At 39.3% G+C, this 72089-nt stretch overlaps 3 protein-coding genes and 1 non-coding gene across 7 annotated transcripts; 1 reads left to right on the forward strand and 3 right to left on the reverse strand.

Annotated features, from left to right (window-relative positions):
• The first annotated feature begins 3817 nt into the window (after nucleotides 1-3817).
• Nucleotides 3818-54051, forward strand: RAP1B (RAP1B, member of RAS oncogene family). 4 transcript variants are annotated; one of them, XM_034936202.3, is made up of 8 exons: nucleotides 3818-4048; nucleotides 41622-41704; nucleotides 43321-43389; nucleotides 44920-44976; nucleotides 47033-47173; nucleotides 49240-49383; nucleotides 50037-50153; nucleotides 52809-54051. In XM_034936202.3, the coding sequence occupies exons 2-7, from the start codon at nucleotides 41648-41650 to the stop codon at nucleotides 50121-50123; spliced, it is 555 nt and encodes a 184-aa protein (XP_034792093.1). In that variant the 5' UTR covers nucleotides 3818-4048; nucleotides 41622-41647; the 3' UTR covers nucleotides 50124-50153; nucleotides 52809-54051. The 4 variants fall into 4 exon arrangements, with proteins under 4 accessions (XP_034792093.1, XP_034792094.1, XP_034792096.1 ...); XM_034936203.3 differs by having other exon boundaries at nucleotides 3845-4057; XM_034936205.3 differs by lacking the exons at nucleotides 43321-43389; nucleotides 44920-44976 and having other exon boundaries at nucleotides 3868-4057.
• LOC100967489 (large ribosomal subunit protein uL16-like) lies at nucleotides 19775-20188 on the reverse strand. The gene has a single exon (XM_034936207.3). The coding sequence runs from the start codon at nucleotides 20186-20188 to the stop codon at nucleotides 19775-19777; it is 414 nt and encodes a 137-aa protein (XP_034792098.1).
• On the reverse strand, nucleotides 20139-20273 carry LOC112436789 (small nucleolar RNA SNORA70). The gene has a single exon (XR_003025481.1). It is a non-coding gene; the product is annotated as a small nucleolar RNA SNORA70 (small nucleolar RNA).
• Nucleotides 35375-37510, reverse strand: LOC100996147 (ATP synthase subunit d, mitochondrial-like). Its single transcript, XM_063593540.1, has one exon. The coding sequence runs from the start codon at nucleotides 35926-35928 to the stop codon at nucleotides 35446-35448; it is 483 nt and encodes a 160-aa protein (XP_063449610.1). The 5' UTR covers nucleotides 35929-37510; the 3' UTR covers nucleotides 35375-35445.
• Nucleotides 54052-72089: the final 18038 nt, after the last annotated feature.

The following is a 72089-nucleotide window of genomic DNA, read 5'->3' on the forward strand; positions in this document are numbered from 1 at the left end:
TTACTTGTTACTATGTTGCCCAGGCTGGTCTCCAGCTCTTGAGGTTCAAGTGATCCTCCCACCTCAGCCTCCCAAAGCGCTGGGATTACAGGCGTGAGCCACCACACTTAGCTGATTTTCACATTTTTAAATGGCTAAAAGAAAAAAAAAAGAGAACATTTCGTGACACGTTAAAATTACTTGAAATTCAAATTTTAGTGCCCATAAATAAAGTTTTATTAGAATACAGTCAGGTCTATTCTTTATGTATTACCTATGGCTGCTTTTGTCCCACAATTGTAGAGTTGAGTGGTTGCAACAGAGACCATCTGTCTGGCCCACAAAGTCTAAAATATTTACTCTCTGGCCCTTGACAGAAAAAGTTTGCAAATCCCTATTCACAAGAAGGTCAAACACAAGTGACGAAGAAAAGCAGCAATAAAATGTTTCAGGGATTCTAAAGAGAAGAGAATACATAAGGTTAGAAGTATCAGAAAAGAAGCTCTTTTTTTTTTTTTTTTTTTTTTGAGACGGAGTCTCACTCTGTAGCCCAGGCCGGGGTGCAGTGGTGCAATCTCTACTCACTGTAACCTCTGCCTCCCGGGTCCCAGTTCAAGCAGTTCTTCTCCCTCAACCTCCCAAGTAGCTGGGATTACAGGCATGTGCCACCATGCCCAGCTAATTGTTGTATTTTTAGTAGAGATGGGGTTTCACCATGTTGGCCAGCCTGGTCTTGAACTCCTGGCCTCAAGTGATCCGCCCGCCTCTGCCTTCCAAAGTGCTGGGATTATAGGCTACCACGCCTGGCCAAGAAGCTCATTCTTAAGAGAAAGTAGATAAACCTTGAATAATGGGCAAGGTATTTGCAGAATGAGATGGAATGGGAAGGGGCATTCCAGGCAGAGGAAATCATTCACCTATGTACAACAGAGATGGGGAAGCAAATTATGTGGGCCAGATGAAAAGTCCACTGTCCATTCTGACTGTAAATCAGTTTTGAGTGAAAGGAAAAAGTGAGACACAGGATTTTAATTTTATTTTGGTAGAGTGGGGAGTAATTGAAGGCTCTTTGAAGAAGGGAGTGACTTGCTTGGTATGCTTTAAGATAATCATCTGGCAACAATGTGTAGAATGGATCACAGCAGGAACAGACTGGAGGCCACCAGGCTGCAAAGGTCCAGGAGATGAGTTCTGCCAAACTAAATTTGGCAACTAAAAACTAAGTATGGTCTTAGTTGAAATGGAAAAGAGGAAACACAATGAAAGACCTTGTCGAATTACTATCTAATAGATATGCCAATTGATGGATTATTCCAGAAGAGCAGAGAGCTAAGTATCAGGCTTGAAGATTGGGTAATTTAAAAGATGGTGATACAATTCACAAAGGAAAAGGAAAAGAAACTGGTTTGGTTACAAAGACGATGAGTTCAGTTTGCACACATGACCAGTGCAAATTGCCAGTGGAATATCCTGGAGAAGAAGTCAAGGAAATAAATAGGAAAGAGGCTCAAACTGAAAAGTGAGTTCAGTGTTAAGAGATGCAGATTATGGTATTCTCTGCATAGTGATAACAGTTTAATACAAATAACAATGATTTCCAGTCTAATAAGAGAAACTGTGTTTTTAATTAAATAGATTATTTTACACGTTCTCTCAAACTCTAAAAATTCTAGCTTCAATTTTCTAAAACCAATTTCTTTCTGGAAAAAAAAATCAATTGCCCAAAGGACAAAGAGTTTTTCTAAAAAAAGAAAGAAAGAAAAAGCACAGTGTTCCCAGGTAACACTTCTGTGAGCTCAAAGTTTCAGACTTTCAGTTATCAAATTTTTATGCAATAACTGAAAAGTTAGTAAAGTCAAATTTATTTGTAATTCACTCATTCATTGAGAAGTTACAGTAATTCCAACGGACTGCTCTGAAATTTGCCTTTGAAACTTTTATTTAAAAAGGTTTTCTAAAGAATGGATGTTAAGTGTTCTCATAAAAAAATGCTAACTCAAGGCCAGGCGCGGTGGCTCACGCATGTAATCCCAGCACTTCGGAAGGCCGAGGCGGGCGGATCACCTGAGGTCGGGAGTTCCAGACCAGCCTGACCAACATGGAGAAACCCCGTCTCTACTAAAAATACAAAATTAGCCGGGCGTGGTGGCGCATGCCTGTAATCCCAGCTACTCGGGAGGCTGAGGCAGGAGAATCGCTTGAACCCGGGGGTGGGAGGTGGGGGCGGAGGTTGCAGTGAGCCGAGATCACGCCATTGCCTTCCAGCCTGGGCAACAAGAGCGAAACTCTGTCTCAAAAAAGAAAAAAAAAATGCTAACTCAGCCGGCGCGGTGAGTCACGCCTGTAATCCCAGCACTTTGGGGGGCCCAGGCGAGCGCATCACCTGAGGTCAGGAATTCGAGACCAGCCTGGCCAACATGGCGAAATCCCCTTTCTACTAAAAATTAGCTGGGCGTGGTGGCGCGCGCCCGTCATCCCAGCTACTCGGGAGGCTGAGACAGGAGAATCGCTTGAACCTGAGAGGCAGAAATTCCAGTGAGCCAAGATCATGCCACTGCACTCCAGCCTGGGTGACAGAGCAAGACTCTCAAAAAAAAAAAAAAAGGTAACTCTGTGAGGTAATGTAACAATGTATACATTACTTCAAACGATCATGTTGTATACACAATAAATGCAGACAATAAACAATTTTTAAAAAGATATTTTTCTAAGGAAATAGAAATTATCGAAATAGGTAATCTACTCAATTAACCTAAATTGTAAAACATTATAAAACACAGAGAACTGTTATAATTCATTCTCATCTATTCATTTAACTTAGGTTAGCTTAGTTTTCAATCACTACATATTCTTAAACGGAGTGAAATTAGTCACATTCCATTTATCTTCCAAATTTATCAACGTTTATTAAGATTTATTTCAAGAATAATTTGTACAGGGCCTAATTAAATTATGAACCAAGGAAGTTAGTCTTAAATGACCCCTCAATCCCCACTTTTCCCTGCACTTTGCTCTCTTAATCTCCTCGCCCATCAAAACTGCTTCAAGAAAAAGTTCTGATAAATTTCTTGTACTAAGGGTAAGAATGGTAAGTTCCCGTTTAAGTTCCCGCCCTTTTTGGAACGAGGCGTTTTGGAACAGAAAGTGTTTTCTGGTGCCCTGAAGTCACACGATAAACCTACTTGCCTATGGGTAATCCTGTGAAGTGAATAAAGCGTCCAGGACATGCATTTAAATACGCAATTTATTTTAGTTATATAAATGGCGTTGGTTTAGGTGCAGGGTACAAACTTATTTAGAAATCATCGATTTGTTAACTGCGTTTGGCATGGGAATTTGGAAAGAGTTCGCCCGGGTTAAGACACCAATGGATAAAACACTTGTCAATCCAGGAGAAAAGGCATCTCAAGAATGGAAAGACTTGCTGGCCCAGGCTCCCTCGGGGAGCTCTAGGTGTAGAAAATGCGCGCTCTCCGTTACTTCTCGGTTACTTTGCCCAGCACAAAGGACGACGCGAATACCAACAGACTGGACGAGTCGGTGACTACAGTTTGCATTAAGAGGCGACGCCTTTTGGGTTTCGGAGGGTTCCACTGGAACCCACGAGGGTCAGGAACACCGACGCGCGGATTCCGCCCACCAGACAGCCTGGGGAAGCGAGCCTGAAGGCGCGGCGCAGCTAGAGAGAAGAACCTCGGCAGACATGCCGCCCAGAGGCAGCTAAGGGGCCCGTGGGCAGGGCCTGCGCTCCGGCTGCGATGCAGGCCGGCTAGAGGCCGGCGCCGAAGACCCGGCGCGCGGCGGCCCCGCCCCCTCGGCTCCCCTCGCCCCGCCCCCTAGGGCCCGCCCCTTCCCGGGCCGCGCACCCGCGCGCCCCGCCCGCGGGCGGAAGCTGGAGCGAGGCTGAACGCCTGACGTCAAGGCGACATCGCCAAACCTCGCCCAGATTCAGGCGTGTAAACCAGCCGGAGCGGCGCGGCAGCGGCAGGACCGCCGTGGCGCCTAGAGTAGCGACCCGGGGGGAGCGCGGGGCGACGCTGGCTGCAGGGACCCGGTGACAGCGTGAGAGGTTCGCAGAGTGAGTGCGTGGCCGCTGAGGGAAGCCGCGGCGGCGGCCGCGCGGGGCGGGGGCCGGGCGCCGGCTGAGGGGAGCGGGTGGGGTGCGGCGAGGCGCGGGCCGGGCGCGGCGGTCAGGGGCCCCGGCGGCGGCAGCCCCTCGGCGCGCGGCAGGTGGCGCGAGGGCCAGGCGCCGGGCCGGCGAGCGCGCTGCCTTGCGGGCCGGCGAGGAGGAGCAGCCGCCGCCGCCGCGGGAGAACAGCGCGCTTTGCGGAAGGGGTCAAATGTCTGAAATATGGCGGAGGAAGTGAGAGCCCGAGGACCCCCCCACCCGCCCGCTCTCTTCAGCCCGCGTCCGCCGCAGCTTCTCCCGCCGCCCTCCTTTCCCCGCCGGCTCCCCCGAAGACTCGCTCCCCGCCCCGAGCCCCCTCGCTTGTCGCCTGGGTTCCCTCCGTGGTATGGGTGGAAGTTAGAACGGAAACCAGAAAGTTGTCCTTTGCGAAGACCCAGCTTCTCCCAGCCCCGAGCTAGGGCGAGGAGCCTTCGGGGGAAACCACTCCCAGGCGCCCCGCGGGCTTGAGCCTGACAGGGAAAAAGTTTGCCTGAAACGGGGCTGGCTTGCTCCATTTGTTGCGGGAAGTGGCAGGAGGAAGGCAGCGGAGAGAGCCCCACCTAGTCTGGCAGCAGCCACCGTGTAGAGAAAAACTGTTAAAGGGGCCTTTCCCTTCGTCAGCAAGAGGAAATCTCTTTCTCTTAGAGGGAGAGAAAATCCAGGAAGTTTGTCCTCTTCTCTTTTTCGCCATCTCGAGGTGTCTAATCCTAAAACTATCAGCGCCATGAATTTTATTTAAAACTACGCCCAGTGAACCGGGCTCTCCGGATTTTTCTTCTGAAAAACACTGATGTCTTTTGGAGAAAAGATCATTTTTGCAAGTTAAAGCAGATGGTTTCCTTCCCCTTCGCTTTCCCCCCTCTCCCACTCTCTTTAATAGTTTAGAAAAACATTTTGGCCCTGTAACTTCTGATTGGTATGAATAGAAGCAGTTCTGTGTTGCAGTAACGGGAAATCACATTTTTACGGGGTAGAAAGTTGACACTAAATGAAGATTGTGATTTTAGTATTTTAAAATTAATTCCGTCTAATTGGACTTTGGTTTTGCAGGCAGCATCTCATAAATGTCGAGTACTTAACAATTTAAAGCTCTGACTCGTAAATTTATTTTTCAGCTCTCTTTTTTTGTAATTAGAATACTGTTTGGACTTGCTCAAGAAGACCTTATCATAACAAAAAGTAACTTATAGAAAAGGGAGACATTCATTTAACTTCAAGCCCATATTATTCTTCAAAGCTGACTCTTGAAATAGTATTTATTGAGTCATAGTGGAGTCATGGGACTTTTTAAGGGCCGGAAGGGACTATTTAGATCATCCAGTCCCACCCTGTCATTTTATGGAGGAGGAAACTGAGGCCTAGATAAGATAACCAGTTAGTGGGTCCACTGACCTTTAGGACAGTAGTCTATCCATAAGAGACAACATGGAGAAAGAAATACAACGTTTTTATAGTGAATTATCATCTTACAAAGAATATTCTTCCCATATCGCACTTTTAAAAAGTGGGTACCTTAGTCAAATAGGAGAAAAAGCCACTTGAGTAGTTTCATCTTCAGGTTTTAGGTGAGGAAACTGATACTCAGATTAAATAACTTTAAGCACACAGAGCCTGAATGATAGTCTTATTTGAGCTCATCTGTGCTTTTAATCTGTACTACGTTAGGTGTTTTCACTTGGATTTCCTTGTTTGACGTTGACAATAAATCGTGAAGCTGCCTTATCTGAGGAAGTCCTAAAGTAAATCATTGGAACACATGTAGCCAGTTTGTTGTTTTTAATATGCCAGGTATCAAAATATAACTGAAGAACCAATACTAAACTGACTTAATTTTAAAATGTTGTATGGGGCATGAAAATGATTGCTCTGGCTAGGCGTGGTGGCTTACGCCTGTAATCCCAGCACTTTGGGAGGCCGAGCCGAGGAAGGCGGATCACTTGAGGTGAAGAGTTCGAGAACAGCCTGGGCAACATGGTGAAACCCCGTCTTTACTAAAAATACAAAACATAGCCGGGTGTAGTGGCACGCGCCTGCAATCCCAGCTATTCGGGAGGCTGAGGCACGAGAATATGAACCTGGGAGGTTCACATTGAATGAACCAGCTTGAACCTGGGAGGCGGAGGGTGCAGTGAGCCGAGACTGCACTACTGTACTACAGCCTGGGTGACAGAGCTAGACCTGTCTTAAAAAAAAAAAAAAAAAGGAGATAAGAAAATGATTGCTCTGCTTTCTTTTACATTCTCCCCTCACCCCCGACCGCGTGAAAGTCATCTCTCTTACCTTCTATGACACGCATTACTTCCTGCCTCCTGTTACCATTTTATATTATTTATTCCATTGAATTGTGAACTCCAACCACAAGATATATATTGTTTTGTATGCCTTAACGCACTGGCATGGTGCCTTGCAATAGACATTCAACACCAGTTAAATGTAAGTACCATGAGGGTAGGGACTTGATCCATTTCATTCTTCACAGTAATCTTCCTAGCGCGTTGCCTGGGCACAGTGTAATGGTTAGCGTTTGAATTTAGGGATTAATGGTAATGAACATTCAAAGAGAGGATACTTGAAGAGAACAGTGTAATCCTTTAAAAAGAAACATTTACATATTGGCTTTGGAATCCCTTTTACTTGACAAATTAATTTTCGTTTTATCCTCAATCCTTTTCAGAATTCCAATATTTTCTCTTAGCTGTATAAAGGTAAAGTGACCCCCTCCCATAATAAAGAGCTACCATGTAAGGAGGGTATAGCAAAGAATTAATTATTAAAATAACTAGATCCATTTTTGTAAGGATCCTTTCAATTGTGTCTTCCTATCTAATTCAAGATTGGTGGAAGGTCTATGCAAAGATTGATAACATGGTAACTGATTAGACATGTTATTTTAAATGCAGTCCAAGATTTGGATGAAAAGCTCACGTTCAGGTTTTTTTTCCCTTTTGTTGTAGGTACTCGATAAATATTTATTGAGGTAGTGAAACTAATCTGAAATTGGATCTGATACAGAGAATTTGACCGATTTTACAAGGTGTCCATTTACTTTTTCCCCATAAGTATTGTTTAAATAGGCTGTTTTATTATCGACTATCACACAGATCTTACTGATTTGCATCATTTCCTTAAAGATGTAAAATAACTGTGTTTCTCTGTATGTTTGTGTTGCTAAAGAGGAGGTTGGGTATTGATCTGCAGTTTCTAGATTTGACTGGCACTAGGAGTAATTTAGCATTTATGAATTAGCTATTTACTGCTATTTTATAGCAGTGATGTCACGTGTTCACTCTATAGAAAAGTTAGGTAAAGATTGGTCTTTCTTAAACTTTCTGAGACATAGGTTGTGACTAAAAATATGCCCTGGGTTTTCTTCCCCCTCCTGTCATTATTGAGGACTCCATGGTCTAAGAGATTAGGCTGAAGTTTTTGTTAGCCTTTTCAAATTAAATTGAATTTCAGAACAACTTAAGACATTTTGGCTGATGCAATGATTCATTGTAACATTGGACAAAATTTTTAGTTCAGCCATCTGTAAACAGGAGTACTGTACCATGGCTCTGGAAGCTAGTGTTTTTCTGTGTTCATAGATTATTTTGCAATGGTATTGAAAGGTACTAATTACCATTTGAGGTCTTAAGTTCTTTGTAAATCTCGTAAGCACAGTGGAAGCAGTAGCTACAAAGAATAGATGAATTTATCCATTTGCAGTAAAAACTGATTTGTATGTAATCTGTTGTACTTTGAACCCAGTTGAGCACTGGATTCTAAAGCAAGTCTCTTTGGTCTTAGAGAGTTTCTATTTTAAACAAGAAAAGTTATCAGGAACTTTTGTGCTGCCTTAAAAACATCACTTTTTAAAATTCACCAGCAACAAAAAATAGTATCACTTACATTCCGTATTTCATAACATTGGACTATTTATTCCTAATGTTGGTCAAATCAAGGGTACAGTAGCAACTGATTATTTAAGCAGTAATTTAGAAAGATTTTTTTTCCTTTGAATCAGTAGAGGGCCAAAATTTTTAAAACTTTCCAAAGAACCTTAAAACAGGAAAAAATGTAAATGTAGGGGAAATGTACCAGTTTTTTTTAATTTAAATTCCCTAAAATAAAAATATTTACAACATGAGTTACAGAATTTCCATCTGATTTTTATTGTACAGGAGGAGTATATTCTGTGATATCAGTATACAATTCAAAATACAAAAAATTACCTGGGCGTAGTGGGAGGTGCCTGTAATCCGAGCTGCTTGGGAGACTGAGGGAGGAGAATCGCTTGAACCTGGGAGGCGGAGGTTGCAGTGAGCCAAGAACGCTCCACTGCACTCCAACCTGGGCGACAGAGTGAGACTGTCAAAAAAAAAAAAAAAATTACTTGATTGTGTATGAGGTGCCTGCATACTAGAAATGTTCTTTTGAGTTACAAATCTGTCTCTCTGACCATAGAGAGTAATTATTTAATCTTGTGAGTTTGAGTTTTATATCAAACCATTTCCTAAAGCTTACTTGTAATTACTTTTACTTTGTTTTTGTAGTTATACATGTGTATATATATACACATACATACACACACACATATACATATATCAGTGAGACCTTTTAAATTTTAGCTGAATTCTGGTCTCATAACTTGTGATTTTTTTCCGGTACTGGGGGATTGAATGTTTTTAACTGTTGTGCAGATAGACTGAATAAAGGAAGTGAGCATCCATTAAAAACTCTAGTAAATAATTTGGATTTTTTTTTTTTGAGATGGAGTCCCGCTCTGTCGCCCAGGCTGGAGTGCAGTGGCACAGTCTCTGCTCACTGCAAGCTCCGCCTCCAGGGTTCACGCCATTCACCTGCCTCAGCCTCCCGAGTAGCTGAGACTACAGGCGCCCGCCACCACACCTGGCTAATTTTTTGTGTTTTAGTAGAGACGGGGTTTCACTGTGTTAGCCAGGATGGTCTGGATCTCCTGACCTCGAGATCCACCTGCCTCGGCCTCCCAAAGTGCTGGGATTACAGGCGTGAGCCACTGTGCCCGGCCTTTGTTTTTTTGTTGTTGTTGTTTTTGTTTTTTTGAGACAGAGTCTCGCTCTGTCAGTCAGGCTGGAGTGCAGTGGCACAATCTCAGTTCACCACAGCCTCCACCTCCAGGGTTCAAGCAGTCCTCCAGTCTAAGCCTCCCGAGTAGCTGGGAATACTGTGCCTGGCTAATTTTTTTTTGTTGTTGTTGTTTTTTTTGAGACGGAGTCTCTCTCTGTCCCCCAGGCTGGAGTGCAGTGGTGCAATCTCAGCTCACTGCAACCTCCGCGTCCAGGTTCAAGCAGATCTCCTGCCTTAGCTAGTACTACAGGCGCACACCACCGCACCCAGCTAAGTTTTGTATTTTTAGTAGAGAGGGGATTTCACCATATTGGTCAGGCTGGTCTCGAATTCCTGACCTCAGGTGATCCACCTGGCTTGGCCTCCCAAAGTGCTGGGATTACAGGCATGAGCCACCGCGCCCGGCCAGGTTTTGTATTTTTTGCAGAGACGTTTCGCCATGTTGCCCAAGCTCACCTCAAACTCGTGAGCTCAAGGGATCTGCCCATCTTGGCCTCCCAAGTGCTGGGATTACAGGCATGAGCCACTGTGCCTGGCCCAGCATTTCACTAAGTAACTTTATTTGAAAAATATACAGTGAACTGATTGCCGAAGTGGTGGATTGCCTCTACCTGTTTCCTTTTTCTTTGCCTTGTAGGAAGGGAAAAAGATGAAAGGAAACACGTTTTGTCTATTTAGTAGCAATTTTTGGTGAAAGCTTCTGGAAAGGAAATGGAAAATGCTGGGTAAAATGAAATTATAATTATCTGTGTATTCTAAAATTTATCCTCACATTAGAATATATTTTTCAAAGTTACTTTATACTAAATTCAGGGACTTTCTAAGTTCTCAGTTAATAGAACTGAAAGGGTATCAATAAAATAAGGACTATATATATAATCTATTTTTACTTAGTTTTTATGCGCCAAAAGGTATGTATGTTGCATCCAGCTGTTTGTTACCTTGTGTTTTAAAGTTGCAGTTAGTATGTGGAATCCTATTACTACATTGTGCCAACATATTTGTGGCTGATGCTTCTAAGTTATCCACAAGCTTCTCAATACAATAGCAAAATGCAGAAATTCCTCTGGAATCTTGAATTGAGGGATAGGATGAGATATGTAACATATGTTATCTGTTGTTTTCTCCTACTGCTCTTGAAATTAACAAACTTGAGATAGTGTACTGATTTGTATTTATAAGATTGGCTGAGTTCAAATATGTCTTTTTGACGTTCTTACTAATGTTTAAAATATAGAAAAGTATAAAGAAGAAAATGAGTATCATCCGTAATGCCATCACTACAATGACTTTTTTAAAGCAAAATGTGTACTTTCCTTCTGAAGCTTTCCAGCCTCCTTGCCTCCTCAGTGAGAATGATGACATACTGTTGTTAGAGTTGTTGAGGATCAAATGCAGTATTACTCATAAATGTTTTATAAACCATAAAATAATACAGTAATGTACTATTTTTTTTTTTTTGACAGCCTCACTCTGTCACCCAGGCTGGAGTGCAGTGGCACAAACTTGGCTCACTGCAGCTTCAACCTCCCAGATTCAAGCCATTCTCCAGCCTCAGCTCCCCAAGTAGCTGGGCCTACAGGCGCATGCCACCATGCCCAGCTAATTTTTGTATTTTTTGTAGAGACGGGGTCTCACCATGTTGCCCATGCTGGTCTGAACTCCTGAGCTCAAGTAATCTGCCCGCCTCCACCTCCCAAACTGCTAGGATTACAGGCATGAGCCACCATACCCAGCTGTATTAGTTCTTGTTCTATAAAGCTTTTTTTTTTTTTTTGAGATGGAGTCTGTCGCCCAGGCTAGAATGCAGTGGCACAATCTTCGCTCAGTGCAACCTCTGCCTCCCAGGTTCAAGCAATTCACCTGCCTCAGCCTCTCGAGTAGCTGGGATTACAGGCATGCGCCACCACGCCTGGCTAATTTTTTTTTGTATTTTTCTTAGAGACGGGGTTTCACCATATTGGCCAGGCTGGTCTCGAACTCCTCACCTTGTGATCTGCCCGACTTGGCCTCCCAAAGTGCTGGGATTGCAGGCGTGAGCCACCTTGCCCGGCCCTATAAAGCTTTTATTCTCCTATGGCATTGCTTAAGAATCCCATTAAAGTATGAATAAGGACTAATAAATAATTGTGAGTTTTGATTAGTGTAACAAATGAATTACCTAGATCAGTATTTTCAAGGTATGGTCCAAGGAATCCTGGAGGTCCCCTAGACATTTTTGGCGAGTCTACAAGTGCAAAACTATTTTTATAATACTGAGACATTCTTTGCCGTTTTCTTTGTAGTGACATTTGTACCTGTAGTATAAAAACAGTGGTGGATAAAACTTCTGGCGCTTTAGAATAAACCAGGTTAGAGTACTTCACTGTCCTAGTAATCATTGTATTATTCACTGCCATGCACTCAGATTTTTTTTTAAGTTTCACCTAAATGCTCTTGATGAAGAAGTAAAAAAATTTTAAACTAAATCTCTACCTTTGTACACATCTTTAATATACTGTAACAAAATGGGAAGTATGCTTAAAACACTGGCGAGGCCATGGACAGCAAGCGTCCCAGCACTTTGGGAGGCTAAGTCCAGCTTGGGCAATGTAGTGAGAGTCTGTCTCTCCTATTAAAAAAAAAAAAAAAAAGTTAGTGTGATCATGCACACCTACAGCTACTCTGGAGGCTGAGGTGGAAGGATCTCTTGAGCCCAGGAGTTGGAGGCTGCAGTTAGCTGTGATCGTGCCACTGCGCTTCAACCTGGGTGACAGAGCAAGACCCTGTTTCAAAAAACAAAACAAAAACACTTGGCAGCATACTGAAATCCCTAATGGTTGTTTCTAGGGAAAGTGTTTGTGTGATTGAGTCACACGCTGAATCAGTCTTCATATAATGCCATTTTTGCTTAAAAGAATGCCAGACTTGGGCATTAGGCTGACATTTTCTTGAAAACAGTGAGGCTTTGCTTTAGGGAAAATAGTGGTAGTATTTATGGTCGATGATAAAGTTCCTAGATTTTAAGCAAAAATTTTAGAAAGCTTGTATCAGCTGCTGTAAGTATATAATGAAATCTGTCATTATTTGATTATCTGCATAACTGAGTCAGTATTTCCAAATGATCAATGCATAGTATTATAAAAATCATACATGGGTAAGAAATCTTTACAAAGTGTCAGCTAGACCAATGGATTTTAATGTTATAGAGAACATAAAGTTTATCAATAAGGTATCCTGTTCCATATTGCAACCAGTTGCTGAGCTTTGGTATAGTGTCAAAGACCAATATCCAGATTTATCTGAAAATGCTATTAAAATATTCCCAACTGTCTGATGTATTTTGTATTACTTATTTTTCCATGCTTTGCTCTCAGTGTTTAATGTCTTCGATTTATTTTGTTTATATTTTTGTTGGAAACAGGAATGGGAGCCATAGATAAATGTGAAGCAATGTTTTCATGTGCTTTATCTTAAAATCTCCTATTAATATATAATCAGTTTAACTTCTTTGTAGTCTTCTCTGTGCAGTCCATTCAACTTTTGGTCTTGGTAATGGATTAGATAATAGTTATTTTTAAGCCTATTTTTGGTTTTAATATTTGTTTTGTATACCTGACTGCTCATCTATAGACAGAATTCCCTTGTGTCCAAAGTCTAACATAATCCTTAAGTAGATTTTTAGTAGTTGACTTTCTCAGTTTTAAAATATTTGATAACTTTCCCATAGTAAAGCTGTAAGTTTCAAGTTTAGTAATGTCTTTTTGACCTGAGAATTTGGTGTGTTGTCTTACCTTAAGTAGACACTTTTCAAAAACACACCTGTAGAATGATCCTTTTTTTACCTTTCAGGAGAATGCTGTTTCTTGGTGGTGGTGGTTTTTTTTTTATTTTTTTATTTTTTTTTATTTTTATTTTGAGACTGAGTCTCTCTATTGTCACCCAGGCTGGACTGTGGAATGCAATGGTGCAATCTCAGCTCTTTGTAACCACCTCCTCCCAGGTTCAAGCGATTCTCTTGCCTCAGCCTCCCAAGTAGCTGGGATTGCAGGCACCACCACCATGCCTGGCTAATTTTTGTAGTTTTAGTAGAGACAGGGTTTCACCATATTGGCCAGGCTGGTCCCGAACTCCTGACCTCAGGTGATCCACCCACCTCGGCCTCCCAAAGTGCTGGGTAGAGCCACTCTGTGGCCTTCTTTTTTATGTTAATTTAAAAACATTTGTAGCAATCCTTGTTAAACTGTTTTTATAAACTCATAGGATAAGTCCAAATTTTATTTTCCTTTCCTTTTTTTTTTTTTTTTTGAGACAAGGTCTCACTGTCAGCTAGGCTTGAGTGCAGTGTCACAACCACGACTCACTGAAGTCTCGACCTCCCGGGCTCAGTTGATCCATCTCAGCGTCCCGAGTAGCTGGGACTACAGGCGCATGCCACCACACCCAACTAACTTTTGTAGAGACAGGGTTTTGCCATGTTGCCCAGGCTGGTGTCAAACTCCTTGGCCTAATCAGTTCTTCCACCTCAGTCCTCCAAAGTGCTGGGATTACAGGAGTGAGCCACCGCACCGGTCTGGTTCCACATTTTAAAGGATTTTTAGACTGTATTTGGATCGAGTAATCAGTTTCAGATTAGGAAAGTGTTAAGAAAGATAGTTAAGTTACAGTTTGTATTGTGCACAGTTTCTTGGAAATTTAGTGCCAGTTATTTCCCTAGAGAGATTAAAATGGAGAGAAATGATAATTCAGTCTGAACACCAGTGTTGCAAAGAACAAAGGTTGACACCAGAGGAAGAAAAAGGTTTAGGGAAGGAATACATGTGAAAATGCTAACTTCAGGGTAGCTTCAGGGATTAAGCATTATAGAACTCCTGCCTGCATGTGCTAATCCCATAGAGAGCAAGGGAATTTAACAGGAAGCTTTAGTGCTCCCTATATTAGATAATTAACTGGTCTGCTGTTCTAGCAGTTCTGAATTAGGGAACATACTGAGATCGTATTTTATGTCCAGGACATCCAAATTAGTCACAAGGTTGTCACTGACTATTATTTATAGAGTTTTAGTTGCTAGTTGAAAATATTGCATTAAATCCTTCTATTTTAGCTTGTTTATACTTGTGTTTTTTTCTTCCAGGAGCTCTCAACTTAATCATCCTTCAGCAAAAAATAATTAAAACTAGGTTTGCAAGCTTTTAAGGACAGAAAAAGCATTTATAACATTTCTCTGTTTAGATGAAAGTGATGATGGTTAATGATGGTGATAATAGGCAATGAAGAGGTGAAAGGGCAGGAAGTAGAGCAGAAAAGAGAGTGAGGATGGTGATTAAGAGGTTCTTGTTAAGTGCAGGACTACTGTTAAAAGCAATTCACTTCACAGTTCTGGTCAACAGGAATGATAAACTCAACATTGAAAAACACTTGTGATGCTTTAGTGGTTGATACATCTTACCCATCAGAAGGTCCTATGTAGAGGATAAACTGGCATTATATTTGAGTTAGAGATTATAGTCTTAAAATTTCATCACTAAGCAGTTTGACTGGAGAGCCTTTGACTAGTTCTGCTCCCCAGCAGTCCCTTGTGTACTTTTCTCTGGACCGTCAGGTGCTCAAATTAGACCTTTATTTCATTGTCCTCATGTTTTTTTAGCTCATTCCATTGGGTGTGAAATCAAATCTGAGAACTCAGGTATTTGTTTTAAGTAGTTAGACCTTTTATTGTACTCTGTTGTCTTAAAAAGCATGGTTTAGTGGTGGTAACATTGACCTAGGTGACAGGCTTCAGTTTCGTTTCTGGCACTGGTCATGAAACTTTGAACAAGTTAACTCCTCTCTTAGGACCTTATCTTTATGTAGAGAAAGTTGGACTAAATGGCTGTTAAGGTCTTTTCGGGCTTTCAAATCCTGTGTTTCTGTGATACCACCCTTGTTTAAGCCACAGTCATCTCTTGTCTGGACTCACAGGAGCTTCCTAACTTGTTTTCATTTTTGTCCTTCCCCACATTATTTTCTACCCAGAATACAAAGTGACCTTTTTAAAAATGTAAATCAGATCATGTAATACCCTCCGGTCCCAATTTACCCTTAAGAACCAGTTCCTTATCAAGGCCTAGAAGGTACTGCATAATCCAGTTCTTGCTTACTTCACAACTTTATCCCCATTACTCACTAAGCTCTAGCCAGCTGTACTTCTTTCTGTGACAATCTTTTGCCAGCCCTCTGCAATTCTGCCTCAGTCTCAACAGTGGATCTCAGTTCAGATGTCACATTTACAGAGTTTTTTCCTGATCACCTTATATAAAGGAGCATTCCTCTTCATTACCTCTGTAGTTCTTAATCATAATCAATAATTATATTTATCCATTTGTTTGCCTCTCATCCCCTCTAAACTGTTTCAGGACAGGAAGATCATGTTACTTTTCCACCACTATCTCAAATGGTTAGCCCAATGACTGCCTAGTGCTCAAGAGAATTATTTTAGTTAGAAAAATATATAAAGTGTGTAACAGTTTGTCCATATCAATTCCCATAATAAGCTACTCCTTAAACTGGTTTTTTTCTTCACTCTTTTGGTAGCGGCCTGCTCTCATAATCTTGCCCAGGCTAGTCTGGAACTACTGGGCTCAAGGATCTTCCTGCCTCAGACTCCCAAAGTGCTGGGATTTACAGGTGTGAGCCACCACACCCAGCCTTAAACTAATTTTTAAAGTTTTATATCTATGTCCAACTATAATTCCTCATTTTTTATTTAGGTCATCTGTCTCGAGGACTATTTGATCTGATTGCATGTTATTGAAAGCTAATTGTTCTTAGTTACTATATGTTAGGATTAAATTGAGTAATTTTGCACAAAAGGTTTTTAGCAAAGACATGAAAAGTTAACCAGTATAAAACTGTTAGCAGTTCAGAATATCCAAATGAGTGATATAAATGAGTGCTTATTAGAGTCAAAGGAAGAAGTGAAACCCTTAGGATCTAGTAGTTAGAAAAGACAGTAAAAATAAGGTAGAATCTGCATATTAAAGGAGTTTTAGATTAACAGTGAATTACAGTGAGCAGTACTACAGAACTACAGAAATTGAAGTAAATTCAAGAGTGTTTTGCCCTGGTAGATGTTTGTAAAATTGATTATAGGGCCATAATCCCTTATCTATATATAACCTTTGGTGCCAGGTATTTTTGGATTTCAGAATTTTGAGGAAAGATTTGTTTTAGATTTTGGTAAGAGTAATCAAACACAATATTAACGTGGAACATGGATAGTCACATTAAGTGAGAGAAATAAAAGATAAAAATAGTCTCCCATCAGTGCTCAGATGAAGTTTTGCCATTATATATTAGGATTAAGCTTTGCCACCAACATAGTTATAGAACTTTGAGTTTTCAGAGATTTTAGGATTTCAGAATTTCTATAAGAAGTCAGTTTCAGGCTGGGTGTAGTGGCTCACGCCTGTAATCCCAGCACTTTGGGAGGCCAAGGTGGGTGGATCACGAGGTCAGGAGATCGAGACCATCCTGGCTAACACGGTGAAACCCATCTCTACTAAAAATACAAAAACTTAGCTGGGCATGGTGGTGCACGCCAGTAGTCCCAGCTACTCAGGAGGCTGAGGCGGGAGAATCGCTTGAACCCAAGAGGCGGAGGTTGCAGTGAGCCGAGATCGCGCCATGGCGTTCCAGCCTGGGCGACAGAGTGAGACTCTATCTCAGGAAAAAAAAAAAAAAGAGAGAGAGAGAAGAAATTGGTTTCAAATGAGTTTAAAAGGCTTTATTTATTACTGTTTGGAGAAGATACCAGGGTCTGAAAATGTTACTTTGAAGCAATTAGCTTTAGAAACCCTCTTTGCCAAGGAATTGTTTGACCCTGACTCAGGATGGAATGCAGTGCTGAGGGTGATGAGTCTTTAGGGTATGGGAGAATCACCTCATTCTATAATTGCAGAGTCCAGTTAAATCTTTGGAAATAGTTAAGATTGGTGCCTAACAAACACTAACATTTTTTTAAATGTTTAAATATTGAGAGCTCATAACTACAGTTTCATCTTGATCATTTTTTTAGTCTTATAAGGTATTAGGCAGTTTGTTTCCTAATAATGTTTTTAAGAATTATTTGATACATTTAATTGTAAGAATACAATAGATTAGAATAGGAATATTATAAATAGGACTAATGTAATCCTCATTTAAAAATCCTCAGACCAGACACAGTGGCTCACGTCTGTAATCCCAGCACTTTGGGAGGCCAAGGCAGGCAGAGCACTTTGGGAGGCCAGGGCGGGCGGATCACTTGAGGCCAGAAGTTCGAGACCAGTCTGGCCAACATGGTGAAACCCCATCTTTACTAAAAATATGAAAATTAGCCAGGCATGGTGGTGTGTTCCTGTAGTCCCAGCTACTCGGGAGGCTAAGCAGGAGAATCGCTGGAACCTGGCAGGCAGAACTTGCAGTGAGCTGAGATCGTGCCACTGCACTCCAGCCTAGGCGACAGAGTGAGACTCTGTCTCAAACAACAACAACAACAACAACAAAAGCTCCTCGATGGAACCATTTGGTAGTGACAAGGATTGAAGTAAGTATCTGAAGAGGCTACTTAGAAACTCAGAATTGGTTACAGGAAGTGACTGCCCACTTTCCATGTTTTCTTCAGATGCTCTGGTTATTCTGACAGCCTAGTTAACCACCCAGACTTTGGTTCTCATTGCCTTTATCCATTTGTTTGGTGTATATACTAATGTTCAACGATGCACACATAATGCATGTGATGTTTTTTGGATACCGTCTTATCACTTGTAGAATTGCCATGATAGGCATTTTTTGGAGCTACTTTAAGTTCTTGCTGGCCTAGTAATTATGCAAGTAAGTAATTAAGTGTTTATTCATATGTGAAAGCCCAATGTAAGCATTATTTATGTCTTTCAGTGAAGTGTGGTGTGCCTTTCATTTTTGAGTGGTCTTTATTTTATGGAATATTAAATGGATCTTTGAATAAACTGAAGAGGGTAGATTATAAAAGGAAGAACTGTTAAATTAGTCAAAAACAACTTTATAACACAATTAGCTGCATAAGCCAGTGCGTGCGTAAGCAGGTAGTATAAATGCTTAGGTTGAGATACTAAAATTATTATTAGAGAAAATTATAGGAAGTACCTATGCTCCCACTATGTTTTGTTACTTGGTTAATTTTTCTCCTCTGAACTTCTGGCAGGTTTACTGGGGAATTTTCCATTAGGAATATTCTGGTCCTTAAGTTTCATTTTGAATGTATAATATAATCATGCAGATTATGAACCCACAATCTAAAATCAAGGCATTCTTTTTTAAAGTTTCAGATGAGGCTGGGTGTGGGGCTCATGCCTGTAATCCCAACACTTTGGGAGGCCGAGGCAGGTGGATCATGAGGTCAAGAAATCGATACCATCCTGGCCAACATGGTGAAACCCCCCCGTCTCTACTAAAAATACAAAAATTAGCCGAGCGTGGTGGCGCGCACCTGTAGTCCTAGCTACTCGGGAGGCTGAGGCAGGAGAATTGCTTGAATCCAGGAGGCGGATGTTGCAGTGAGCCAAGATCGTGCCGCTGCACTCCAGTCTGGCGATAGAGCGAGACTCTGTCTCAAAAAAAAAAAAAAAGTTTCAGGTGTATTCAGGAGTGGTCATATTAAGCTTGTCACCTGATCCTGGTTATGAGGTTAACAGCAAAATGAAATAAAATATTTTTCTGAGCCATTTGTTTCTCCTTCTCATGGAAGACACTAATTCTGTTTATTTCTATATTCGGCCTTGTGTTGAAACAGACTGTAAAATCATGTTTTAAAAAAGCTTCACCCATCCTTGTGGAGGGTGGTGGTTTGCAAAAGCACCACCCCACTTAAGCATTTATATTGAGAAGATACTTATGGCATTCTTCCATTCATGAAAATGGGTATGCTTTGTTCTGGAGTTCTTACCTTGATTTATCTACTAACACTAAAGTTCCTCACTTCCAATTTCTTATACCTCTAACCCAACAGCTTATAAACTGCATGTAGTATAGTATTTGCTTGAAATATATGAAAGTAGTTATTTTCCCTAACTAATAGGGATATTTCTGTGGTGGTTGTAGTTACTTTGCAACCTGCTCAGCAAATATTATAGGGCGTTTTTGATGGTGTCTTTAAATTTTGGACATAGAGAACCATCTTGGATAACCTTTTTCCCCCCAGTCTCAGTCATCCCTTTGGAGGTAGTGTCTCATTTTTAATCTGTGACTTGTGGAAGTTAAGGCATTTGAGTAGCTTATTTAAAGTATTAATAATCTGATTTCTGGAGATCTGAGGAATAGCAGACACCCTTTTCTGTATTAAATTGGGGAAATTTATTTTATAGGCAAAAAGATGAATAAAATGGTCCTAGTAGACAGCCCCTAATATTTCTGGTCTCGGGTAAAGGTCTTAAGGAAGAGGGAAGGTAGTGTCAGAATTTTCCAGGGTGTTTTTTGTTGTTGTTTGTTTGTTTGTTTGTTTTGGGTGGACAGGAAGTAGAATTTATTGGTGAGTATTAAGAGGGGGCAGCACAGTGGAAGCCCTCATGAGTGCAGGGCCCGCCACTTGTCCACAGGGCCACGATTGGAAATGTACTTGAACCGACAGCCATCTGGGATGAGCCGCTTCTCAGTCACCATGTCTTCAAACTCATTGGCATTGAACTTGGTGAAGCCCCACTTCTTTGAGATGTGGATCTTCTGGCGGCCAGAAAACTTGAACTTGGCCCTGCGCAGGGCCTCAATCACATGCTCCTTGTTCTGCAGCTTGGTGCGAATGGACATGATAACTTGGCCAGTGTGAACCCTGGCCACGGTGCCCTGGGGCTTCCCAAAGGCACCTCGCATGCCTGTTTGGAACCTACACTGGGGTAGTGCAAGGTCAGAAACATGAACATCCATCTGAAAGGACTGTCTCCAAGGTCCCTTAGAGCAACCCATACAACACACAGGCTGCATACACTACCAAGGAAGCTGCTGTTTGCAGCCATTGCACACTGGGCCCCCATGAGGAAAGGAACTCAGTTAGCTTAATAGGCTGCAGCAGGGTGTTTTTTAAAACACACAAATATACCCAATCCCTACTAGAATGAGAGATTTTACTAATAATAGTGTTAGGAGTATAAATGGTTTGGTAGCCAACCACTACTTTAAAATTGATTAGGTCTCCCGGGCTTCTGGGCCTTCACATTTAAATTTGACCTGACCTTGAAACTTCACCTCTCGTTATTCCCAGCGTGACTTTTGTTTTACCCACTTTTCGAAATACCCCATGTGTAGCTCCTTACTTCACGTCATGCTGGAATGTGACCCATACCAGCCAAACTACATCTAACAGAAACATAATACCTAACTAAAAGCGTCTTTTATCATATAGATAGATGTACAGGGTATGTTAATTTATCTTTAGAGAGACTCCCCAGTATACTGAAAAAACAGACCTAAGTTTTGGTAGATAGCCTTGCTTTATAGAAAATGAAAATGGGCCAGACAGTGGTGACTCATTCCTGAAATCCCAACACTTTGGGAGGCCAAGGCAGGAGGATCACTTTTGAGGCCAGGAGTTTGAGACCAGCCTGGGCAACATAGCAAGACCCTGTATCTGCAAAAAATTTAAAAAAAAAATTTAATCAGGCATGCAGCACACGCCTATAGTCCAGTTACTCAGGATGTTGAGGTGGGTAGATCGCTTGAGCCCAGGAGTTGAGGCTGTAGTGAGCTGATTGCACCTCTGCACTCTAGCCTGGGTAACAGAATGAGACCCTGTCTCTTAAAAAGAAGGAAATGAAGATGCCAGTTACTAGCTTTTCCAGCCTCCCTTGCAGCTAGGGCACAAGTACTTGACCTAGGCCCCACAAAATTACACGTACTTTAACTTGAGATGGAAGAGATGATAAATTTCTGATAGATTTCTCTTTTCCTCTTGGTTGATGTACACCACAAATCAGTTTTCTGCTGCAGAAACAACTGATACAAACTGAAGCATCTACTGTTAGTGATGTGACAGCAGTTTGCTCACCTGGCCAGTTTTGTAATACGGTTTTGGGTGTTTGTGGCTATGTTAGCTTCCAACTTCATTCTCTAGTTTTCCACAGTAATTTTGTAAGTTGCTTGGTATTTTTTAATGACTTATTTTTATATGTAAATGTGGTTTGTATAACTTCCAACAGGAAACCTTGTCCAATGCGTGATTTTAGAAAATTTAGCAAAAACTTTTCAAAGGGATATTTATGTGAAGAAAATGAGTGGTATCCTTGTGAGAGAAAAGTACAAGAATGAGACTGGGCACACTGCTTTTCCAGAAATAAAGAGGCCCTGATGGTGACACTTTTGGTAGATCCAAGCTTTTCATGAATATTGAAGCTCTGGATGCCTTGTTCAGTAGTTTCATAAGCAAAAATCCAAAAGTGTAGAAAGAGTTTTAATTGAAATTAAATAAAATCAAAATTTTAGTTTTACAGTTACACTAACCACATTTTAAGTCCTTGATAGTCATCTGTGGCTAGTGGCTACTATACTGGACAGTCCAGATAGAACACTATCATTACAGGAAGCTCTATTGGACAGCACTAGTCTGGATTCTAATCCTAAATCTACAGTCTTGTGGTTCTGCAACCTCAGGTAAGTAATCTGAATCACAAATCCTTTATCTGTTTTTATTTATTTATTTATCTTCTATCTGTCTGTCTGTCTGTCTGTCTATTTTGAGACAAGTCTCACTCTGTTGCCCAGGCTGGAGTGCAGTGGTGCAGTCACAACTCACTGCAGCCTCAATCTCCCTGGGCTCAGGTGATCCTCTCACCTCAGCCTCCTCAGTAGCTAGGGCCACAGGCATGCACCACCATGCCCAGGTAATTTTTTGTAGAGACAAGGTTTCACAGTGTTTCCCAGTCTGGTATCAAACTCCTGAGCTCAAGCCATCTACCTACCCCAGCCTCTCAAAGTGCTAGGATTACAGGCGTGAGCCCTTGTGCCCAGCCAAATCCTTTATCTAAAGACAGTACCTTATCTTCATTGTTGCTCTGAAGATTGAAATTTAATATATGGAAGGACATGGTAAGAGCTTTAAAAGCACCATACAGACATGTCAGTGTTCACATTAGAAATATATTTATTGGTTAACAAAGGATTTTTCTAAAATAATCTGAAGAGAAACTTCAGAACCTCAGTGGCATGAATACTTTGATGTTAGACCGTGTGTATTTTAACCACTTGAAGAATCTAAATGCACAAAATTAACAGATTAGATTTTCATTTTAAATGTGAAATATATTTTACCCAAGCTGTCCTTTTCAATTTTATCTATAAATCTTAAAGTTTTTATATGTACTGGGGGCTTACCTTCTTGCTGTAGGTTCCCTTTATATATACTGTTTTATCATCCTCATGAATGATCTTAAACAACTCAATCTGTTAACTAAGTGAATAATGTACCTGTCACATAGAGGTATTGAATGAATGTTATAAATATGATAGCTATCTATGCCAGAAATCGTTGGTTTTGGTAGACAGACTTCAGCATTCAGCACGATCATTCTCAGTAATTCTTTATAGGTGTTTTGATTTGTTTTGAGGGGGTTGTTTGGCATATATTTTGCAACTAATTAATTCATTTTTGTAAAACCATCAGACAACAGTGCTAGATGTTTAAAATATTCTACAGCAGAAGTTTTCAAATGTTTTTGGAATCATTAATACAACCGTGTCTCTCCTTCACTTAAACCACAGTAGCCATTGGTAATTGAGAACTAGATTCTTTCCCTTTGAGTCCTAGTTGATCTCAAAAATCATTCTCAACACTGCACTTAGCTACAGGTAGCTGTTAATATTTTGAGTTGATGACTAAGCTAAAACCCATTTGCCACCTGTGAGTTAATGGGCAAGGTCTATCCTTGTCTCTTCCAGGCTCTAGCCTATAATGCAAGTGTTGGCAAACTTTTTCTGTAAAGGACCTGATAACTATTTTAAGCCTTGTTAATCATACAGTCTCTTATCACAACCATTCACCTCTGCTATTGTAGCCTGAAGCCAACTGTGGACAAGACACAACAAATGAACTATGTTCCATTAAAACTTTATGAGTGTGACTGTGTTCCAACAAAATTTTATTTACCAAAAAAAACAAAAACAAAAAAACAGGGAGCAAATGGGATTTGGCCTGGGAGTTCTAGTTGGCCAACCTCCCCTCTAGGGCAAGAAACTGGTTTTGATTCATTCAACAAATAATTAGGTGTCTTCCATATTCCAGGCACTGTGTTAAGTTTTGATTATATAGCGATAATCATTACACGTAGGCCCCAGGTCATGAGGTATTTAACCCTTAACTGAGTATGGTTTTGGGGCTTTTTGCTTTTTTGGTTTTGGGGTGTTTTTTGTTTTTGTTTTTTTGTTTTTTTTGTTTTTTTCAAGGCAGGTTCTCACTCTGTTACCCAGGCTAGAGTGAAGTGGCGCTGTCACAGCTCACTGCAACCTCAGCCTCCCCAGGCTCAGGTGATCCTTTCACCTCCCATCCTCCCGGGTAGGTGGAACTACAGACGCAGGCCACCATGCCTGGCTAAGTTTGTGTATTTTTTGTAGGGGTGGGGTTTCGCCTTGTTGCCCAAGGATTACAGGTGTCAACCACTGCATCCAGCCTGAATTTGTTTTTTTTTTCATCTACTTTGGCAGATTCGAAGTACTTTTTTGAGGGAAAAATGGGGTCTGCCCCATACATCTGCTTTATTTGTTAATACATGTGAGGTTGTAGGCAAATACCCTAAGTGCTATGTTCTGTGATAGTGGTATAACTAAATGTAACTTCAATGTGCCTTAGATATTAGATGCCATGGTATCAAAATTAATATCCTGTTATAAAAAATAGGGAAGCACAAATGTTTGCATGTGATACCTACACTGGCTGCACATAGCAGATACTTAATATCCATATAATATTGAATAAAGCTGAAATTACCAGTTTCTTAACTATCCTTGTCACTTTCTTGCAGTTTCTTCCATTTGGTATGCTATTTCTGACCTCATTTTTTGTTTTTCACCAAAAAATTACCACATATTACTCATATTTTAATGAAATGCTTACCATGCCTAGATGTATTGTTCAGCCTTCTACTGTTAGAACTTCTTTCGTTAATTTAAAAGTATCTTTAGTTTTCTCAGTATTCATGTTTATCTTCAAAATGTCTATTGTTGTTGCTTATTAAATGAGTCAGAGCTCTTCACTGATACTCAGAGATCTCCTTAATCTTAACCGAAGATTACTGCTATTTTTATTTTCCTATTCCTTTGTGCCCTGTGAGCCAGTCAGACTGCTTTTTCCGCTATAGTCTAATTAATGTTCCCATGTTATGCTGCCTTTTGTGCCTTTGCTCTCACTTTTCTTATCCCTGGTATGTTCTTTCCTGTTGAAATATTGTAACTTTTTTTTTTTGCCACCCTCTTCATAAATCTCCTGATCTCTCCTTCTGAACTCCCATAGTATTTTGTACATCTCATGATATTTTTCATATTTTTATGTCTCCATCTTTTCCTACAAAATTGTAAGCTTTTTGAGAGCAGGTATGTTTTGTCCATCTTTCAGAATATGAAATAAGAAGCAAATTCCTGTCAGAACATATTCCACCTAAAATGGCCAACCATTCTTGTTTTCCCAGGATGGAGAGTTTTCTCAGACATGAGACTTTCCGTGCTTAAACCTGGACCGTTGGTCACCCTGATTCCACTTCATGATGTAGCCATCTTTTTTGCATATCAGTGCTTTACTGCAGGTTTTTTTTTCTTTTTCTTTTTAAAGAATAAACACATAAAATGAACATGAAGGAAACAGTTTTTTGGGTTTTGGATTTTGTTTTTTTTTTTTTTTTGGTTTTTTTTTTCAGACAGTTTGGCTGTCACCCAGGCTGGAATGCAGCCACAGTCTCAGCTCACTGCAACCTCCGCCTCCCAGATTCGATTCTTGGGCCTCAGTCTCCTGAGTAGCTGGGACTACAGGTGTGTGTGAATATGCCCGGCTAACTTTTGTATTTTTATTAGAGACAGGGTTTTGCCATGTTGGCCAGGCTGGTCTCAAACTCCTGGCCTCAAGTGATCCTCCTGCCTCAGCCTCCCAATGTGTTAGGATTACAGGCATGAGCCACTATGCCCAGCCAAACAAAAATTTTTTTTAATTAACAAGGCAAAATTACTTGTGCCTTTTAAGCAAATGTTTGGAAGATTATACTCATATGTAGAAATGTAAAGATCAGATTCAGATGATAAAAAAGGCCAAAATGTGGGAAAATTTTGACTAAAGTTGAAAAAGAATGATGTCCTTTTCACAAGCAGAGGGACTCTTCAGTAGGTTTGGTTTATGGTTAGTAGACACAGTTTTTTTTAGAGTAGACCCTGTTAAAGAATGTGGAGTAAATGGTGGCAGTGGTTTGACCACAACAGTGGTGTCTATTGCTAGAGAAATTAAAAATAAGATATAAGATACTTAACTCTCCTTTTTACAAAAGGCTTCAGATAAAGAGGAAATGGGAGCAAATCCAGATATTATAGGCACTGTATGGGCTAATGATTTTTTTAGAGATGATGCCTCACTATGTTGTCTGGCTGGTCTGGAACTCCTGGCCGCAAGCAGTCCTCCCACTCAAGCAAGACTGAAGTAACTGGGACTATAGATGTGAGCTATCATGCCCAGTTGGCAAGTGATTTTTATATGTTATGGTTTATTGTACAATACAAGCTATTCACTGCGTGTTTTATTGTGAGAAGCTCACTAAGTTAGAAAGGTTTTCAGTTTTGTGCAGTATTTTTTTCTGTTCCTATTTCTATTTCTCATAAGCTGGGAAAAACATCATCAAAGTTCATTGGGTGACATCTTACATCTAAAACCTTAAAACTAAGTTGAGATTTATTATCACAAAATAAATTCCCCCATACCTCCACTGAAACCCCCACCACCCATGACTTGATGACTTCAATCATACTCATCCCATTCCCCAGAGTGCCCTCACTTTCCAAGTGAACTCCCCTATTCCCTAATGATTTATATATCCACTGGTCTGGTTTAAGTATCCACTTAGGAAGCCTTGCCTGGTAGTTCTTTATAGATAGACAATTGTTCTCTTCTCTGCATCCACAGCAAGCACTTTAATGTAGACCCTGCTTCATTGTGAGCTAACACAGCGCAAACACTGTGAACATTTTAATTTATAAAACAGAGTGTCTTCTGGGCTTTAATATGTAGTTGTCACATTTGCTTTTCCTCAGATTTCTGGGCCACATAACCTCTGTCACAGTTAAAACTAATATCTCGGCTGGGTGCGGTGGCTCACGCCTGTAATCCCAGCACTTTGGGAGGCCGAGGCAGGCGGATCTTGAGGTCAGGAGTTTGAGACCAGCCTGGCCAATGTGGTGAAACCCCGTCTCTACTAAAAAATAACAAAAATTAGCCAGGCATGGTGGCGTGTGCTCGTAGTCCCAGCTACTCAGGAGGTTGAGGCAGGAGAATCACTTGAACTTGGGAGGTGGAGGTTGCAGTGAGCTGAGATCGTGCCACTGCACTCCAGCCTGGGCAATACAGTAAGACTGTGTCTCAAAAAAACAAAAAAACTTAACATCTCTAATCTGGTCATTGAAATTGAGGTGTAAAGCAAATTAATGTTTTCTCGTTGCCTCTTGTATCCTTCTCTTCCTGTGTAAGAAATAATAAGGCCCAGTATAAGGTAGTGGAGTAGAGAGAATGGAATTGATTCCAGAAATACCAAGGTAGAATGAATCAGACTTGATAATGGAGTGAAGAGAGAAGAATCCATGACAACTCCCAGGTATACAGCTACCTATTAAAATAGTATGCTATTGAAGTCCTTTAGGTGTCTTAAGCACTATAAACACCTAGATAGATGTAATTTTAAAAAATAGCAAATTAACATTTACTGGCTACTTCCTATGTGTTACTCATTGTGCTACACATTTTGCATAGGGTAAGTTATTTCATTTGAATCTTTAAGAACTGTAAGAAGTAGATACTTTTATTTCCATTTTCAAATGAGGAAATGAGACACAGTTTAAAATAACGAGACCAAAGCCACTCAAGTAGAACTGATTCCAACCCAGACAATGGGATCTAAAGCCTATACTGAGTCAGTATGCATCCCTGTAGATTTTACTGCTAGTTCAGATGACAGGGAAAAAAGGACATTTTTTTAAGTCTCATCTAGAGAATTGGGAGCAGGGAGGAGTTCTACACAAATACAGCCTATTTGGAAAGATCTGATAGAAACTAATAAGGTGATCTTGAGCCTATATTATTATTATTATTATTATTTTACCTGTTTTTGAAATTGTTGGTCTCTCCTTTTTTAAAAAATCACTTAACTATTTTGCTTATCTCTTGACTCGGCTGAGAAATCTATTAAACTGGTTCTTCTGCATTTGTCAGATTATTGATAAATTGTTACCCTCTATTCTGTATTCTACCATACATGATCAAATACTGAACTGAAAAGGTAACTATAGAAATAAAGCTGGAAAAGCTAACCTTACGTTGCATGTCAAATTATATGTTGTTGAATATTTCAGGGAGAAAGTTGGTGTGATTAATTGAAAAAACTTGATTTACTAGCAGTATTAATCCATGAAAAGGGCAAGGGAATTTTTTCTTTCTTGAGGTATTATAAATATGATCAGAATAGAGAAAATGCTATACACAGTTTGATAATCTACAAATTTTGCACTTTCTAGATTTAGAAATCTTGTTCACAGGAGATCTTTCTTGGCAGAATGAGTAAGATTGGAAACATTTTCCATGTGTCCTCATTATGAGAGAGGCAGACAACTCAAAGTAAATATGATAAGCAGTCTTCATTTTAGCAGCTTTCTATTTATTTTATAGTTCCTTGTTAGAAGTTTTATTTTTAAAAGAGGATAGGAGAGGCAGTGTTTGGGCCCCTTATTTTTTCCTTGAAAAAGAACTTTTAAAGTCTGTCATTGTGTTAAACAGATTCATAACAGGTCCTTCTGACAGTTGAATTAGTTGATTTTATTTGGGAATGAGAAAAGGACACAGTTATCCTCTTTAGCTGTTAAAGTATTACTTTTGGAGTTGGAGGTGGAAAGGAGAAATCAAGTATCTTCTCTTCCAGAAAGTGCAGTGGGAGAAGTAATGTTACCTGACTTCAGGAACCAGGATTTAAGGCCTCTTTTTTTGAGACAGAGTCACTCTGTCACCCAGGCTGGAGTGCAGTGGTGCGATCTCGGCTCACTGCAACCTCCGCCTCCTGGGTACAAGCAATTCTCCTGCCTTAGCCTCCCTAATAGCTGGGATTACAGGCGCCCGCCACCTCACCCAGCCAATTTTTGTATTTTAGTAGAGACGGGGTTTCACCATATTGGCCAGGCTGGTCTCGAACTCCTGACGTCAAGCAATCCACCCGCCTCGGCCTCCCAAAGTGCTGGGATTACAGGCGTGAGCCAGCGTGCCTGGCCTACTTAGGCCTGTTTTTATAATTTAGGATCACAGAATTTCAAACTGGGGTTAGCGGGTGAGTGTAGTAGTTAAACAACTTGAGATTGGAGAACTGCTTTTGCAAAATTTCCATTTTGGTTATACCCCTGCAGAGATTTTTTTTTTGTTACGAAGTCTTGCTCTGTAGCCCAGGCTTGAGTGCAGTGGCAAAATCTCTACTTACTGCAAATTCCGCCTCCTGGTTTCAAGCGATTCTCCTGCCTCAGCTTCCTGAGTATCTGGGACTACAAGCGCCCGCCACCACATTCGAGTTTTTTTTTTTTTTTTTTTGTATTTTTAGCAGAGACGGGGCTTCACCATGTTGGCCAGGCTGGTCGCAAACTCCTGACCTCAAGTGATCTGCCCGCCTTGGCCTCCCAAAGTCCTGGTATTACAGGCATGAGCCATGACAGTCAGCTATTTTTTTGGCATATTTTAAGGGACAGAAATTATGCTTTTTAAATGTTGCTTATTGCTTTTCAAGGATTTGATTCTTATAAGCTACTTCTTCATTTATTAATGAGATTTAAGAAAGAAATCAGGTTACAAAGTTATGAGCAATTGTCTCTGGAACCCAGAAGTTGATTTTAACACTAGAGTTTCTGCTGCAGGGCATTTCTACTGGACTGTGATTCCTAGAAGGCAAGTATAAGCACTGTTTTTTTGTTGTTTGTTTTAGAAACAAGTTCTTGCGTCACCCATGATAGAGTGCAGTAATGCAATCATAGCTCACTGTAACCTCCAATTCGTGGGCTTAAGTGATCCTCCCACCTCATTCTTTTGAGCAGCTGGGACTCTAGGCACGTACCACCACACCCAGCTACTTTATAAATTTTTTGTAGAAGTGTGGTTTTGCTGTGTTGTCCAGAATAGTCTTGAGCAGTCTTCCCACCTCAGCCTCCCAAAATGCTGGGATTGTACAGGTAGGTGTGAGCCACCACGCCTATCCCTGCTGTTTTTTTTTGAGACAGAGTCTCTGTTCAAGCAATTCTCCTGCCTCAGCCTCCGGAGTAGCTGGGATTACAGGTGTGCACCATCCTGCCCAGCTAATTTTTGTATTTTTAGTAGCGATGGGGTTTCACCATGTTGGCCAGGCTCATCTCGAACTCCTGACCTCAGGTGATCCACCCACCTCAGCCTCCCAATGTGCTGAGATTCCAGGCATGAGCCACCACACCCGGCCTGTCCCTACTTTTTTTAATGCCAAGATTTGTGTATTTCATCTTCAGTTGGGATTCATGGCATCTGTCAATAATTGATGTGAACTTAAATGGCAATTTACCTATAAAAAGATAACTTCCTACTCTTCTTTTAAAAGTCTATATACTTCTGTCATTTGCTGGAAATGAATTATTAGTCTTTATTCAGCAAACATTTATAGACCAAATAGTAGATACCAAAATAAGGACTATCCTGCAGCTGCTTGATGATGGTAATAACTAACATGTAAATCTTTAATAAACAGTGTACATTCTTCTTTAATCTGTCCATCAGCTCGGTACAGTCAGTATTGTTGTCCGTATTTCACAGATTAAGACACCAGCCTAGAGGCCGAGTGCAGTGGCTCACGCCTGTAATCCCAGCACTTTGGGAGGCCCAGGCAGGTGGATCACCTGAGGTCAGGAGTTCAAGATAAGCCTGGCCATCATGGTGAAACCCCGCCTCTACTAAAAATATAAAATTAGCCAGGTGTGGTGGCACGCACCTGTAATCCCAGCTGCTCGGGAGGCTGAGAGAGGAGAATCAGTTGAACCAGGGAGGCTGAGGTTGCAGTGAGCTGAGATCACACCACTGCACTCCAGCCTGGGCGACAAGAGTAAAACTCCATCTCAAAAAAAAAAAAAAAAACAAGATGCCAGCCTAGAAATAAATGACCACCCCCTGGTAAATTACGTAGCTAGTTTTGGTCTCCTTATTTCCAGATTTCATGTTTTATCACCCTGAGCTCCAAAGATGATACAGTATTTACTTTTAAGTGTATAAGGAAAAACTGAGTTTGGGCCTCAAACCAGCCCCAGGATTTCTTTATTTACCAATTATGAACTATCCTCACTCAGTTCAGGAAGTCTCTTAAAATGTCAGTTATTTGGTTTCATCTTCTTAAAATGTAGAATTGCTTTATGTTATTTAAATATGGGTCCTTTTTTAAATGAGTTAATTTGTTTGCTTTTCAAGATAATTTTGGATTCAAAGTTTTTAAGGTAACCTGGGATGCAAATTTTGCTAACTGGATTAATACAAATTTAAGTTTTTAAAATTCCATTGTTCAACTGTGTTTTATCCTGGATAGGATTAAAGCAGTCTTTAAAGGTAATCTGTTGTTGGCTTTAATGTTTTATAGTACAGTCTGGTGACACTTGGCTCACTAGTCCACATTTTTTGTATATTTGGTATATAGATTTTTTCCTTCGTAGTCACTTGTTTTTAACTTCTTTTTATATTTTACTTCCCAGTCTTAATCTCTGTAACCAATTTGTATAATCCCTTATACAGTTAGTCTATTTGTGGTATTATTTGAAGAGAAGTATGTTTCCTGAGAGAGGATGTCATGTCCGTGCCCTAATTTTTAGTTACATGGCTTTTATTTGCATAAATAGCATGTGAGAAGGTAAAGGAAAATGTGGTTGCATCTTGTCCTGGTTGAGTGCCCACTAGTCTTAATGGATTTTCCCAGTTGTGCATACTTTAGGAGTAAGGATGTTGTCTTACGTTTATTTTCACTCCTTTTTAAAATGTGTATTGTTTTTGAAAGATAATGACTCCAAAATATCTATAATATCAAACCACCATTATGAAGTTAGAGAAATAATATTTAGATTATATTAAATTTTATTACCAGTGAAATTTATATTTTTTATAGTAATTAAGGAATCTAACTTTTTTTTGTTTTTTGAGACAGAGTCTCACTCTGTATGCCTAAGCTGGAGTGCAGTGGCGCAATCTTGGCTCACTGCAGCCTTGGCCTTCCAAGTTCAAATGATTCTCCTGCCTCAGCCTCCTGAGCACCTGGGATTACAGGCATGCACCACCATGCCCGACTGGTTTTTGTATATTTTAGTATAGACGGGGTTTCACCATGTTGGCCAGCTAGTGTCGAATTCCTCACTTCAAGTGATCTGCCTGCCTCGGCCCCGCAAAGTGCTGGGATTACAGACATGAGTCACCACGCCCAACCTAAGATGCTTTTAAAATTCCATTTATGTTTTAATTCTTCAAAGTCTGGTACATGTAACATTATTATAACAAAACATTTTATAATTGAAAGGGACTTTAGGGATCTAGTCGAGAAGTCAAAAACTGCTGGACCAGGGTTCAGAGCTCTTATCTCTCAAATTGATTTTGTTGGTTTATACAATATTCATAATTTTTAGAATTCAAATGACTTTACCCGTAAAGCATTCACTCCCTACTTGACCACAGTCTATGTTATTACCTAATAAGACCTTAACTGCTTCAAGCGTTTACATGGTTACCTGGCTGATGTAAGGCATCTGAGTGTTCAGTATTTCCCCTTTCCCTCATTCCATCTTTTTGTAGACAAGGAATCTGGAAACCAAGAATTAAGTGATTTATCTCAAGATATACGACTTTTTAAATAGAGCTTCTTAAATTCAAAGTTAATGTTACTTTCTACAGCTTGTTGTCTCCTTAGAAAATAGTACAAGGTAATACATAATCAAGTCCTAAAGTATTTGGTATAACTTGTCATGAAGGAGAATGATCACTGTGGGCTGAGTTAGTGCAAGAATGCTTCAGAGACATTTCCTTGACACTAACCTCCTAAGAACTGCATCTTGAGATATGCTGCCCTGATCTGTGTTGTTTTTGCTACACAGCTGAGGAAAAGAGATACATATCCTCCTCTAAAGAGCTGGCACAGGAACTCACCAAAGGGCATTTTGTACATATTGAAAAACAGCACCTCATAAGACCAACTACATTTAGACTTCTCCAGAAATCCCATTTATGCCCCTTTTTGCAGAGGAAGGGGCTGGATTGACTCCCAAATCCAAGTTTAACTTCAGCCACAAACTAATTAGCATGTCACCCCACCAAAGATTTTTTTTTTTTTTTGAGACTGTGTCCTGCTCTGTGCCAGGCTGGAGTGCAGTGGCACAATCTCAGCTCACTGTAGCCTCTGCCTGCTGGGTTCAAGCGATTCTCCTGCCTCAGCCTCCTGAGTAGCTGGGATTACAGGCATGCACCACCACACCCGGCTAATTTTTGTATTTTTAGTAGAGACGGGGTTTCACCATGTTGGTCAGGATGGTCTCCATCTCCTGACCTCGTGATCCACCCACCTCAGCCTCCCAGAGTGCTGGGATTACAGGCATGAGCCACCGTGCCCGGCCCAAAGATGATTTTTTAAATGCTCAACAGGACAAAGCCTAATGGTAGTCTTTTGTTAAAAACAAAATTTAATATCAATCCATTGACAGGACTCTTTGTGTACTGAGCTATATAGTAATTTCACCTTAATAGAAGTTCTTCATAACCACCCCATATAAAACCATCCATTCTTATCTCCTTTTTTTTTTCTCCATACTCCTTATCACAGCTGACACTTTATACTGACTTTGTTTCCCCCTCTATACCCTTTACTCCAGATTATAAATTCTGAGGACAGGGTCTTTCTTTCACTGCTTTATATTCCCACTGCCTAGAATAGTGCCTAACATATATTAGGTACTCATTATATATTTATTGATGTCAAATATTGATTGCTGTATTATAGTAGTGTTAATGGAAGGTGTCATTTCTTAGATTTTCTTTTCTGACCAGCACAGTTCTTGGGATGATGGAGTATGTCCTCAATAAATCTCAGCATCAAATAAACAAGAATTTTCTTTTTAATACATAAATTTGTCATTTTGTTATGCTTTTTAGTTTCCTCAGTGATTGTTTAGAATAATTCTTGTTCATAATTTGGAGCAGTAATATCTACAGTTGAATCTTAGGAAGAATGTTTTAGGCAATCCAGAATGTTGGATAATTAAATCAGTTATTTGCATTTTGATGTGTAATATAGTGAACACATTTAGACAAAAAAAAAAGCTACCCCATAAGAGCAGTTTTTATTTTCTTTGATTCATGTCTTCAGGATTTTCTGTTAACTCAGAATTATTATAGCATTCATTATTGTTTTGTGAAAATACTAGTTAATAATTTCCGGTTAATGAAATAATTATCTTAGATAAATTTACTGAACTTAATGTAGAATATGTTTTTTGTTTTGTTTTGTTTTTGAGACAGGGTCTCACTTGTCACCCAGGCTGGAGTGCAGTGGCACAAACATGGGTCACTGCAGCCTCGACTCCTGGGCTCAAGTGATGCTCCCACCTCAGCCTCTCAAGTAGCTGGGACTACAGGTGTGTGCCACTACACTTGGCTAATTTTCATATTTTTTGTAGAGACGGGGTTTCACCATGTTGCCCAGGCTGGTCTTGAACTCCTCCTGAGTTAAAGCAGTCTGCTTGTCTCTGTCTCCCAGAGTGCTGGCATTATAGGCATGAGCCACCAACCCCTTCTTCCACTTTCATTTCAAACAGTTATGAAGCAGCCACTGAAACCGGACTCTCGACGATGCCAAAGGAGGTTTTGTTTTCTTGTCTTTCCATGTCTTTGCTGTGGTTTGCTCTGAAACTAGAATTAAACAGCTTTTTAAATTGATAAAAAAAGAACCAATGCAAATAAAACTACGGTCTGTAGAGTAAATGGAAAAAGTTGTAGAAGTAATAATAAACTACTTTTAAACAAATGAGTAAGGTAGTAGATATTTTGCAAGAAGTAAATAGCCAGGTGTAAAAGCTGTCAGTTACTTTCATCAATCAGGTTAGTTGCAGTCACGCAAATTTTAGGTGATTGTGTAAGGAACTCAAATTAGGAATCTTTAAATGTAAATGACCTAATACTAAAAACTACCCAAAAAATATATTCAAAGATAAATAGAAGAAATACTTATGCATTTGAAAAAATCAATGCATTCCACAGTTCCTCTGAATCAAAGGTAAAAAAAAAAAAAAACAGTGTAGAAAATACTTTGAACAGTAGTGGAATTTTTAGTATTTTGATAGCTTTCTTTAGAAATTTAATTGATTTTCTTCATCCGTAATCTTAGATTGTGTTGGAGAGGCAGTGTGAATCATGCATAAAGTTTATAATTGTGTATGTGCCTACATGATGTAGAAATTGCACCTTTTTGCTGATGAAGTATTGTATAGTTGCACTGTTGATAACATTAAGTTCATTTCGCATATGTGCTACAGTCTTTTCTGTTTAACGCGTTGAGTAAAATGAAGATCCAGGAGTCCCTCATTAGTTGGTATAATTGGTTAATTCATAGACTAAAGATGAATACAAATGTACTACATTTGCAGATTAACTCATACATAGGCATATTATTGTTAACTAGCAATTCTTAACTGTACAGATAGTTTCAAACTGCATCCAGTTTTTACAAATAAATGCTCTTGTTTATAAGGAATACCATAAAGAGAGCACATGTAAATGAAGAAAATCTTGTCACTTACACTGGAAATTCAAGCGAGAATGATATTTAAAAAAAAGTTGTTAAAGGCAACACAAGAAGTTAAATGAAACTGAGTTAGCAGTGAGAGACATTGGCTAATTTACTGTGCCTAAAATTATGGTGCTATTGGTCTACTGTATAATTATTATTTTTAATGTCCAGAATGTGTAATACAAGGGCCAGAACTTCCTCCTGGACTCAATTTTATAAATTCTCGATTAGTTGGTGAGGCCAATAAGGATACTTTTTCTCGTCTAATTTGGCTTCTGGGAAAGCTTCGTTCAAGTCCTCAGTGGTCATCTGATCAAATGGAATTAAGTTCTTCATCTTCTCCATCTGTTTCTCATATTCTACAATCCTGGCCTTTGAGAGAGACACCCACTCAGCACAAGATTTCACATCTTCTTTTTCTTCGGCATCCACCTGTGCAGTATATTTATCCTCTGGCACGGGATCCTTCAGGGCATTAAACTTCTTAAAGTCATCCACCAAACCGGCCTTGGCCACATTGGTCTTGTAGTAAGCCCAGTCGATAGCTGGTGGATTCTCAGGTAAAGCAGCCAACCTGGAGGTGAGAGTCTCATTCCAGGATTTCAGGAAACTAGCAATGGCCTTTTGGTTCTGGGGTATGATCTCTGCAAAAGCTACTCGGTCAGTGGTTTTTAGAGCAAGTTTTCGCCCAGCCATGTTGGGATTCTTCACCGACCCTGGCTGCCCACGGTCCACTGCAGCCGCCTTTAACTTCTTGAAGGTTGTTCATTTTAAAATTTCTTTCAGAGTTTTTCTGTTGATTATAGTTTTTGTTTTTCTTCCAAAATCTCTTCACTTTAAATGGTAGTACATGGCAGTAATACCTTCTAATAGCCAGAACTCTTAATAATTTATAATATCAGGTATTCTAGTATTACTTCCTATCCTCTTTTTGACTTAATCCTTATTTTCTACTGATGTACAAGTAGTTAAAAATGAGGAAGCTTCTCAGAATATAATCATTTACTTGTGGCACACCAAAGTACTAACTTAAGTCCTTTGCTACCATATTTATCTTTTCATTCTAGATAAATTTTTTGCATGCTAATTGTAAATATTGCATTGATATAAGATAGGTATTTAAAATGTCAGTATTTACATTGAGTATTTCTTTTTCTATAAAGCACTTAAAATATATTTAATGTTGTAATTTTCAGTAGTTAAGCATCTCTTAGTCCTTTTTGAGAAGTGTTTTATGAGAAGTAATTAAGACTTAAAGAATAGAATTAAACTTTAATTGATTCTTTTATGCTTACCTGTTTGTTTCTTTAAAAAGGTACCCTCACCATTAGTTTATTAATCCAATACTTTTCCAACATCAATATTTTATAGTTACTCTATGAGTTGAGTGGCTAAACTTGGTATTTTTGAGTTTTCTAAAGTCTACTTCTTAAAAATGCCAGTAATTATCAGCATTCTTATAATAATATTGGGGTAGTTATAGAACAACTTCACAATTCCTCTGTTAACTTCAGTTTTTGTTTCATTTGTTTTATAATTTTTTCTATTTATTAACAATAGAACTGTCAGGAAAAAAAAATAAGCAAAAGGAAAAGACAATTCCCTATCCCCCCACCTTGTCATGTATTTTTTTTCTTTTTTTTATTCCAGGGAATTGAAATTCATTTTCTATTATAATCTCAAGATTTTTTCCATACTCTTGAGGTAATGTAATAATGAGATTCCTCCTAGGCTGTCAAAATTACAGTCTGCATAACTTGAGGTACAATAGATTTCATTAAGACTTCTGTGATTAATATTAGCGGTCAGAGACAATGCCAATATTACAGGATTTTTGTTTAGTAATGTGTTTTTTAAATACTTAAAAGAGGGCTATTTCCCAGTCATTATCTCTGAACATTTTTAAATGATTCAAAATACTGATGTATGCACAAGTTTTTGCTTTTTTATATTGACATGGAGGGTTCTTACATGTTTTTGAGCTAGTAGATTAAAGAGTGGAACAGTGGGCCAGGCACAGTGGCTCACGCCTGTAATTCCAGCACTTTGGGAGGCCAAGGCAGGCGGATCAGGAGATTGAGACCAATCTGGCTAACACGGTGAAACCCCGTCTCTACTAAAAAAATACAAAAAATTAGCTGGGCGTGATGGTGGGCACCTGCAGTCCCAGCTACTCAGGAGGCTGAGGCAGGAGAATGGCATGAACCTGGGAGGCGGAGGTTGCAGTGAGTCGAGATGGCGCCACTGCACTCCAGCCTGGGTGACAGAGCAAGACTCCATCTCAAAAAAAAAAAAAGTCGAGCAGTGATTCTCAACTGAAGGAATAGCAGTCCTCTTTAGTGTACTGAGTGGCAGCTCAAACCATTGTTGTTACTCTTATTTTAAAAGTTACTTTTTTTTTTTTTTTTTTTTTGAGATGGAGTCTTGCTGTGTCGCCCAGGCCGGAGTGCAGTGGTGCGATCTGGGCTCACTGCAACCTCCATCTCCTGGGTTCAAGCAGTTCTCCTGCCTCAGCCTTCCGAGTAAGTAGGATTACAGGCATGTGCCACCACACCCGGCTAATTTTGTATTTTTAGTAGAGGCTTTGCCATGTTGGCCAGGCTGGTCTTGAACTTCTGACCAGCCTGGTCCAGCTGGTCCAGTGATCCAGCCGCCTCGGCCTCCCAAAGTGCTGGGATTACAGGCGTGAGCCACCACGCCTGGCCTGAAATTTATCTTTTGTTGACGAGTATGTGCAAGGTGTTGTGTCAGTGACTCTGAAGAATTACTACATTTCTTTCCTTATTTTTTAATTTATTGATCACATATTTCAGGCACAGTTTCAGGTTCTGGGAATATGGCAGTGAGTAAAACAAAAAAAATCCCTATCCTCATGGAGTTTACATTCTTTGTAATCCATCTCACAACCTTATCATGTAGCTGTTACTATCTTAATTTTACCTGGAAGGAAAGTGAGGCTCTGAAAGGTTTCGTGACTTGCCCAAGATTATAGAAAACCACAATTTGAAAGTTAGGTACCATTAGCCACTATGCTGTGCTGTCAAAATTGTCCCCCCATGGGGTTCTGTGAAAGAGAACAATTAGTCTCAATGTCTCAAATAGTAGTTGTCACAAATGTCTTTGAAAATCTGATGTAACTATTCCCATTTTTAATTGTGCATGAAATTTTAGGGAATTGACATATTTCAAAGTGCTCATTCTTAACCTGAGCTAAGGACTTCAGGAAAAGAACACTTGAACAGAAAGGTTATGCCTAAAGATCACAAATACACTATACAAATACAGGTGCTACAGCTCTTTCTCAGTCCCTACCAGCACCACAAGCCAATTATGTTGCTTATTGAACAGAGTTGTCTTTTCTGCAAAACTAGATGCAACCACACCATCCTAAAAACAGGATAATGGCTGTTGCCAGTCAGTCGGAGTTGGCATTCGCAATAAAAATCTGTTTTTCAGTCTTTTCAAGGCTGGTGTAGTAGAAAGCACAGATTTGAAAAATACGGATTCAAATCTTGACTATTGTACTGTTAGGGTTTTTTTGTTTTGTTTTGCTGTTTAAGGTAACAGAAATACCCTGATAATATCCCCAAACTGGAAATCAGCTGGTGTGAATGGGTAAAGAAAATATCATGTATTCATGTGGTATATTTTAATCAACAGTAATAAATAAAAGGAGCAAGTTACTGATAGATACAATAATATGGATGAACCTGACTCATTCTAGCAACAAATAATAATGCTCATTCATGGATAAATGAAGCAGCTGGGAAAAAGAGTCCCAGTCACCTCACTAAGAAGTGTAACTCCCACGGCCAACTCAGCCACCTTTGTGAAATAAGAAAGGCATACGTCTCTTAGAAAAATCACCTCTGATAAATGTATAGTTTTTATATTCAGTATTTTAAAATTGTAGTTTTTATGTTGTTTCGGTCAGTTGTGTTATGTTTGGAGGTTTTAGTGAATATATAGTTATGCAACCATCACTACAACCAGTTTTTGGTGTGTTTTTTTTTTTTGAGATGGAGTCTTGCCGTCTCACCGGGGCTGGAGTGCAGTGGCACGATCTCGGCTTACTGCAACCTCCGCTTCTCGGGTTCACTCGATTCTCCTGCCTTAGCCTCCCGAGTAGCTGGGATTACATGTGCCCACCACCACGCCCAGCTAATTTTTGTACTTTTAGTAGAAACGGGGTTTCACCATATTGGCCAGGCTGAACTCCTGACCTTGTGATCCGCCTGCCTCAGCCTCCCAAAGTGCTAGGATTACAGGTGTGGGCCACTGCGCCTGGCCCACTACAACTAGTTTTTAGAACACTTCCATCACCCCCAAAAGGTTTCCTGTGACTATATGTAGTCAGTCCCACTCTCACTCCCAGTGGAGGAAGGGTGGAGAATTGGATGCTCATATTTCCTTTGGAGCAGCAATAATGAAGAGATTTGGGGTTATTGTACTTCCATTTGTTAGTGAACATGCAACATCAGTTCCTCCTGTGGCTCTGTTTGTACAAGTAGCCTCATCTGTGGGCTTTCATTTCTTCGAAAACAAAGACCTTTTTATTTAGTTTTTTCTAGTTTGTTTGTAAGACTCTGAAAATCTCAACCATTGTAGATTTTTTTGGATTACCAATTTTCCATTTTAGGTTTCCTATTTCAGACCTGAACCCATATACAAAAAGAAAGGCCATCTCTTTACTTTAACTGTTGGGTCTTTGCCAGAATACTTTTGAAAATTTCCTTAAATCAATTTTTATTTTGTATCCTATTGAATCTTTTTGAGACAGAATCTCACTGTGTTGCCCAGGCTGGACTCCAGTGGTGTGATCTCAGCTCACTGCAACCTCCACCTCCCAGGTTCAAGCGATTCTCATGCCTCGGCTTTGCGAGTAGCTGTGATTACAGGCGTGTACCACCACACCCAGCTAATTTTTGTCTTTTTTTGTAGAAACAGGGTTTTGAAGCCGGGTGTGGTGGCTCACGCCTGTAATCCCAGCACTTTGGGAGGCCGAGGCAGGTGGATCATGAGGTCAAGAGATCGAGACCATCCTGGCCAACATGGTGAAGCCCTGTCCCTGCCCCCCACTCCACTCCCCCCCCTCAAAAAAAGGGTTTTGCCATGTTGGCCAGGCTGGTCTTGAGCTCCTGATTTCAAGTGATCCACCCACCTCAGCCTCCCAAAGTGCTGGGATTACAGACATGAGCCACCACATCTGGCCGAGTTCTTGATTACCTAAGCTATCCTGGTCAGATACACTGCTCTTTTTTTTCCTTTTTTTTTTTTTAATTTCCCCAACCTTGGTAGACTGCTGGTCTTACAGGATTTTGGGGAATTAGGAAGTTCCATGGTTGGCAAACTTTCAAAGACAGGAGCAGGTTAATGTTAGCTATAGAAGCACTGTCACTCAAGTGAAGGCAGTTGTTGATTGGTTGGCTTTGGGATGTGTCTGTTTAACAGGCGATTTTTGATTGCCTGAGTTTCAGAAGTAAGGAACCCTCATTAGTTGGTTAGTTTGTAAAAGCATATCCTCTGAGGCAAATTGTTATTAGTTGATTAAAATCATTTAAATCAGTTATAGTAGCTTTGTTAACCATGACCCAAAAAACTGTCATTTCTTGATTAGAAGTTTTAAAATCTGTTCTGGTTGCTACCTTTGTACCACTTTACTGACTCTTTAGTTTTTTTCTAGGAATGTAGGAGCCTTTTATTCTCATGTAATGCCCCCACCCTGGAATCCTTGAAGACCTTCTGTCTACTGTTCATATACTGAAATTTTATAATGATAAGCCTTGGTATGGATTGTTTCTTTCTGGATATATTTTGTTTTTATTTCTACTATTTCATCACACTAAACATTCTAAGTAGACGTTTTCAGTCTGGGAACTCATATTCTTCAGTTCTGCCTCTGATTCGAGACCATTTTCAGGTTGTCTGTACGTCCCCCACTTTAGGAATAAATATTTGGTCTTCTGCTTCCTCTACCAACATATTATATTTACCATTTATGTATGCCAGGGCTTGGCCAGATACGTAAATATTTAGGCTCTGTTGTAACTACTTTGCTATTACAGTGCAGAAGAAACCACAGACAATACACAAATGAGTGGATATGGCTGTGTTTGAGTAAAACTTGATGTAACAAAACAGGTGATAGGTTGGATTTCTTTTCAGACCTGTGCTCTATCCTGGATCGGGCTCAAAGTCATGTCTGTAATTCTGTAGTTTTCTTCTACCTCTCAGCATCTTTTAATAAGTCTGCTTATAGGGTGCTCCATATTAGGGTTGTATAGTAATCATTTTAAATAAATCTATTTTCCTGAATGTTTTATTTCTGTGAAAAGCACAGGAATACACAACTTTACTTAGAATTCTTTTTTTTTTTTTCCTTTAATAAGGTACTAGGTTTTGACAAGCTTGCATCATGCGTGAGTATAAGCTAGTCGTTCTTGGCTCAGGAGGCGTTGGAAAGTCTGCTTTGGTAAGTCATTCTTACTTTACCTAAGCCTTTCACTCCAAGACGTTCTTTTTCTGTTGAGTTTTAGGTTTTGATGATTTGTCTTTGTTAAGATAAAATTCCTTAATGACTTTAGAAGCAATATAATATTTTTCTTGTAATTTTATTCAACTTTTAATTATATCTGGGTGGATCATATTCTCTCTGGAACATTGACTCCAGAATGACACGAGTTATGCTGGAATACAATTTGAGCTAAGCACAGAGATTGAGAGCGTACAAATACATGTCTTTTTGCATTCGCATTTCAGAGCCAGATAGGAATAAATTTTGGTCTTTTTATTTATTTATTTTTTTGAAACAGGGTCTCACTCTGTTGCCCAGGCTAGGGCTCAAGTGATCTCAGCCTCCTGAATGCTTGGGACTTACAGGCACGTGCCACCATGCCAGGCTAATTTTTAAAATTTTTTGTAGAGATGGCGTCTTGCTATATTGCTTAGGCTGGTCTTAAACTCCTGGCCTCAAGTAATCCACCTTTGCCTCCCAAAGTGCTGGAATTACAGGCATAAATCACATGCCTGGCTTGCTCTTTCTTCTTATGAATAGTCTTACCCTGTACATTTTATGTTAGAAAATATCAAAGCTTATAAAAAGTCTTCAAATATTACCTTTGACTGTCCAGCTTTACATTTTTTAACGGCATGTTTTCTGCATCAAGGAATGGTATAGCAAGAATGAAGACATAATGGGGTAATGAGGGTTGGGAAAGAGGAAAAACGTAGGGAAAATAATTTGATGAATAGTTCAGAGCTTAGCAAAGCCTCACAAGCAAATAGATTGACCTTCTGTCTCACTCATAAGATAAACCATCTTGGCCACTTAGAAAGGCTACCTAGCTGAGAAGTGTCATGCTTGGAACAAACTGAGAAGTACATACAATGTGAAATGAACTGCTTTTTCATTTGTATCCAAAGTGATGGGGAGGTCAGTTGATCCTGCATGTATGTGTGTATACATAACAGTTAGTCAATTTCTAATTTAAAAATCAAATTTAAGCTCTTAAGACTGAAACAACGCCGGCACAGTGGCTCACGCCTGTAATCCCAGCACTTTGGGAGGCTGAGGCGGGCGGATCACCTGAGGTCAGGAGTTCGAGAGCAGCCTGGCCAATATAGTGAAACCCCGTCTCTACTAAAAATATAAAAATTAGCCAGGTGTGGTGGTGCATGCCTGTAATCCCAGCTACTCGGGAGGCTGATGTGGGAGAATGGCCTGAACCCAGGAGGCAGAGGTTGCAGTGAGCCAAAATTGCGTCACTGCACTTCAGCCTGGGAGACAGAGCAAGACTCTGTCTCAAAGAAAAAAAACAAAGGACTGAAACAGGAGACATTTAAAAATTTTTAATATATGATCTCTAAATTTGGAATTACCCAATAAGGAGCATAGTGATTATTTATTTAAAAATAAACAGCTTCCTGAGGTAATTTTCTTACCAAATGTACACATTCGAATGTAGTATTGGCTGTGGGTTTTTTTTCATCGATGGTGTAACTCCCTGTGTGAAATCAGTTTACAATTACATTAAAGATTGAATGTACTCTTTTCTTTAGAAGTATAATGGTTTCTTAATTTTTTTTCAGACTGTACAATTTGTTCAAGGAATTTTTGTAGAAAAATATGATCCTACGATAGAAGATTCTTATAGAAAGGTATATATTACTTTGGAAGGCCTTTTGCTTTTGATTTTAATATAAATACTTATTTTAGCTTTATAATTACTGAATGTTTTATACAAAGGATGGAGGCAGAGTTAATTTATAAAATTAGTGGGAAAAGTTTACACTTTCTGGCATTGCATATTTACCAGTTTAAGAGGATCATAAACACCCATACTCTCACATATTCACAGAATTTTTTTGTAATTTGACACATAAACTTTAAAGCAGACCATCCATTTCAAGTAGTAGCCCCATGTTACTTCCAGTCCCCTACCTAGCAAGACTGATTACTCTCAAGCTCCCTTCTTTTTAACCTAGAAATAGGTGGACACAAGTCTTCCTAAGCTTTCTACTTACTAACCTCTTGAGAAAGTGCCACCACTCACAATACTGGTTGAATATCCCTTATCTGAAATAACTGGGACCAGAAGTATTTCAAATTTCAGATTATTTTCTGATTTTAGAATATTTGTATATACATAATGAAATAGAATGGGACCCACATCTAAACAATTCATGGTTTCATATACACCTCATACACATAATCTTACATAATATTTTTAATATTCTTACGCATGATACAAAGTTTTGGCTGCATTTTGACTGTGACTGGTCACATGAGCTCATGTGTGGAATTTTCCACTTGTAGCGTGATGTTCCACACATGGCTCAAAAACTTTTGGATTTGGAACATTGCAAGTTTTGGATTTTTAGATTAGGGATGCTCAGCCTATAGAAAGGTGAATTCCTGTGTCCACTAACAGCATGTGACAATAAAACAATGTGTAGACATTTTTAACTTAGTAGGGAAAGAGGTATTTCCCAACCTCTATGAAGCAGCCAGCCTGGCCCCGCTGTTGCACAAATACTGTGTTTCCATTCCTCCCTCCATGTGCATAGTCTACCAAAAAAAAAAAACTGGAAACTTTTGCACCCCAGCTGTGAGACAGTATTACTCTTTTCTTTCTACATCTAATTCTAAATACCTATTTTTCCCTAGGAAATATTAGATGGAAAGGGGTAACAGGGATATATGTGTAATTTATTTAATAGCTGTGCCACTGCTTCCTTAATTCCAGAAATCTTGTTCCAGTATGGTGAGGGCATATAGTTACCTAGAGAAATGAGGTATATCTAAAGTATTATGGGAGAATTTAGACAGAATTACTTATGATACTGTTGGAACTATTGCTGGTTTTGTTTGTTTATTTGAGCTATTTCAAAACTATTTTTTTCTCTAGAATTAAGTGCTGAGAGATCCATATTGAGACTGGTTCGTGTAGGTTTCCCTGTGTTGACTTGAGAACACATGGCTTTTGAACTTGATTACAATTTGGGGGTCTTTGAATCTTGATTACTTAGCTATTTTTCCTCCTGCTTTGTTGAAGTATTGCTGGATATTAGTTTGTAAAGTTGTTATAATCTGTGTGTCTTATTTTTGATACATTAGCTTTTTTGTGTATATTAAGGTAGTTTTATGTACATTGAAAAAATGAACATGTATTTTAATTTTTCTACCAGCAAGTTGAAGTAGATGCACAACAGTGTATGCTTGAAATCTTGGATACTGCAGGAACGGTAGGTAAAACTAAATACCAAAGGTATATACACCGTTTGTACAGTATTGACTTCATAAATGCTAGTACTCTATAGACAAATATTAGTTAAGCTTATTTAAAAGTACTGCTTGCAGCTGGTTGTAGTGGCTCACACCTCTGTTCCCAGCACTTCGGGAGGTCAAGGTTGCTGGATCACTTGAGGTCAGGAGTTCGAGACCAGCCTGGCCAACATAGTGAAACCCCATCTCTACTAAAAATACAAAAATTAGCCAGGTGTGGTGGTGGGAGCCTGTAATCCCAGCTACTCAGGAGGCTGAGGCAGGAGAATCTCTTGAACCCTGGAGGCAGAGGTTGCAGTGAGCCAAGACTGTGGAGATTGTGCCATTGCACTCCAGCCTGGGTGACAGAGCGAGACTCTGTCAAAAAAAAAAATAAGACTACTAGTTGCTAAACTTTAAATCTTTTTGTTGTTGTTCCGTTGAATCCTTAATTTTATATTGGCCGGGCGCAGTGGCTCACGCCTGTAATCCCAGCACTTTGGGAGGCCAAGGTGGGTGGATCACTTAAGGTGAGGAGTTCAAGGCCAGCCTGGCCAATACAGTGAAACCCCGTATCTACTAAAAATATAAAAAAAATTAGCCGGGCGTGGTGTTACACACCTGTAATCCCAGTTACTTGGGAGGCTGAGGCAGGAGAATAGCTTGAACCCGGGAGGCGGAGGAAGTATATTGCACTTTTTGTAATTGCAGTGGGTCAGTTATTGAAAAGTTTAGAAAATGTGTTAGAAGAAAAATTTTCAGTCTCACTAGTACTTTTAAAACAATATATTACCATATTTCAAATAATACAGGCATACATTCATTCATCAGCAGCTGTGTGAAATATTTTGATTGAGCTGGGTATGATGGCTCATGCCTTGTAATCCCAGCACTTTGGGAGGCCAAAGGGGGGTGGATCACCTGAGGTCAGGAGTTCAAGACCAGCCTGGCTAACATGGTGAAACCCGTCTCTATTAAAATATAAAAATTAGCCAGGTGCAGTGGCAGGCACCTGTAGTCCCAGCTACTCGGGAGGCTGAGGCAGGAGAATCGCTTGAACCCTGGAGGTAGAGGTTGCAGTGAGCTGATAACACACCACTGCACTCCAGCTTGGGTGACAGAGTGAGACTCCATTTCAAAAGAAAAAGAAATATTTTGATTGGTATCTGTTCTCCTTCAGCGTATTTATAGACAAACTAAATTTGTAGGTATGTGAAGATGAAGGGAAGATTTGTTCTCGGTGTATGGTATTCATTCAGCTAATGTTTGAATACCTGATACATGTCAGGCACTGTGTTGTTACCTTCAAATGCTCACAGTCTAGCAAAGAAAAAGTAGTGTGCGAAAATGGGATGGTCTAGATCATGCTGATGGAGCCCTACAGAACTACAGCATTTGAGTCATAGCTAATAGATTAACTTGGCAGATACAGTTGGGGTGCTTTATACATGATGATATATTTTAAAAGCTGCCTTTAGTAACTTTTGGGGACAGGATATTTCTGTTCCACTTGAGTATATTTTTTGTATATAAATCGACTTTGGTGTATTATTTTTAAATAGGAAACCTATTTCCAGCTGGGCGTGGTAGTTCACGCCTGTAATCCCAGCACTTTGGGAGGCCGAGACGGGCAGATCACAAGGTCAGGAGATGGAGATCATCCTGGCTAACATGGTGAAAGCCCGTCTCTACCGAAATACAAGAAAAAAATTAGCCGGGCATGGTGGTGTGCGCCTGTTGTCCCAGCTACTCGGGAGGCTGAGGCAGGGGAATCACTTGAGCCCGGGAGGCAGAGGTTGCAGTGAGCCGAGATCGCGCCACTGCACTCCAGCCTGGTGACAGAGCAAGACTCCGTCTCAAAAAAAAAGAAACTAAAATGCCAATTTTTCAAATAGTATCTTGTCATAGATTATAATTTTAACAAAGTTACATAATACTACAGTATTCTTCATTGAGCTATAATTATAGACTGTGAAAATTGTAAAAATAACTGTCAAAACATTATTGTTTTTTAACGTTCCTTTCTTTCTATTGTAGGAGCAATTTACAGCAATGAGGGATTTATACATGAAAAATGGACAAGGATTTGCATTAGTTTATTCCATCACAGCACAGTCCACATTTAACGATTTACAAGACCTGAGAGAACAGATTCTTCGAGTTAAAGACACTGATGATGTAAGCTGACTTCCAAATAAATATATTTTATTTCAAAACCCTGATTATAATTGTTTAAGTCTAAATTTAAATTCATTTTAAAGCTCGTGTGTTTTGGTGGGGGGGGGGGGTGTTGGTTTTTTTAAACTTTTTCCTTGAAAGGCAAAAATACCCATACATGTTTTCAAATATATATCATGTGGAAAGTGAGAAATTTCCTCCTTTGCCATTATCCTGTGAAAATTAAATGTTACACCCTTCCGTTTTTTTTTTCCTTTGAGATGGAGTCTTGCACTGTTGCCCAGGCTGAAGTGCTGTGGCGCGATAGCTCTACCTCCCGGGTTCACACCATTCTCCTGCCTCAGCCTCCCGGGTAGCTGGGACTACAGGCGCCTGCCACCATGCCCAGCTAGTTTTTTGTATTTTTAGTAGAGACAGGGTTTCACCATGTTAGCCAGGATGGTCTCGATCTCCTGACCTCGTGATCCACCTGCCTCAGCCTCCCAAAGTGCTGGGATTTTAAAGAAAGGCAACAAATACATTAGATTCTAACATTATTAATTTAGGTGCCCCTTCAGAGTCTACCATAATGGAGTTTAATTCCTCATCACACTAAATATAGCAGTGGTTCTCAAAATTGATTTTGCATCAGAATCACCTGTAGGACCAGTTAAAACATAGATTGCTGGGCTGAGATCTCAGAGCTTCTGATTCAGTAGGTCAGCAGTAGGACCCAGGAATTTGCATTTCTAACAAGTTTCGAAGTGGTGTTGGTTTTGCTGATCTGCATACTGTAAGAACCAGGCTGGGCATGGTGGCTCACATCTCTAATCCCAGCACTTTGGGAGGCCAAGGTGGGTAGATCCCCTGAGCTCAGGAGTTCAAGACCTCCCTGGGCAACATAGCAAAACCCTGCCTTTACCAGAAATTAAAAAAAAAAAATTAGCCAGCATGGTGGCGCGTGCCTGTGGTCTCAGCTATTTGGGAGGCTGAGGTGGGAGGATCACTTAAGCCTGGGAGGTGGAGGTTGGCAGTGAGCTGAGATCACATCACTGCACTCCATCCAGGGTGACATAGTGAGACCCTGTCTCAAAATAAATACATAAATAAGACTCATTGTACTGCAGTTTAATTTTAGCAAATATTGTGAGAGCTGGGAGACACCCATGGTAAATGCTTTTATTTTCTGGACTTCTGAAACAAGGGAATTTGGGGGGACCCTACACAATTACAGCAACCTCAGGGAACATTTTTTAATTTGTAAATCCATTTAATAAGTGGCTTGATTTTTAGTAAATTTTGATTGGCTTTTTTTTTTTTTTTTTTTTTTTTTCTGAGACGGAGTCTCACCCTGTCGCCCAGGCTGGAGTGCAATGGCACGATCTCAGCTCACTGCAACCTCTGCCTCCCAAGTTCAAGCAATTCTCCTGTGTCAGCCTCCCAAGTAGCTGGAATTACAGGCGTGTGCCACCACACCCAGCTAATTTTTGTGTTTTTAGTAGAAACAGGGTTTCGCCATGTTGGCCAGGCTGGTCTCCAACTCCTGACCTCAGGTGATCCACCCGCCTCGGCCTCCCAAAGTGCTGGGATTACAGGCGTGAGCCACTGTGCCTGGCCTTGATTGACTTTTTTAATACAAGACTATGAGAAACTAAAAATTCTATTTTGGGAGCCTTCCGTCCATTATGATAAAATTTTAAGGTTTTTTCCCCCCATCTCTCATAACAGGATCATAGCTTGTTTTCTCAAAATTTTATGTAAAAGTGTCTTATTTATGTCTACATTGACTAGGTTCTGTTCATTTTACTTAACATATGAGAGTTTTCTTTCTCTCTTTTCTTCCCTTTGGAGTTATCGTTTGCATCTCCATGAAAAGAGAAGGCAGTGGAGATAATTGACGTCAAAGTTAATACTTATGTTTATGTTACAGATTAAATTGTTAAGGCTGTAAATTTTATTATACATTATTTAATATTTTTTGTGGCATATGAAAAGTAATTCTTAGATTTGACTCTTAGAATTCTTTTGATTTGAATTCATATAGCATATTTACTTATTTATTTTTACTGTCACAAATGTATTTTTAGGTTCCAATGATTCTTGTTGGTAATAAGTGTGACTTGGAAGATGAAAGAGTTGTAGGGAAGGAACAAGGTCAAAATCTAGCAAGACAATGGAACAACTGTGCATTCTTAGAATCTTCTGCAAAATCAAAAATAAATGTTAATGAGGTATGGTCAAATATACTTAAAATGGGTCTTCATTTGAAGTACAACATTGAAGATGAATGGAAAATGTCTTAACCCCAAGTTAATATGTACTCAGGGTAATATGTTGATGTTACAGGCAAAAAAAAAAACCTCATGTTAAATGTATCTATGTAGTAAATAAACAATACTATTTCAGCCTCTGTTAAATACTTGTACATTGATATTTACCATGAAAAAGGAAGACTGGACAGAAAATACATGGATAGGGAAGACAGATTAAGACTTCAGGTATATGAAGGATGTTATATAAAAAATAGAGAGTAAAATTCCGAAAAGTATGCATGGTTCTTGAAAGGCTCCAAGTCATGTTGTAGAGCAAAAACTTACGGTTTTTAAAAGGATTTTTTCTTTGTGTGATGGTAAATGTTCTAATTGAACCAAGTTAAGATCTCTGCAGCTCCTTCAACTAAGTATTTTAAGGAGCACAATATTAACACTCCCCAAAAATTTGAGCTTGGCAGTTATAACACCTGATTTTATTCTCATTCCTTAGCTGAACAATTCTGGGCATTAATTTATATCCATGGAAATTTCTGTTTTTTCAATTTACTTTCTTCATTGGGGGGGGGGTAGGTGTTCCTCCTGTAAATTAAAACAAATTATTGTATTTGCAGATCTTTTATGACCTAGTGCGGCAAATTAACAGAAAAACTCCAGTGCCTGGGAAGGCTCGCAAAAAGTCATCATGTCAGCTGCTTTAATATACTAAATGCATTGTAGCTCTGAGCCAGGTATGTTCACTTATCTTTCCTCTAACTTTTAATCACTCAACCTTATTAAGGGCACTCTGTCATGAAAGCAAGTATAGACTTCTTTTTGTTGGTTCTGAAAAATAAATGGTTTATTTTTATAAGATATCCATGAGTTAGTATGCTATCTTATTAATTATTTACTTATCATCATGAGTAAAGTATTTCACATAAGTATTCTTTTTTTGAGATGGAGTTTCACTCTGTCACCCAGGCTGGAGTGCAGTGGCGCAATATCAGCTCCCTGCAACCTCCACCTCCCAGGTTCAAGCAATGCTTCTGCCTCAGCCTCCCGAGTAGCTGGGATCACAGGCACGTGCCACCATGCCCGGCTAATTTTTGTATTTTTAGTAGAGATGGGGTTTCACCGTGTTGGTCAGGCTAGTCTTGAACTCCTGACCTCAAGTGATCCACCCGCCTTGGCCTCCCAAAGTGCTGGGATTACAGGCGTGAGCCACCACACCACACCCAACTAAGTGAATATTCTAAATAAGTTCATTCAGTATACTGGTTGGTGCTGGCAATACAGTGGTGAACAAGACCAGCCTCTCCTTGACTCTTAATTACTTAAGCTAATTCAGGTATACTGAAAGAGAAAGTTAATCGCAAAACATGATACATTCTGTATTAAGATAAATACAGGGTAGTGTTGCTAATAAAAACCCCTAACATGGCCAGGTACAGTGGTTCATGCCTATATTCTGAGAACTTTGGGAGGCTGAGGCAGGATTGCTAGAGGCAAGGAGTTGAAGATCAGTTTGGGCAACATAGCTAGACCCCGTCCTTAATTTATTTATTTATATGTATTTATTTATTTTTGAGATTAATCTTGCTCTGTCGCCATGCTGGAGTGCAGTGGTGCGATCTTGGCTCACTGCAACCTCTGCCTCCCGGGTTCAAGCAATTCTCCTGCCTCAGCCTCCCTAGTAGCTGGGATTACAGGCACGTGCCACCACGCCTGGCTAGTTTTTTTGTATTTTTAGTAGAGATGGTGTTTCACCATTGTTGGCCAGGATGGTCTCAATCTCTTGACCTCGTGATCTGCCCACCTCAGCCTCCCAAAGTGCTGGGATTACAGGCATGAGCCACCACTCCCAGCCAACCCCGTCCCTAATTTAAAACACACACACACACACGCGCGCGCGCGTGAGCCACTGCTCCCAGCCAACCCTGTCCCTAATTTAAAACACACACACACACACCCCTGACATGTTCATCATGTGCCAGTCACACACACACACACCCCTGACATGTTCATCATGTGCCACTTTTTTTTTTTTCCTTCAACTTTTAAGTTCCAGGATACATGTGCAGGATGTGCAGGTTTGTTACATAGGTAAAGGTGTACCATGGGGTTTGCTGCACAGATCTTGCATCGGTACCTGGCACATAGTTAACACTAAACTATTAGCTGCTGTTGTTTGCCAATGATAATGGTTTCCTCTTCAGCTGTCATTAAACTGTTTATTGTTAAACTGTTAATTTATTTATTCTTAAGAACCTTTGACATTCCTGACTCTTACTTCTTCCTATGTTAATTGACTCAGTGCTGCCATAGCACTTTGATTCTGCATCTTTTCAGAGTTTTTATTCCTGCCTTCCATCTAGGGCTTTCTGTTTAGTGGTATATCCTCTCATTCTAATATCCTATAATTCCTGACCACATGCCCATTCTTAGCAGCACACATGTGCTTGAGCTCACACACTTCCATCTGTCCTTTTTAATTTGCAACGGTCTGCCAGGATTTAGAAAACTTGATTGCAAACCTCATTCAGACTCAGAATGAGGACCTAAAGTTCTAGGCATTTGTGAAAATTATTTCAGCAGCCACATATGTATTAACAACTCTTCTGGAGCTTGTAACAAGTCTGATCACCAGAAAAATATAATAGGGAACATTTTTTTAGCCGAGGCATGTATGCAGAAAACTATTCAAAGTACATATTTAACAGTTCTAAGTTTACTTTTTAAAAAACTTTAATTACATGTGATTTTAGTATAATACCACCTTTTTCTGACATCAGTCTTAATAGAATGTTTAAATATGGAATTAGAAAGTATATAACGTGATTGTAAATCTGTAAAACACCATCATGAAATAAATTCTATTTGTCTGCTCTGAACGAGCTTTTTAGCCACTTTTATTGAAAGAGTGAGGAAGAACTTGATTATCTGATACTAGAAACCTTGGTTAGATGTGCATTCTATACTTATGATCTAATTCTAGGAGTACATTACGATTGTGTAAACACAGGATCACCCAATTTGTTAATATTGCTATCTGACTTTTCAATCCTAATTCTAATAAGGTTGACTTGACTAACAATTTTAATGTGATTTTTTTCCTTTTTAATCCTTGGAAGGTCATGCACAAAAATTTGCACAAAGGTACTTTCCCTTTCTGTTCCTAAGATTTTCATTTAACTGACTTTCAAGAGGGCAGCAGAATAGACCATCTTTTTGGAATGAAAAGATCTGCCATGAATTGTGGTATGTTGCCACTAATGTAATGCCTAGAACAAGAGCCTAGATTATATTCATTTCTAACACTTTTAAGACTGTTTTCTTAACTGTTTGCTTTTGGGTCTTTACTTTTCCTAGCCCATGTTTTTAATTAATTTTTTTCCTTTTGACAGGTCTGAAGAACTGTTGCCCAATTCAACAGTGCCAGCATTCCAACTTTGTTAAACCTACCAACATCTTAAATGGACTTTCCTGTGGTGGTACCCTTTAAGAGGCGGATGAAAGCTACTATATCAGTTTGCACATTCTAATCACTTTCCAGTATCACAAGAGAGATTTTTACTTATATAATAGTCCTAGAGTATGCAGCTGGTAAAACCAGAGGCTACATCCAGTATTACTGCTAAGAGACATTCTTCATCCACCAATGTTGTACATGTATGAAAATGGTGTACTGTATACTTTAACATGCCCCATACTTTGTATTGGAGAGTACAATAATGTAAATCCTAAAAGCACCACTATTTTAGCATAATAAAAGAAAGTCCAAAGAGCTCCTATATAGACTACTCCAGATAACTTCGCTTCTTTGATACTTGTAGCTTATTGTAATTTTTTTTAAGAAATTCAAGGTCATTATTATTGTACAAAATAAGCGCTTTGATTAACACAGCTATATAGTTTTTTTAATTTTTAAAAAACCTGTGGAGACAGTGATCTTGTCTTTAAAATATGATAGTCCTTTCAGTATAATGTCTTAGATTAAAGACGTTGCCTTTAATATCTGTTGGGAAGGAAATGTCCAGACTTTTCAAATCTCTTATTATATGTTTCCTTTTTTTGTTTACATAGGGAACAATGTTTATAGTCGTGTGTACAGTGGGGGTCTACAACAAGAAGTGTATATTTTCAAACAATTTTTTAATGATTTAACAATTTTTGTAAATCATTTTCAGGCTTCTGCAGCTGTAGATTCTCACTGTGAATCCCTTGCTTGCTCATGCATAAGTGTATTTGCAATACCAAATATACAGGTTTAGTATTTTTGCCTGTTAGTGATTGTTTCACATGTGTAACGTTTTGGTTGAGATGTTAAATGGTGGACGAGTACTGTGGATGTGAATGTGGGAAGTAATTTTAATCATATGTAATTGGTCACAAGGCCTAATTTGCAGTAACTATTGCTGTTTTATTTAACAATGCCTTGTTGCTTTGTATGCATTAATGTTTGGATGTAAAGATTGTGTGTCTATCCAACAGGGAGCCACAGTATTTAAATTGACCAACCTAATGTTACAACTACTTTGAGGTGGCCAAATGTAAACTAAAAGCCTTAATTAAAGTGGTGCAATTTTGTATAACTTAGCATCAGTAGTTCAATAAATTTGGATTGCCATGCAAGGGCTTGCATTATAATTACTTGCCACTTGAATGTGTTTTGTGTAATGTTTTAACAGTGCTAGTAAATAAATACAGGTTTACCCTGGTTTTAATTGTAATAGGTGCATTTTACACAGCATGGTTTCATAATTTAACATCTGGGCAAGCCAGACTCATTAATTACAGGAATAAGGAAGTAGCGAGTTTTCTGGTATTGTTTGAATATCCACATAACCACCTTTTGAACTTTTCCTTGAGAAATAATTTTGTAAATCAAGCAGTATTATGAATAAATGCCTTTGGGTAATGTTCAGTAGCTCTTTGATGAGGTAGGTAAAAGAGGAACGATTTAACATACTTTCATGGATGTTACACTATGGATTTTTTAAAATATAGGATTGAAGTTAGAATATTGTGGTTATAAAAATCTTTGAGTGATGTGGATTAAGCACTTAGAGAATCGATATTTTTCTTAAATATGCTATAATTGAATTCTGTAAGAACTGAATTCTTATAGAATTATTTTAAAACTGTTTTTAAAAATTGTAAAGCTCTTAAAAAACTTTTTGAAAGTATTTGCCAGCTACTGGAGCAATTAATTAGTGATAATATCTAATAGAGGGGTATCTGCTAATCCCCTAAATACACGCTGTTTGAATGATACATTTTTAAAGGCTTTCATGTTAAGAAAAAGTCTGATTCTTTACAAAAGGGACTTGTTTTGGCAGAACTGGTTTTACTTATAATCATTTGGGAAAAAAATTAAGCCCAAAAAACTGGGACTGTGAAACACTAAAATTACTTCAATTTACTATGTCCTGTTACATCCATTGATACTGCCATTATTCAATAATTACTTTTAATAAATGTTTGCTGCCTACCAGCTATGTACCAGGCCCAGTTCTAGGCTCAAACAGCTAAATATTTATTCATTGGACAAATTAAGTACTTAAGTATAAAAATTGTTCTAGGCCTAAGGATGTAGCAGCAACCAAGATCAACTATAAAATGCTGCCCTCCTAGAATTTATATTCTATTGAAGAGTTTCTCAGCCTCAGCACTATCGATGTTTTATGTTTGATAATGTATTCTGGCGACTCTCCTGTGCATTATAGGAATTTTAATATCTGCCCACTAGATGCCAGTCACACCACCCCAGCCCCCAAGTTGTAACAACCAAAAATGTTTCCAGACATTGCCGGATGTTCCCCAGTTGGATTGTTGGGGGACAAGGGAGGTGAACTTGGAGGGCAAAATCACCCTGGTGAAGAACTACTGCTCTGGTGGGAAACAACACATTAGTTACAGATGAGTGTTAGGGTTACAAGATGGATGGTTTACTATATAGTGAATAAGAATATAAAGTTTGGAGCCAGACTTCCTGGGTTTTTAATCCCAGCTCTTCCAGTTCCTACTATATGCCTTTGGTTGGGTGCCTTGGTTTCCTCATCTGTAAAATGAGAATGATAATACCTACTTCATAGGAGAGTGAAATGAATGCCAGTGCTATCCTCTAGGTGTGTGTATATATATATATATATATATATATATATATATATAGTACATACATAGAGAGAGTATATATATATGTAGTACAGTGGAGGTCTATATATATAATACTATATATATAATTTATTTTTTTCAATGCTGATAGGAATAAGGCTGTGGTTTGGCAAAACACCATTTTCTCCTATACAAAATAGTAACTGCAGTTTGGGAGCACAACTCATGTAGATTGACTTTTCTGGTGCTTAATGGGAAAATACTAAAATAATTGAGTCAGAAAAGGCATGAATTCCTTTTCACGTCCCCAAGGATACTTGAAGAAACTTGAGTTTTAGGAGAAAATCAGAGTGGTCTTTCACTTACATTTTTCTAAAAAGTGTAAAAACCCTGTATTGACTTTCTTGTTGATTCAGTTGTTTCTTAAATGTAAATAGCTCATCTTTACCATATGTGGGCATTACAAATAGAAATTTTTAAAATTCCATTTATAAAATGAAGTTTTGCCATTTTTTTTTTTTTAATCATTCCATCTTTAGTTGTGGGACAGCAAACTTAGAATCGAAACTCATCACTACAACTTTTCTTTGAGTTAAACTCTTATCTGTGTTTTCATTGAATTTAATCTCCATCTATTCTCTCTCTTCTTAAATCTTGGAAATGTAAAAGGGAGTTATAGTGTTTTACAATTAATACTCTTACTATTACCTTAGAAGCCTTAAAAGTGCTTGCAGGCTTGTCTCATAATCTGTCAGTGAGCCTTAACATTGTGATTTGTAAGACTAAAATTTTTTTTTTCAAACAAAAATCTGACAGCCTGGGCAACATAGACCCCATCTCTACAAAAAAAAATTTTTTTTTAATTAGCTGGGCATGGTGGTGCATGTCTGTACCTGTAGTCCCAGCTATTCAGAAGGATTGCTTGATCCCAGGAGATCAAGGATACAGTGAACTGTGTTTGCGCCACTGCACCCCCACGATGGCAATAGAGTGAGACCCTGTCTTAGAAAAAAAAGATAAGTCTGTTCTATTTGTTACAGTGCATCAACACATTTGAATTTTCTTTTTTTCTTTTTCTTTTTTTTTTTTTTTGAGACTGAGTTTCGCTCTTGTTGCCCAGGCTGGAGTACAGTGGTGCAATCTTGGCTCACCCCAACCTCTGCCTCCCAGGTTCAAGCAATTCTTCTGCCTCAGCCTCCTGAATAGCTGGGATTACAAGCATGCACCACCACACCTGGCTAATTTTGTATTTTTTGGTAGAGATGAGGTTTCTCCATGTTGGTTAGGCTGGTTTCGAACTCCCGACCCAGGTGATCCGCCTGCGTCAGCCTCTCAAAGTGCTGGGATTACAGGTGTGAGCCACCGCACCCAGCCTAATCAATACATTTGATATTTCAAGAATACATGAGAGAAGAGAGGTAGATTGAGAACAGAACTAAACTTTATATATGTTTCCTTAACTGTTGGGAGGAAAATGGATGAGTCTGTGTTGGGATACCTGTTGAAACAAGACTACTAAACAGATTAATCAACTAATTCCATAGGCTTGACATTAGTTTATCTTTGAAAAGTAAAAGTAAAGTGCTTATTGCTAAATAGGTCTGTATTCTAAATGCTGCCATTTTTTAAAAAAAGTATTCCATGTTACACACATTTTAAACTTCCTTCTTAAAACATCCCTGTTGGTGGCCTGTAGGTTACTGACCTTAGGAATTACAGGCTTTATCCAAAATTAGGCATATCTACCTGATTTTTGTATCTGAGAATCAATAAATGCATTCAGTATTGTCTACCATGTTTCAGGCGCTGTTTACAATATCGGAGGTACAGCAGGGATTTTCTGCCCACGTGGGGAAAACACACAGCAAATGAACAAAGCTCTATTGGTAACAGTCTGTTAAACTTTCTAAGAGCTTTCCAACTTTCTAAGAGAAAATTGTAATGATTTTAGAAAAGTGAGCTGTCATTTTTCATATATATAAATTTTTTTATTCATAGGTAATCTAATTTTTCTCATTTCTCCAAAAGGGTACGAAGACAGTTTTTACTATGTTGTTTTACTATGAACCTAGTTTAACCTGACTTTCCTTACAGACCCACATAAATGAGACAATAATCCAAATTTAGCATTTGGGTCAAAATGCAGGGTTTTTTCCTGAAAACTAAACAAAACAGCACACACATATATTACAGGATTTTTATGTGAATAATATATTCACTTCAGTCAGGTTTCAGTTTTTAAATAGGCAGAGATCAAAAGCCTCTAATGTTTTTGTCATCCGCCATTATTACCCATTCAAATTTCTATTTATGTCTGGTAGTTATGTCCCCTGTGAGCACTAATTTCAGAACAGGAAATTCTATTAACTGTCAAACTCTTTAATGTGCAGTGCAGTAGGTTTGGAGCAGAGGGGAGTAGGAAGGAGTAAATGATATAATCCAGTCTGGCCTGGCATGGTGGCTCACACTTGTAATCCCAATGTTTTGGGAGGCCGAGATGGGTGGATCACTGGAAGCCAGGAGTTTGAGACAAGCCTGGCCAACATGGTGAAACCCCGTCTCTACTAAAAATAACAAAAATTAGACGGGCACGGTGGTGTGTGCCTGTAATCCCAGCTACTCAGGAGGCTGAGGCAGGAGAATCACTTGAACCTGGGAGGCCGAGGTTGCAGTGAGCTGAGATCACACCACTGCACTCCAGCATGGGCAACAGAGTGAGACTGCAAAAAAAAGAAAAAGAAAAAAAAATCCAGTCTCTGCTGGCAAGGTGTTTAACAAGTCAATGATGGGAAAGACCAGTCAAATAAACTATCAGATCTAATAACTTTTCTAACCATAGGTGATTCTTCTTCCATTATCCATACTAAAGCAAGTGACTCGTAATAAAAATTGTTATTTTGTAAAATATATGGACTGTTGGCTTTATATTCCCAACTATTACATCTAGTTGACTATTAACAGGTCAATGTCAGATTTCCTGAGCAAATCAACCAATAATGAAAAACTATGTGGCTGGCAGAAAAAAATAAGTGCGTGTGGTGGTGCTTGCCTGTAATCCCAGCTGCTTGGGAGGCTGAGGTAGGAGGAACTCTTGAGCTCCGGTGGTTTGAGGCCAGCATGGATAACAGGGAGACCCTGTCACTTGAAAAAAGTATCTTTCCCTACTGGAAATGGAATAGAATCGGATGGGTATGGTACAGCAGGTAGTTATGGGGAGACCTCTACTGTTCTAAATGAGACTAATAGTAAATGTTACATAACTAAAGCAACAGATTTGCCAGCTGTGTGAAAGATAACCCAGAGAGGGGTAATGGTAGAGCCAGAATTAACACAGCCAGCTTGTCAGCTACCTTTGAACATGTATTTTCTGTGCAGTCAGATTTGAAGGGTTGGACCTTGGAGTTACTGACATTGGAGGCAACTGAAACCATGAGTGTGAATGAAATTATTTTCGTAAGAATTACGTGGGGTTAAAAATAGTAATAAAAAGGAAAGCCTGGCCTAAACAGTCTTGGGATGGGGAGAAGGGTTGGAGTACAAAGGATTGCTATTACAAAGACATGGGCAGAGAACAAGGCAAATAGCTGAGCAGCAATTGAGAATACAGCATCTTTTATGGCAAAGAGCAAAATACTGTTGTTCCTCTTCTAGTATGCTATAGACCAGCAGTAATTTTGTGCTCTAAAATGCTTCATTATTTTTATCTCTCTGTATATACTTGGTGGTGAATTTGCTACAAATGTAAGGAGATGATGGGATAGTTTTTGGAAATACCATCCTCTAATTAGTACCAGGTCTATGTATATCTGCAGCAACTATAAAGTCTGTTTCAGAGCCAGTATTGGCAAACTTATATTTAAATTCAGCTGTAACAAGACATCTTTTTTTTTTTTTTTTTTTGAGACAGTCTCGCTCTGTCACCCAGGCTAGTGTGCAGTGGCGCGATCTCGGCTCACTGCAACCTCCGCCTCCCAGGTTCAAGCAGTTCTCTGCCTCAGCCTCCCGAGCAGCTGGGATTACAGGCATCTGCCACCAAGCCCTGCTAATTTTTCTATTTTTAGTAGAGACGGGGTTTCGCCATCTTGGCCAGGCTGGTCTTGAACTCCTGACCTCGTGATCCATCTGCCTCAGCCTCCCAAAGTGCTGGGATTACTGGCATGAGCCACTGCGCCCGGCAAGTTGTCTTTCAAATATATGCCTTTGCAGTATTTCTCTACTTCCCCAGTAATGTAAACTTTATTTTCTCTCAATTTTCATAAGTGGTATTTTGGTGCTTTACCCAAAATATTAGGGAGAAAATTCTTCTTTTTAATTGGATTCTCGTATGTTGATCTATTTCTATTGTTTTCTAAAAAAAAGTTAATGTCCTAGTTTAAAAGTATATATTAGTTTCCTAGGGCTGCTGTAACAAATTATCACAAATTTGGTGGCTTAAAGCAACAGAAATGTACTCTTTCACAGTTCTGAAGGTCGAAGTCCAAAATCAAAGTGTTAGGATGTACTCCTAGAGGCTCTCGGAGAGAACCTGTTCCCATGGCATTATGCCACATCACATGTGCCTCTATCTTTGTATCTCCTCCTCTGTATAATCTTTCTCTTAAAAGGACAATTGTTTTGACATTTAGGGCTTACCCACATACTTCAGGATAATCTCATCTCAAAATGCTTAATCACATCTGCAAAGACACTTTTTTCAAATAAAGTTAACAGACAGAAGTTTGGGGCTTGGGATGTGGACATGTCTTTGGGAGCCATTAACAACCTACCAAAACATTTTAACAATTTTTCAGTACCAAAGACTAGTATGGGTCTGCTCCAGGATAACTCAAAACATTCTGAACTGAATCAGCAGACCCTCAGGTCTCCCTAGAGAGATCCTGAGCACCTAGGAAAGCCCCAGAATTAAGCTACTCTACAAGGATTCTGAGGGAAGTCTGGGATTAGGTGAGACTTTAATGAGTCCATCAGAGGTTTAGTATGGACTAGTTCTACAATTCCAGAAGCAACATACTGGGTATGGAATATTGTTAACCATTGTCATCCCACAGAATTACCTTCTACTTGTGTCAGTATATATCCTGCCTACCCTACATATTTTATATTTATCAGTGATGACAGAAACTTCCCCCCTTTTACTTAGATCTAATAGTAATATAACAAACTTTTCTTTTTCATTTTCAGACATATCCAGAGGGTTTTCTCTTCATCTCACCCATCCCACCTTTAATCAGACATATGTGATTCATATGAGAGAAAATTAGTGTTTCTGAGACCAAATGGTGGTGTTTATAAGATTTTGCTTCTGCACTGAATTCAATGTTTTATTTACTGCTTGGTTATTTTGTTTTTGTTTTTTAAGAAATGGGAGGAGTGTAATATCTAGAGGTACATGAAAAAAAGAAATGGAAGGAATGGACAGGCCCAGAATTAAATGATAAAAACTCATCTGGTTGGAATGAAGTACACTGAACATTTGAGGAAGTTAGAGATTAATTCAACCCAGTGGGTTTTGGGGCTTTTATATGTGTTAGTACATTCAGCGTTAGGGTTGGGTTTCTTGTCTCTGTAATCACTTCTCAAAAATGAATTTGGGCTTCTCCAGATAGCCTTTTTATCCATTTATTATTTCAAGTAATGGTAAAAGGAAATTGTAACCATTTGTGTGCTTTACATGTTTAAGATACAAACTTACAGTTCCCAGAAGTCAATTCAGTCATTCTCTATAAGAGCTGTTGTGGAAAAAGTTCTCACTTCACTTACTCATTCCTTTGCATTTTCCAACTTTAGTAAAGCATGACTTCATGCCTTGGATCATACAGGATTTCAACGGGAGATTTATAAGTCTATTTTGTTAGAATAAAAAGCAATAATACTTCCTGAAATACATCTTGGGCTCCTTGCAGAAGCTGAACTATCTGGTAATTACTATTTAGCAAACAGCTAACAGCTAGCTCTTAATTTTTCAGAAATAAGAGGACATCATTGGCCACTATCATACCACTAATTTTATTCCACCAATGCTTTCACAGAGGATGTCACCAAAGAAAGAAGTGGCATCCACTACCCCTCCCCCATCCTTCCACTCTGAACCAGTACGGGATATTCTCATGGTCAGGGCATTCTCTCCTTGGCAGGATGTAGTTAATGACATATGCAGAATTAATGACTTGGTTGCCCTAGGCCCCCCGTCAAGGCTTTTGTTCAAGGGAGAGTAAAGAGGATAGGTCTCAGTATATCATCCAAACAGGATGGATACAGAATGCCAACCAGGTTAGCCCCGGCAAGTTAAGACATTTTACAGTGCCACTACCTACCTCCATACTGTATCAGAGGAGCCAGTTGCACAGTGTTGATCTCCCTAAGACTATTATAATAAGGAAGGGGTTTTTTTCTTAGCCCAGTTACTACTAAAACTCACTCAGAGGAGCAAGTGAAATTTGTCACAATTGGCTCGACTGCTTTATCTCACTTTGAAAAAGAAAAGTTACAAATTCTAGTAAGCAAAAGATTTTTTGTGACCAGGTCTCCCTGACCTGCACAAAATAAACTCTTCATGAGTTAAACCAAAACAGATTTAATGTCTAACCTTAAATCTAGTTTGACATTAACTTCTTTTCCAAAGAGAAATAACATTAACAATCTGAAATCATCCCTGCACAGACTTTCTTGGCTCTTCTTTTCTGCCGTCCTATGAATCACAAATAGAAGTTTAAGAAAGCTGTCAGGTAGGCACCTCAAATTCATTTAAAATGAGGAATGATGAAAGAATAAGAAAAACCAGCAAATGATAGCTTACTTATTCAGTTATTTGGCTTGATACTGCTTGAAAGTGACATTTCTAGATTAAAGATCTGATAAGCTCTGATAGTTGGGAAATAATACTAGTTATTTCTTGGACACCCTAAGATGTGCCACCATTTCTCTAAGCACTTTACATGTGTTGTTCAACCCTCACAGCAATGCTATGAAATAGGGGCTGAGTCTCCTAATAGAGCTAATGAATGCATTATATCAAAAGAATGAAATGTTAAATATAGACACTGGAAAATAAAATTACTTTTGCTTGTATTATAAGTGAATACCTTGAAAGCTCAAAAAATCTATTAGAAGTATTCAGGAACTTGGCTGGATATAAGATAAGCATGCCAAAAATCAATAGCTTTTCTTTATATTTATAAAAAATACCTACAAGTTGATACCATAGTAAACACGACAGATAAAAACTAAATGCCTTAAGGTATAAGGCTAAGAAAGAACAATTATAAACTCTTATTGAAGGACATAAATCAAGATCTGAACAAATACACTGGGAAGATAATATAAAAATATCAATTCCCCCAAATTAGCATGTTAATGTATAATGATTACAAGTTAAATTTCAACTGGCTGAGGTTTTGTTTTTGTTTTTGTTTTTTTAATAGACTGGATGTTGGTCTTGAACTCCTGGGCTCAAGCAAGTGTCCCACCTTGGCCTCCCAAAGTGGATTATAGGCATGAGCCACCGTGCCAGACTTGGGTGAGGTTTTGAAATTGAAATTAAGCAAAATGGGCCGGGCACGGTGGCTCACGCCTGTAATCCCAGCACTTTGGGTGGCTGAGGCGAGTAGATCACCTGAAATCAGGAGTTCAACATGGTGAAACCCTGTCTCTACTAAAAATACAAAAATTAGCCAGGCATGGTGGCAGGTGCCTGTAATCCCAGCTACTCTGGAGGCTGAGGCAGGAGAATCGCTTGAACCCAGGAGGCAGAGGGTGCAGTAGCTGAGATTGTACCACTGCACTCCAGCCTGGGTGACAGAGCAAATCTCTATCTCAAGAAAAAGAAAAAAGAAAAGAAATTAAGCAAAATGATCTTAAAGTTCAAGTGAAAGAAGAAATGACAATGATTAATCGGTAGAGTAGAACTGAGTCCAGAACTAGATTCCAGTATATGACAAGTTTATACGTGACAAAAATATATTTCTCTTTCTTTTTTTTTTTTTTTTTTTTTTTTGAGACAGTTTCCCTCTTGTTGCCCAGACTGGAGTATAATGGCACGATCTTGGTTCACCGCAACCTCCGCCTCCCAGGTTCAAGTGATTCTCCTGCCTCAGCCTCCCGAGTAGCTGGGATTACAGGCATGCGCCACCACGCCTGGGCTAATTTTGTATTTTTAGTAGAGATGGGGTTTCTCCATGTTGGTCAGGCTAGTTGCGAACTCCCAACCTCAGGTCATCTGCCCGCCTCAGCCTCCCAAAGTACTGGGATTACAGGTGTGAGCCACTGTGCCCGGCCGACAAAAATATATTTCAATAGAAAATAATATCAGTAAAATGCTAGCACAACTAACTATCTGTCTAAAGACAATAAAAGTTCAACCCCTATATCATGCAAAAAGCACTTTCCAGATATATTAAAAAATTTTCAAGCTATAAAGTAAAACAGTAGAAGTCTTAGAAAGAAAATCTAAGAGACTAGAAATCTAGAGATAGGGTAGACCTTCTTAGCTAATTTTTAAAAATGAAGCTATATTTAAGATATATATTTCAAGTAAATAATAAGTGTGTGTGTGTGTACACACAGATGCTTCTCAGCTTACAATGGGGTTATGTCCCAATAAGCCCATCAGAAGTCAAAAATGTAAGTCGAAAATGCATTTAATACCCTGATAAATCCATCACAAAGCTGAAAAATTATAAGTAAAACTAAGTCACAGACTGTATATATAAATTTAAAATTTGGCAAAATATATTGCAAAGTCAAATTTGGGAAAGTATAGCACAGATAAAAGATTAAACTATTCACGGCCAGGCACGGTGGATCATGCCTGTAATCCCAACACTTTGGGAGGCCGAGGCGGGTGGATCACCTGAGGTCAGGAGTTTGAGACTAGCCTGGCCAACGTGGAGAAACCCCATCTCTACTAAAAATACAAAATTAGCTGGGTGTGGTGGTGCATGCCTGTAATCCTAGCTACTCAGGAGGCTGAGGCAGGAGAATCGCTTGAACCTAGGAGGCGAAAGTTGCAGTGAGCCAAGATGGTGCCATTGCACTCCAGCCTGGGCAACAAGAGTGATACTCCGTATTAAAAAAAAAAAAAAAAGGTAAACTATTCAAAAGATAAATGGTTGAAAGATATATAACTAGGCAGTTTAGATAAGAACAAATCCAAATGGCCCATCAACATAAAAAGATGCTCTAACTGTAGCCAGAGAAATACGAATCAAAGTACCAATGAGCCCAACACATGGACGAAAACTGCAGAGAACACTACAGTCCCAGAAGAGAGGTAAAGGGCAAGAAATGAATCATTTATTGCTGATGGAAATGTGCATTGTAGAGCTGATATCTGTTCAAATTAAATATGCATATTTGACCTCAATTCTACTACTGATATCTACACCAAGGAAATGAAAGGAAATGCACAAGATTATTTATTGCCACACTCTAGAAGGAAAAACAGAGTGCATGCCCATCAATAGAATAGTTGAATAAATTATGATTCATGCATAATATAGAACATTATGCATTCATTTAAAAATGAGTTTGATGTTTAAAGGTTGACTTAGAAGGATTCCCGTGCAAAGTGAACGAAACAGAATACCGAGAAGGATGTATGTGAGGGATGCATGTGGGCACCTGGGAAAGGAGATGAAGAAAGCAACTGAAGGATATTTACCAAGTTGTTAATATGCATTACCTGACATGGTGATATAGGAGTAGGGGTGAGGAAGTGAAGGATCTGAGTAGGTGGAAAAAGAAAAGCAAAAGTACAACAGTGGGAGAAAAAACAGGATGACTCATCTAGAAGAGACATTGTCAGTAACAAGTAAATAACATTTTCTGGAATATAAAAAAAAGCTATATGAATGTCATCATTATATGTAAAATATGAATGTAAAATACATGGGAGGATAATATGCATTAATAAAAATTATGGTGCTGGCAACAGTATCATGGATGACTGTATTATTATTTCCTTTTCCTTAACATTGTTATGCTATCTTTGAGTAAAATTAATTTTAGAAATTTAAAAATAATTGTCATTATACTTAAACCTTATATTTAAACAAGAAAATAATTCAAAAAACCAAAGCAGTTTAACTTTCTTTCATTACCTGAAATTCAGCCTTTTTACACAGCTAGAGAACTTCAGTTGATCTTGTGAAGGACAAAGAAGCAGAAAGACTTCTCTAGGATGTTGGGTTTCCTAAAAGTTAAACTCAATCATTTAAAGTTGCAAATAGGTAGGCAGGATGGATTCTGAAGCACAGATTTCCCAAATGCCCTTTTTGCAGCAGATTCAGCTTCCAAACAAGTTTCAAGGGCAATGTTCATGATAGACGCAACTTTTTCTTAACATTATATTGCATTGCCAATATGTATTCCATCATTTTATGCTTTTCAATGCACTTCCATTTATAAAAGCCGCATAGTTTGCTCTTATATGCCAATATGTTTGTAGCTCAAAATATACTTGAAATATTTTAAGTCCGTTTGTGCTCTTGATTTATGAACTAAATATACTACATTTTCCATTGTTAAAATAACACCTTGGCTAGGTGTGGTGGCTCATGCCTATAATCCCAGTGCTTTGGGAGGCTGAGGCAAGAGGATCACTTGAGCCCAGGAGTTCAAGACCAGCCTGGGCAACATACGGAGACTCTAGCTCTACAAAAAATTTAAAAATTAGCTGGATGCGGGGGCACATGCCTGTGGTTCCAGCCACCCAGGAGGCTGAGCCCAGGAGATCAAAGCTGCAGTGAGCCATGATCACGCCACTGTACTCCAGCCTGGGCAATAGAGCAAGACTCTGTCTCAAAAAAAAATATTAAAGACACCTTGAATATTCTGTTGTTTTTAAAGAGCAGATTCATAGGATCATAGATGCATGACGCATCTTCTTAAAGATACATTATCATAGATCCTCTAATTAGAAGATATTCACTTATAGACAAAGAGATATATATATATATAATTTTTCTTTTTTTTTTTTTTTGAGATAGAGTCTCGCTCTGTCACCCAGGCTGGAGTGCAATGGCGCCATCTCAGCTCACTGCAACCTCCGCCTCCCAGGTTCAAGCGATTCTCCTACCTCAGCCTCCTGAGGAGCTGGGATTACAGGCATGTGCCACCATGCCGGCTAATTTTATATTTTTAGTAGAGACGGGAATTTACCATGTTGGCCAGGCTGGTCTCAAACTGCTGACCTCATGATCCGCCACCTTAGTCTCCCAAAATGCTGGGATTACAGGCGTGAGCACTGCGCTCAACCTATATATATATTTTTGAGATGGAGTTTCGCTCTCGTTTACCAGGCTGGAGTGCAATGGTGCAATCTTGGCTCACTGCAACCTCCATCTCCCGGGTTCAAGTGATTTTCCTGCGTCAGACTCCCAAGTAGCTGGGATTACAGGCACACACCGCCATGCCTGGCTAATTTTTGTATTTTTTAGTAGACACGGGGTTTCACCATGATGGCCAGGTTTGTTTTGAACTTCTGACCTCAGGAGATCCACCCGCCTCAGCCTCCCAAAGTGCTGGTATTACAGGCATGAACCACCGCACCCAACCATATATATATCTTTAAAATGATTTATTTAGTTTGGCTTCCTCTTAAAAAACACCAGATTTTTGTTTGTGTATAAGTAGCAGTGATATTGCAAAGCAGTTAAATATCAGCAATGCGAAGCAAAACAGTGCTTTGAATGTATTTTAGGAGGAAACTGCAAAATATATGTTTGGTTCAGATAGACCAGGTAGCATAAAAGATAGAAGAAACTGTTAAATTTCAAAAAGTTCATGAGTCAGGGGAGGAAAAAAGTATTTGAGCCTGGAATGTGTAAGTTGTGTATGCCCTCAAAAACTCAGGTGTGCTATTTGAACTTCATGTATAGGAGAAAAGCTAATGGAAGGATTCAATAAGACAGATACGATTCTAGGAAAGGATGTGGTTGTGGTGATTATAGCAGGAAGCCATTGATTAAGTACATTATGTCTTTTCAGATATGGTTTTTTTTGGGGTGGCGAAGTGTCTGCTTTGAAGAAAAATGCATTACTTTAAGGTCAAACGGGGTCAGAGTTTAAATGTGGAGCCTGGTTGGTACTTGTTAAATTGCGTGTCTTCCCAGTTAAGCAGTGTGATGTAGTGGGTAGGATCATTGTCAGTTAACTTTTGGTGAGTTATTTCACCCCTTTACACTGCAGTTTTCTCTTCTGTAAAATTGAGAGAATAAGAATATTATCCTGAAAAATTTGCCCTGGGAACTAAATAATATTTATGTAGCAATTGAGATGTCATGCAGAACAAAAAGACTCTGTTGAATTGAATTCTGGGTCCCCTACTTACTCTATGGAACCTTAGACAAATTATCTCTCTATGCCTTTGTAATTTTATGACAGAAATAATAGTACCTACCTCATAGATTTATTGTGAGGATTAAATTAGTTAACATACATAAATTGCTTAGGACAGGATTGGCATAGTTGGCATATAATAACTCAATAAACATTGGTTAATATTATAATGCACAACATATAATAAATATTCAATAAGTGTTTGCTATTTTATTCAACTCCAAGAGGCAGGGACCATATCTATTTTATTCACATTCACCTATTGACACTTAGTAAGTGCTCAATAAATTTTTCTTGAATGAGAAAGTCATTTTCAATCAATACACTTGCATACAATTTCTCAAAAATGACTCTAACAAGATTAATTTTAAAAATTCATCAGATTATTTTTTCATTTTCATTATATTCACATATAGATATTTCACAGTACTCTCTACCACTTCAAATGATGTCTCTATCATCATAATCTTGTGGTGTTTAGAAACAGGAAGAATCCTTGAACAATTTATTTTTTATAGCTTCTTTTCTTAATTCTTTCAAACTGTGTTCAATTTCAAGAGGAAAATAGAATGGTGAAGTATAAAACTTTCTAATTTCAAATTACTTATATTACTGAATTGTGATTTAAATGCTGACATCTGGGAGATTTTTAACATAAAATCATAAATACATTACTGCTTCTTAGAATTCTAATGCTAAGAGTTAGTTTTCATTGTGGCTTATGCTTCTAATGTCTTAAGCATAGAGTAGCTAGTGAGATTTTTGAGGTAGTGGTGAATTTGCTGACAAAAAGTTTGCCAGACAAATAAATCAATTGCAATGACTCTTCTTCACAGACATTTCAAGCCTCATCAGTAATGGAAATGATCTTGGGGCAACTGAAAAACTAAAATCATTATCCTCTGTTGATATAGGACATTATTCAGCTAAACCACAAAACTATTATTGCAACTTATGCATTTTGCTTTCCTGTTTTCACGTACTTCTCTGCTTGGCATAGAAATCCTGTAAATCCAACACACATCCACGTTTCTGGAGAGTGATTTATTAGGGCCCTTGGGAGAGCATTGTTTTGCTGTTTTCTCTAAATAGAACAATTTATACTCTATTTATATTTTATTATGCAAAGAATGTAGCTGGCATGAACCTTAACCCAAAAATCTGAGCAGACAAGAAAAGTCACATTAAAATTTTTCTCTTTTGTAGTTGTAGTTCTGACTGAGCCCTCATTCTGCCTGATTTGATGGGTTGAGGGCAGGAAATTCAACCTCACACATCATAGGGGCTGTCTCCTCTTCTCTAGGGCTTGCACAAACATTGGGGGGAAGGAGGCGTGGCTTCCGTGCTGCTAAGACACAGGAAAAGGCTTTTAGCTTTCAGTAGATTCTATCTACCTAATGCAGGTCATTGTCCAGGCCTCAGTGTTTGTCTGAAGATGGAAGGCATGTGCTATTCACATCCTGAATTAAGTAGAAGAGGGTGGGAGTGAGGCGGGGTGGGCCTGAAAATACAGAGAAAGCAAACAGACATCATTATCTGAATAAATAACTTTTTGAAAACAATGTAACAAATAATTAAAAATTTGAACGGATAATCAGTTACCATATATATATATAATATATATTTATATATATATATAAAATTTTTAAAGCAAATACATTTATTTAAGAATAAAACATTGGCGCTGGGTGCGGTGGCTCATGCTTGTAATCCCAGCACTTTGGGAGGCCGAGGCAGGTGGATTACCTGAAGTCAGGAGTTCGAGACCAACCTGGCCAACATGGTGAAACCCCATCTATACTTAAAAAAAAAAAAAAAAAAAAAACTAGCCGGGTGTGGTGGCGGATGCCTGTAATCCCAGGTACTTAGGAGGCTGAGGCAGGAGAATTGCTTCAACCTGAGAGGCAGAGGTTGCAGTGAGCCGAGATCGCGCCACTGCACTCCAGCCTGAGCAACAAGAGCAAAACTCCGTCTCAAAAAAAAAAAAAAAGAAAGAAAGAATAAAACATTGGGCGGGGCACGGTGACTCATTCATGCCTGTAATCCCAGCACTTTGGGAGGCTAAGGCAGGCAGCTTGCTTGAGCTCAGGAATTTGAGACGAGCTCAGGATTTCGAGACCACCTGGGCAACAAAGTGAAACCCAGTGTCTACAAAAAAATACAAAAATTAGCTGGGCATAGTGGTGTGCACCTGTAGTCCCAGCTACTTGGGAGGTTGAGGTGGGAGGATCGTTTGAGCCCAGGAGGAGTCGAGGCTACAGTGAGCCATGTTTGCGACACTGCACTCCAGCCTGAGTGACACAGTGAAATCCTGAGGAAGGGGAGGGGAGGGGAGGGGAGGGGAGGGGAAAGGAGGGAAGGGGAGAAGGAAAGAGGGAAGGAAGGAGGGAAGGAAGGAAGGAAGGAAGGTTGGAAGGGAAAGACAGGAAGGAAGGAAGGAAGGAAGGAAGGAAGGAAAAAGAAAAGAAAAGAGCATTGTTCAGGCACAAGGCCCTCAAGTTTGGTTTGCTTTTTTTTAAAAAAGAATAAAACATTGAAGAAAGAAAAAAGAAAAGAAAAGAAGGCAAAAGAAAGAAACCCAGCCAGGCATGGTGGCTTATGCCTATAATCCCAGCACTTTGGGAGGTCGAGGTGGGAGGATCACCTGTGGTCAGGAGTTCAAGACCAGCCTGACCAACATGGAGAAACCCCGTCTCTACTAAAAATACAAAATCAGCCAGGCGTGGTGGCGCATGCCTGTAATCCCAGCTACTTGGGAGACTGTGGTAGGATAATCACTTGAACCTGGGAGGCGGAGGTTGCAGTGAGCTGAGATTGCACCATTGCACTCCAGCCTGGGCAACAAGAGCAAACTCCATCTCAGAAAAAGAACAGGGGAGGGGGAGGGGAGGGGAGGGGATTGTTCAGGCACAAGACCTTCAAGTTTGTTATTTTTTAAAAGAATAAAACATTGCCCTGCACAACAATGTGAATGTATTTAATGTCAATGAACTACAAACTTAAAAGATGGTTAAAATGGTAAATTTTATGTACACATTACCACAATTTTTTTAAAGTAAATTAAAAGAGCTGGTCAACATCCAGGGAGGAAAAAAAAAAAGACTAAAACATTGCCGACCATGCGCTAATATCAATTTGCAAAATGTAAGTTTTACTAGTAATAGATTTTAAGTAAGAATATATATATAGAGAGAGAGTTTGTTTTGTTTTTGTTTGTTTTTGAGACAGGGTCTCGCTCTGTCGCCGAGGCTGGAGTGCAGTGGCGCGATCTCGGTTCACTGCAACCTCCGCCTCCAAGGTTCAAGCGATTCTCCTGCCTCAGTCTCCTGAGTAGCTGGGATTATAGGCATGCACCACCACACCCGCCTAATTTTTTATATTTTCAGTAGAGATAGGGATTCACCATGATGGCCAGGCTGGTCTCAAACTTCTGAGCTCAAGTGATCTTCCCACCTCGGCCTCCCAAAGTGCTGGGATTACAGGCGTGAGCCACTAGGCCCAGCCAATTCTATTACTTTAGATAAAAAGAATATTACTAAGTTATAATAGCATGTTTGCAATGTTTTGAGCTCAAAGAGGAAAATTCCCCAAATATTAAAATGAAAAAAATCACACCATCTTATATCTGAACAAGCTGTTAATAGTCTAAATACTTAATTTTGTTTTATATAAGCTTCTGTGTATCCTACAACTGTATTCAAGATTTTCCACTATCTTTTGAACATGGCAAAAGTATTTAAGCACCTGCTATAACTTAAATCACTAGACACACATCTGACTCACTGGAATTCTTAATGAACTTATTAAAATATTTATTTGAATTTCAATTGGATCTTGCTATGAAAATATATTGCTTTAAATAAAGCAAGGCATAGTGGGCCGGGTGCAGGGGCTCACTCCTGCAATCCCAGCACTTTGGGAGGCCGAGGCAGGACGATCACTTGAGCCAGGAGACCAGCCAGCCTTGGCAACATAGTGAGACTCTGTCTACACACACATACACACACACAAAGGCTTTTGGTTTTTTGTTTTTTTTAATTAGCCAGGCATTGTGGTGTACACCTGTAGTCCTAGCTATTTGGGGGACTGAAGTGGGAGGATCACTTGAGCCCAGGAGGTCAATGCTGCAGTGAGTCTTGATTGTGCCACTACACTCCAGCATGGACAACAGAACGAGACCCTTTCTCAAAAAACAAAACAAAACAAGGCATAGCCAAAGTCTCACCTAAGATGAT

This window comes from Pan paniscus, chromosome 10, assembly GCF_029289425.2.
Source record: "Pan paniscus chromosome 10, NHGRI_mPanPan1-v2.0_pri, whole genome shotgun sequence".
NCBI classification, from domain to species: Eukaryota; Metazoa; Chordata; class Mammalia; order Primates; family Hominidae; genus Pan; species Pan paniscus.

What these genes read in the sequence shown, in the direction of transcription:
- LOC100967489 (XM_034936207.3), bottom strand. Translation starts at nt 20,188, where the DNA reads ATGCAGCCTGTGTGTTGTATGGGTTGCTCTAAGGGACCTTGGAGACAG.
- LOC100996147 (XM_063593540.1), bottom strand. Translation starts at nt 35,928, where the DNA reads ATGGCTGGGCGAAAACTTGCTCTAAAAACCACTGACCGAGTAGCTTTT.
- RAP1B (XM_034936202.3), top strand. Translation starts at nt 41,648, where the DNA reads ATGCGTGAGTATAAGCTAGTCGTTCTTGGCTCAGGAGGCGTTGGAAAG. An exon ending in TAGAAGATTCTTATAGAAAG is followed by an intron (nt 43,390 to 44,919) that starts GTATATATTACT and finishes TTTTTCTACCAG; the next exon opens with CAAGTTGAAGTAGATGCACA. An exon ending in GAGTTAAAGACACTGATGAT is followed by an intron (nt 47,174 to 49,239) that starts GTAAGCTGACTT and finishes ATGTATTTTTAG; the next exon opens with GTTCCAATGATTCTTGTTGG.